The sequence below is a fragment of the Mustela erminea genome, chromosome 4, assembly GCF_009829155.1.
Source record: "Mustela erminea isolate mMusErm1 chromosome 4, mMusErm1.Pri, whole genome shotgun sequence".
Taxonomy (NCBI): Eukaryota; Metazoa; Chordata; class Mammalia; order Carnivora; family Mustelidae; genus Mustela; species Mustela erminea.
Genome location: NC_045617.1, coordinates 116,590,611 through 116,651,558, shown reverse-complemented (window position 1 = coordinate 116,651,558; position 60,948 = coordinate 116,590,611). Strand labels below are relative to the sequence as shown.

Below are 60,948 nucleotides of genomic sequence, written 5' to 3'. Positions count from 1 at the left end.
TTGGTCAACGGAACAAATTACTTGTTGCACATGAATGCACATCTGGTTAAATGAATGTGGGTATTCTGGTGAGAAGTTAGACAAAAATGTGTTTAAAAAAACTATGACTTGGGATGCCTGGGTGGCTCAGTTGGTTAAGCATCTGCCTTTGACTCAGCTCATAATCCTAGGGTCCTGGGATCAAACCCTACATTAGGCATCCTGATCAGTTAGAAGCCTGCTTCTTCCTCTGCCTACAGTTCCCCTTCTTTGTGCCCTCTTTCTCTGACAAATAAATAAATAAAACTTAAAAAAAAACAACAACAACTAGTAAGACTCATTGGAAATTGACATCTAGAAAATGCTGGCCAGCTTTCCACTTGATAGTAGACATAGTTTTAGACCCTACCGATCAGGAAAATATAGTAAAAAATAAGTGTAGGAAAGTTGGTACTCTTATATGAAGGCTTTGACTCCTGGTCCAATGTTCAGGACTAGGGCCTATCGAGGTAGCTCCCCATTTCCTCCCTACCTCCCAATCTAGAGAGAGAACTACGGGTTGCACAATTCCAGTGGAGGACCCAGGCCTCCCAAGGAATGCCTGGCAGAGTCGCCTGGATCTCAGGAGCTCTGACACTCGTTCGTCTCGTCATTCATTCCTTCAGCGAGGACTTAAGGACTGCCTCCAGCTCACTGGCGCGTAGTTAGCCACTGAGTGAAAGCACTGACCCTCCCCCCCCCCCCCCCCCCACCGTTTAGAGACACTTGAGCACAGTGGAGTCAGAGGGATCCCATGGGCTGCATACGTAGTCGTGGCCAGAATCCAAGGTCTGGAGAGAAGACAAACAAGTCTGGGTCTTGCAGCAAGTTTGGAGCAGGTCAGCAGGTGGTGCTCTGGTATCCTAACTCCCAGGACTTGCCCTCCTTTCCCCAGCATGGCTTCCTCGTCCAGCTAAGTGGGAGAGGGCTTCGTATGTCTCAGTCTCAGGAAGCCCAAGATGGCACCCGGGCGCAGACGCCCATCCCTTCTTGTCGTCATTCATATCTGTGAAGGTCCTGAGGAGGCCCCAAGCTGCCAATTATTTGAATAGGTCAAGGGAACTTGAGTTTAAAGCACAGCTTTTAATCTGGACTTTGGGTTTCATGACTTGCGATGTTCTGAAAGGAGAAAAAGAACATAGGTTTTAGCTATCGCCCCAATTACTTGTGGGTCCCACTCTGATAGCAATAGATTTCTAATTACTAGCATAGCAACACAGCACACTAGTTGTCCCCTCTGGGTCTGGACTCACTCAGTACCTCCTATCGGCAGTGCTCTCCTGGTCCTTTCTCCCTATCCACAACCTCTCCATCCTTCAACATCAAAATCCATACCTGCCACCCCCTGGAAGGCTTCCAGGACCAATGGCTTCATTGGCCTCAGTTACCACTAATTTGGCATTTTACATGCACTTAATTTCATCATCAGGAAATATTCTGTCTTTTCCTATAGCAGAACCTTCCTCAGGCCCTCACAGCACCTTGCACAGCAGGGCCCAGTGGAGGTTCTCAGTACCTATTGGTCGAATGAATGAGTGAGTGAATGAATGAGTGAGTGAATGAATGGTCAGTAAAACCAGAAGATGGAGCTGGGGCTACTGCGGATGTCAGAGCTGTTGTCTCTATAATATCTTTCACAAAGAACTCAGATCACTCTATAAGCGATAACCTAACCCATCCTAGAGGGCAGATTATCCATAATATCCCCATATCTGGGCAAAGATAATGAGGCTGAGGAAAGAGAAGTTGAAGGTCATAAGGAGTTTTCACCAGGAAAACAAGCGAACATAGAGCAGACCATTTGAATGACAGGATACTAGTATTATGAAATCAGATCAGCGTCCTTGAGAGATGCATCACGTGACTTTGAAAGGTAATTCCAGGAGAAGCAGAGTGTTTGCGTGATGGTGACATCATTGTAATAAAAGTCTAGGGATCATTTGGATATAGAAGTTCTTTTTTTTTTTTTTTAAAGATTTTTATTTACTTATTTGCAAGAAAGAGAGCACACATGAGAGAGAGCAATTGAGAGTACAAGCAGGGGGAGCGGCAGGCAGAGGAAGAAGCAGGTTCCTCAATGAGCAGGGAGCCTGATGCAGGACTCGATCCCAGGACCCTGGGACTATGACCTGAGCTGAAGGCAGCCACTTAACCGACTGAGCCACCCAGGCGTCCCTGGATATAGAAGTTCTGTTTGTCCAATGCCAATAAACAGAATGCTTCCTCCCTTTATTTTTTTGTTTTAAGATTTTAAAAATTTATTTATTTGAGAGAGAGAGAGAAGGGGAGAGAGAGAGAACATGAGCAGGGGGCGGCAGAAGGATGGGCAGATTCCTCACTGAGCAGGGAGCCTAATGCAGGGCTCCATCCCAGGACCCTTAGATCATGATGTGAGCAGAAGGCAGATGCTTAACTGACTCAGCCACCCAGGTGCCCCAAGACCGCTTCCTTCTTTCAATGTCACACCTTCATTCGTTAGCCTCTGCACTAAAGATCTGGGTCAAATTGTCTGTAGGCAGGTTATCTTAAGATGGGGAACACTGCTTATCAGAATCCACCAGACAACATGAAAACTCAGACTTTAAAAAAAAAATCAGTGAGAAGTATTATTTCTAAAGGGGCCATATCAGAGCCTTAGGAGCACAGGGGCTTATTAGGAAAAGCATGAAATTGATCAGAAGAGTGAGATCCAAGCTATTCTTAATCAATCAACCAAGACAAGGTCAGTGAAGGTCCGCCCCTCCTTGGAAGCCTTCCAGAACCAACAGCCCATGGACCTTCCCCATCTACCTCACCCATCGCTTGATACAGAATCTTCCTTTGCTTTGAGGTTTAAATTTTGTGACGGTCTTGACTTTGGGAAGCCAAACAGCACAACCCATGAAACAACGAGACGGCAAGTGAGAGTAGAACCGGTCCAGGGCTCCATACCAAAATCAAAAAGGATGAAAATGCACAGATGATTAGGGACCAGGGCCAAATAAAGAAGGTACTGAGGATCCATTAAGGCCAGTGAGGGTTTTGGAAAAAAAATGGTCCCTGTGGGTGTTGAAGCATCTCACCGGGCCTCTACAAGGAGGTGGCATTTGAGTGAGCCCCACCCCGAAGGTCAAGAACTCAGCGTGGGGAAGGGAGAGTCCAGCAAGGGATCCTGGTCCTGTTGGGATCTGGAGCCTGCTGCCGCTGGTTCTCACCTGCTGGGCCACCCGGCATGGGAAGTGAGCGTAGCTGTGTTGGCTGCGACCATAGCACAGGCCCATGAGCCTCAGGACCGCATGGCTTTCGTTGCCGGCAAATCTGTTAGACGAGCCGAAGGCAAAGTGGTAAGTTCTCTCGGTGAGGTGACCTTCTGGCTCTGCAGGGTGGGCCTTCTGTCTCTGCAGGGTGGCTGCCAGCTTCCTGAGGGAGGAGTCTGAGAGCTTGTGTAAAAACCTCTTAAAGCTGGGGTGTCGTCGGATCTGGAAGCAGAGACGAGGGAGGCCATCAGGGATGGTGGCAGAGAGCTCCCTCCCGCCAGCTGCCCTCTGCCCAGCTCCATGCACCCAGGCTGGGCTCCTCCCCATCCCACGGGAGCCTCTCAGACTCTGCTCTGCGAGGTTCAACTCCAAGCAGCAGAACAATGTGGGGAAAAAAGAAAAAAAGAAAGAAAAAAAACAGGTCTCTGTATAACGGAGGCTAAATAGCAAAATAGCATTTACTAGCTGTGGGATTTCCCTGAGCCTCAGTTTAGTCAGGGCATGGCAGTAATGATGTCTGGTGCCTGCACGGTATTGTTGGGGAAGGGGATTCAGTGAGGTTGTTTATGTAGATAGAATGTTCCATGGGGAGTAGATGTTGGGTGAATTTCAGTTCCCATTCTTAGTTGTCCCCTCTTAATATCTAAGTGTCCTGGGTTGCGTTCCAAGGGCTCAGGGGCCGGTAGTTTATGTTGTAAGTGATGCAGGGAAACACTGATGGGGTGATGGAGATCTGGGAAAGGCTGGGAAGGCAGTCCACACACTCCAGCTACTGAGACTGGTCCTCACTGGCCACTCCAGGAGTGGGGGTAGAACATACTCCTCGGAGTTATCCCCATAAGGGGGGTGGTGATCATTCTGGCCTGCCATGTGGGTGGCAAAATTGTTCAGAAGCCAGTCCTCAGGCAAAAGGACAGGGTGCTGGCAGTGGGGGGCTGGGCCAGTGTGCACCGTGGAGGTAAAGTGAGACACTCCCAGAGCCCACCCTGCTCATGACCCATCCATGACTCGTGCGCATATCTGATACAGCGTATGTGGTCTGGGTCTGTCTCTCCAAGCAGACTGTGAGGCTTTCAAAGAGGGAACTTTCTATTACAGGCTCTCCAGCAGGAGGGAAAAAGCTAAAAGCTTGAGAGAATTGCAGACCACATTGATGCTGAAATGTGGGCTGAGGCAGAGTGAAAAGGAAGCTCACAGAGGACACGATCAGTGGGACTGGCGGGCTGGACTTAGGGAAGGAGGCTTCCGGGGAGGTCGGACACAAGTGAAACCTCGAGGGGGATTTGGATTTGGGGAAGTCCTGGCCGGCAGGGTGAGCCCCATGGGTGTTATATTATTTTCAGCTAACATTTATCTCATCTGCTATGTGACTGGCATTTTCTACATATATACTAAGCCTTGTCAAGTTGATATATAACCCCCATTTTGCAGAAGAGAAAACAGAGGCTCAGAGAGGTTAAGGGACATGCCCAAGGTCACTTGGATGCAGAGATATGGGGATTGAACTCAGGTCTCAGCTGTGGGATGATGAGGGCCCCCAGGGCCAGCCTTGGGGGTACTGAACAGCCCTTACCTGCTCCCCCAACTGGTCATCCACTTCTTGGAGAAGGTCCACCAGCCTCTGAATGATCAGTTCCTCTAAGGAAAATAAAGAAAGATCCGCGGACTGTTAATGAGCTCTGCAACAACTCGCCCTTCCATTACAGATGATATTGTTGTCTCTAAAGCACTTCTGAAGGGCAAGGAAAAATCTTCCCTGAAATTAGGGCTGGGGCATGAAAGCTTTACTTGAGTTTGCTTTATAGAAATTGAAAGGATGTTGGCCAGTCAAGGCTCACCTCACTTCCATTTGACAGATGGGGAAACTGAGACCTCACAATGTCCCCTGTCCAGGCTACTGAGTAGTGTGGTCAGGCATGGGAGTTGGGACCAGGAGCAGCTAATCAGAAAGCAGGGAGGGAGAAAGGCCACGGCCACAGATGCAACAAGAATGCATCCATGAGGGGCGTGTGGGTGGCTCAGTAGTTAAGCTTCTGCCTTCGGCTCAGGTCATGATCCCAGGGTCCTGGGATTGAGCCCTGCATTGGGCTCCCTGCTCAGTGGGTGAGCCTGCTTCTCCCTCTCCCATGCCCCCTGTTGTGTTCCCTCTCTTGCTATGTCTCTCTTAGTCAAATAAGTAAATAAAATATCTAAAAAAAAAAAAAAAAAAAAGAATGTATCCACCAGGCTGGACTGCAAGACCTAATTGCACGTACTCTGGATATTTGGTCCTTTTGGTATAAACTAGTGGCGGCTTGAAAATCAGCCATGGTGGGAACACTTACACCATAGAAATCTGCAAATCCTGCGTATCTGGGTTCCCCACCAGGCCTACCTCCAGTCCCTTTGCCAGAACATCACTGGTTATGAGATCCAGAGCCAGCTGGGAATTTTATATGAAAGATTCAAGCAAACCAGGGGAGTGGCATGGGGTGAAGTGATACCCCGCGGAACAGACAGGTGTTCTGTAGCTGATGAGAACCTTCCACCTGCAACTTTGCCCCAGGAGCCCCAGCGGAAAGGCCAGCCCTGCCTCTTCCCGGTGCTGCTGGAGTCTCCTGGGGTGTTTGTCAGCACCTTCCCAGAGCCCGCTCGGATTCCCCTATGAGACCCACACAAGCAGAAGCCCTGGGGCAGCTGCCGCAGGAGAGGGCAAGGTGATACTAACTAGATTCGAACACTTCGTCCGGCTGCGGTTCCTCCTCCGGCTTGTGGCCTCTGATCTGGGAGAACACTTCTGAGGATCCAACAGGGGTCCCTTCTGCAGGCGAGGACTCCTGGACCTCGACATCGTCCAGATCTGAGGGCAGAAAGGAGATGGTGTGAGTGTGTTTTGCAAAAATCTCAAATCCACAAGCACATCACAGGGGTCCAGTTCCCGACAAGAAGCTGTCCAAAGGCACTGGCACCAGAGGGGTCCTGGTTTCCCAGGCTCCTCAGCGAGCCCCCAGCCCTGCAGGGCCCAGCTCAAAGTGCCTTCTTCACCCCCTCCAGAAATCTCCTTCTTCCTTTCTGCCGGCAGCCCCGTCTGCCTCCACATAGTCTGGGAGAAAATGGCAGGCCTGCCAACGGATCCCACCCGATCAGCCCGCTTCCCCTTCACTCCATGAGGCCTGACTGAGTCACTTTGCCTATGTGAGCCTCATTTTCTCCACCTGCCAAATGGGAATAACAAGACTGACTTCACGGGTTGCTAGGTGGTTAAATGAGATGACACATGTGAGAGGGGCATGTAGGAGGCCCTCCTTTGAGGTCAAGGGAATCGCGGTGTACCTTGGCCTCTGGAGTTGTGAAAAGGCAGAGGCCCAGGCCACATCCTACTTCACCCAACCTGAGTCTCTGAACTTTTCTATTTTTGGGTGTTTATGTGTTTATGTATGGGGGGAGGGAGGGCTTGCGTTGTGGGTGGGGGGTCCAGTGGGCGCCTGGCACCCACCCCCCTCCACAGCCCTCCCAACCCTCTCAGAGCAGAGAGCCAAGGTCAAGCCTGGGGCTGAGGCCCACGCAGGGGGAGGCCTAGGGCCCGAGGGAGCCTCTGTGACCATGGCAACGCTGGGCCTGCTCACCGAGGCTGCTGGAGGTGGAGGGCTGATGGCCCCCCACACACTGGGGCAGAAAGTTGGGCCTCCTGTGTGGTCGGGACTCTGGGTTGGCGACACCTGCAGTCCCCGCTCTCTTCGGTTCCTTGGAGCTGTGTTTCTTATGAGAAAAAGCTTTCTTGAAGCTGGACTTTTTCTCAGGGGATTTCCTTCTGCAGGGTGGGGACAGGCTTTCCATGGCCACCTCTGGTTCCTGGACTTGAAGCTGTTGTGGGGGAGATGAGAGAATACGAGTCAGGACCCCCAGATTGTGAGGAGATTGCGAGTGAGCTGGGGAAAGAGACCAGCACCCCCGAAACAAATGGAGACCCCGCTGTGGACCAGAGGGCAAGGCCTGTCCAGAACAAGGGTGGCCTGCAGCCACCGGGCTGGCTGGTAGAGGCTTCGGGAAGGAGGGAACAGAGCCCGGTTCTGGAAAGATGGAACACTGGGGGAGGGGCAGGGAAGTTCTTAGGCCAAGCAGGAGTGGGGGTGTCCACAGTCAGGGTCAGGATCTGTGTGGGGGAATGTCTGCCTCACCTTCTCTCCGCACTGCTCCTCTGCATCCTGGAGTAGGGCCGTGATCTTCTGGATGAATTCTTCTAAAAGGGAACAAAACGCTTGCTTACATTTGAGTGTGGAGAATAGCTTTTCTATGGTCAGCCCTCACTTCCTAAGGCCCCAGTGGCTCCCTGGGTGAATCTGACAGGTCTCCAGGTTGCTAACTAGCATGCCCTTGTTGGTTGTCCCAGGCCTGGCCATGGGGACGAGGCAGAATTCCTCAGAAGTGGCCTGAGCTGGTTCCCTAGGAATCTATTCACTTCGTTGGCCAGGCAGCACTTGCAATGCACCCGTTAAGTGTGAGGAAGGAAGATAACGTAGGCCCCTGCCTCCAGGAGAAGGTGTCTCAAGGCCATCTGGAAAGGCTTGGTCCCCACAGGTCCCCTGGCCCAGCACCTTCCTCCTCTTCCCTTCTCAATTCCCCTTCAAAGCACAGTTTCTGTGGGAAGCAGACAAGGCAGGACGGGGGATGTGGAGGAAGTGGATACTTCAGAGGTTCTCCAGACACACAGAACTGAAAGTTCTGCCAATGGTAAGGGAGTAAGAGCGACAGCACCACCGGTGTGTTGAACCTCGCCCCTAGGGCCCCTCCCCTCCCTCCTCTCCTCCGGACTTCTCCGGAGGCCCCGCTCTCAAGCTGGGCTCCAGAACCACCACTATAATAACAATAAAGGGCAGCTAACATTTAATAGCTCTGAATAGCTTATTCACTGCCCCAAGGCTCTGGACCCCGCCTGCTGTACTCTGTGGAAGTCAAGGCCAGGTCACTGCCTCTTTCTGGGCCAGTTTCTCTTCTGGGTGGGAAGGGGTCAGGCCACATGATTTCCAAGGGGTCTTTGAGAAAAGGAGGGGGTACTAACTGAATTCCAAGGCTCTGTTGGTCTGCAAGGCCTCTTCGGGTCCCTGGCTTCCTGCCTGGGTGGCAAGCTCGAAGGGTCTTGGAGCCCCGCTGTCTGCGGACAGGGCCTCTTGGATGTGGGGTTCCTCCGAATCTGAGAAGCGAGAAGAAATGGTGGGTGTGTTTCATCTGTGGGAGGGGGTTAACTAACACAGAGAAGTTAGCAGAGGTTCTAAAGTCCACTCCATGGCTAGAGTGTAAAAAGGCCGTTCTGGGGCGAGATGAGCAGGGGGTCAGGGTCAAGGCTCTGAGGTACTGGTCCAGACCTTGCTCCCTTACCCCTTGCACTTCTTAAACTGGCTTTCCCGGCCTTTGCCCTCCTGTCCTTCCTCCTCCAGTAACCTCACTCCTCCTCCAGCATCTCGGCGGTGTGGAGAGTAAAGGCCTGATTCCTTGGCATGAATTAACACAGCAGGGCCAGGATTCCACCACTGGGGTTCTCTCTTTGGTCCAAAACATTGCCCCGCCTTTTAAAAATGTAAATTTTCCTGCCCAGGACAAATGGCAAGTCTAGGCCATTCCTCCCTGCAACCCAGGTGGCAAGGTCTAGCCCTGGTCCCATCACTGGTGGGCCATGTGAACTTGAACGCGTTGTTTGACCTCCCCAAGCCTCAGTTCCCTCATCTGTAAAATGGGGATAACAATATGGCTATGGAAACTGATTGAGTATAGATACACAGTACGGAAGGGTCTTATTTTACAGATGAGGAGACTGAGGCAGGCACAGAGATGGGAAATGATGTAGAAAGTCCTGTCTCAGAGTCCAGGTGTCCTGCGTCCCAGGCTGCAGTTCCTTCCTACAAGTGCGACCCCCCGCCGGGGTCAAGAGGCTGGAGCTGTGAAGCGATGGGGATGGCTGAGGAATTCCTCAACACAGTCTCCTCTGGGGGCTTAGCTGGATTGCCTGCCTAGACAGTGAGGTTTCATGTGTGGAGGTCACCTGATATCCTCCTCCCCACACTGCTTGGGCCAGAGCAAAAGTCAGAACTGGGACGGCAGCCCTTACAATGTCCAATATGAACCCGGGAGAAGGTTCCAGAGCTGGAGGCAGCTGCTTTTTTGCTAGTAACTCAGAGCCTACTTACCAGGGCTGCTGGAGGTGGAGGGTTGGTGGCCCCCCACACACAGGGGCAGAAAGTTGGGCCTCCTGAGTGGCCGGGACTCTGGGCTGGAAACATCTGCAGGCCCCGCTCTCTTAGGCTCCTCAGAGCCATGTTTCTTGTGAGAAAAGGCTCTCTTGAGACTCGACTTCTTCTCTTGGGATTTCTTCCTGACGGCTGGTGCTGGGTTCTGTGGAACCACCTCTGGCCGAGGAGCTTGGAGCCGCTGTGGGAGAGATGAGAAAAACTGAGTCAGGACTGACCTTGAGGAGATGGAAAAACTCCCCAAGAACCAACTGAAGAACAACCAAGTGCTTCAAGATGGCCCCAGGTGAGGGAGGTGACAGAACCCAGAGCAGGGGAGCACTGAGGCCTAGAAGGGCAGATGGGGCTTAAGCATAGAAGGGCAAGTGGGGGGTGGACAGTGAGGATGAGGAAGTGGCAAGCCCCTGGGGGTCTACACAGACCATTTGCTCCTCACCTCCTTCTCCCACTGGTCTCCCACTCCTTGGAGAAATTCCACTATCATCCTGATGATAGTCTCCTCTGGAAGAAAATGAAATGCGCCCAGTTAGAATTAGCGAAATGCACCACATTTCTCTGTGTGCAGAGAACACTTTCTAACGGCAGTCTTGGACTTCTGAGATCAACTTAGTTCTTCTGTATTGAGGGCACTCTTAAAACAGTTCCTCAGGCCACGGATGTGAGAAAAAGCACCATGTCCCAGGACCTAGTGTTTCCGAGAGAGAATTGGGAGATCCACAGGGAAAGGGGAGCTGGCCAAAGCAGGAGTTCTTATGCAGGCCATCTCAGGTCAGTCCTTCAAGAGTTCAACCTGTATCCCACTGCTACCCTTGACCTTTACAGATTTGTGAATATCTGCTTTGGGTTTGGCAAGCTGTGTGACCTTGAGTAAATCTCTTAACCTCTCTGGACCTTCATCTCTTTCCCTGTGAAGTGTGAATCATCATCTCGGTTCTGCTTCCCTCAGATGGCTATCAGGCCATCAAAGAACGGTGCTTGGAAATACTGTGGGAGCCTCATACGATCTTCCCACCTGCCAAATTCCAGTGGGGGAAATGGTGGTGACCCAGCCTAACTAAGGCGGAGGACAGAGGGACCCCAGCAGGCATGACACAGACGGCCTGCCCCATGGATGCCTCCACTAAGTCTTTACAGAGAAACCACAAATACCATAAATGGTTACCCCTGTCACCGATCCAGAGACAATATGCCCGGGAGTAGCCTCTGCTAGCTGCCAGCTGACTGCTTTATGCGAAAGAAGGTGCAAACAAGACTCCCCAGTCCCGGGCTGTCTACAGATTTTGTCACCCTCCCATTTCCCTTCCTCGCTTCTGTCTCCTTTATAAATCTTGTTGGGCTTTTGTTCCTTGACTCAGTCTACCAGCTGATTTCCTCTAGTGTGAAAAAACAATTAGCATGTAAAACACACAGCCTGCAGACCAGCCAACTAAATGTCTTTTAGTTATTCTTTGACAGATGCATAGATGTTTTATTATCTTTTAAAATATGCCCATTCTTTATAGGGACTTAGATTAATAGAGCATTGCTATCGATTTTAGTAGGGGCAACAACAGTGTTGTGGTTGTGCGTGAGACTGTACTCATTTCTTGGAGATGGGTGCTTAAGTATTTAAGGATGAAGGACCATTTTACTGAAAATGGTTCAGCAACAAAATTGCACACACACACACACACACACACACGAAGCAAACATTGGCCTCCGTCAACAACTGGGAGTATATGAGTGTGCACAGAACTCTTCCACTTTTCCATATATGTAAATGTATATATAAATTCTATATACCAAAAAAAAAAAATCTATATTCCCTCTTCCATCTTCCTTCTATAAATTTAAAAAGACTAAAAAAAAAAAAAAAAAAAAAAAGGCCCATGCTCATTAACACATAAGGCAGGAACATTTGCCAGTGGCTGTTCTAATTCCTGAGACTCCCTTCTGTGAAACTCTAAAATAAGTAAATGTGACCGGAAGCACCAGAAGGAGCAAGATCAGCACAGGCATTTTTGAAAGGGACCATCCAAGGTCTAAGCAGTCATCCAGAACAATCCATTTCAGTTGGTATGGGCCACCCCAGCTGCAGGGAAAGAGGACACTAAGTAGATTCTGACTCACTGTCAAGGTTTTTGAGCTCCTCTTCCCGCCAGTGACCTGTGGCTTGAGAAGAGATCTCCGACACTCCAGGACCTCTGTCCTCAGTGGACAAGGACTGGTGGAGATCAGAACCTTCCCCACCTGGAAGAAAGCGGAAAGTCAGTGTATGTGTGGGGGTGTGAAGGCGTGTCCATGACATTCTTCTGACTTTGTTCATAAACACATTGAAATGGCACAGAGCTCACAGCAGAACAGGAACTGTAGCTCTAGGCTTAACCAAAAAACCAGAAACCTGCCAAGGTTTCCATTTGAAAACAGGCTGCTTCAATCAGGCATTCTTATTCTCATTAAAAACGTGGTCAGTTTGGGGGGCGCCTGGGTGGCTCAGTTGGTTGAATGTTCGGCTCAGGTCATGATCTCAGGGTTCAGGGATCAAAAGCCCCTGTAGGGCTCCATGCTCAGCGGGAAGTCTGCTTGAGATTCTCTCTCTCCCTCTTCCTCTGCCCCTTCCCCAGCTCGTGTGTACCCTCTTTAAATAAATAAATAAATAAAATCTTTAAAAACCCCAAAACAACCACCACCACCCATGGTGAATTTTGAGAGCTACAGGGCAAAGCTCTGTTTCCCTCCAGGTGCCTGCAGGCCCTTCCACTCCAGGACCTAAGTAAGAGTCAGGAAAGAAAGGCACCTTGGGGACCAGCTTCCTTATTTTCCAAATGAAGAACCAAAGGTCAGGGAGAGGACTTGCTCAAGGTCACAGAGCAAGTTTATTCCTGATACAGCCGAGCCTAGAACCTGCACACTCTTTCCCCCTCCCTGGCCCCACCCACAGTCCTCTCACCTCTGGATTAAAGTCGTGGGCGGGGCTTCCCTTCTCACCTCTTGTCCCGCCTTCCCATCCCCTGCCTTGCTCCACCAGCCCCCCTACCCCAACCCCACCCTGAGCCAGCTCCGGGCCACGGTTATCCCAGGAGGTAGCAACTGTTTGTTATCTCCATTTTATGGATGGAAAAAAAAATGAGGCTCAGAGAGGAAAGTCGCCAGCCCCGGGGCGCACTGGTGGCAGCCAGGTTTGATGGCAGGTTCTCAGCCACGGTGCTATTCTGCCTCAAAGGAATTTCCCAGTGGAGCTGTCCCTGATGGTTGCCCTGCCTTCCAAGCCCCTCTGTTGAGAGGTTTGGGGACCCCGGCTTAGAGTACCCTAGCCCTTGGGGGTGGGGCGGGGGGGGTGACCAGGCATGGTCTGCTCACCCTTAGGTACTGGGCCCAGGTCGGCCTCCTCAGAGTGCTGGGCAGCAGCCACCTTGGGCAGCCCTGTCTCTTGGCCTTCGGCCTCTTGATCTTGGGTCCCCTTGGTTTCCTCAGCAACATGTTTCTTGTGACTGTGTTTCTTTCGGCTGGCCTTCTTGTCGTGGGCTTTCTTCCTAGAAGCTGTGTCCCCCGGTGTCTCAGGGGTTTCTGCAGGCTTGGAGAGGCTGTCCTTCCCCTTTGCCTTGTGGCTGCCCTTTTCTTTAGGCTCCTCTGGGCCTGTCCTCAGAATGAAGTTTTTAAGGGTCTTCAGCCACCCCTGCTGGCTGCGCTTCTGGACCTTGTCATTCTTGGTGTCCTGAGGAGGCCTCTGGTCACTGGGGAGAAACTCCTTGTTCTCCTCTGGGCTGAGGGCTGTGGCCATGGTGTCCTGAGCCTCCACAGACTGAGCTGGGTTCCGGGGACATCTGGTGCCATCGCTGGCCGTCCGGCGGAGCAGCCGCCTGGAGGGGGTGGTGAGCATGGGCAGGGACAGGCACTGGCAGTCCCATGACTCTGAGTCCCTCTTGGGGCCGTGTGACCTGTCCAGAGACCTGGCTCTCCTCCCTGAATGAGGCTTCTTGGGTCCCCGCAGATTCTCCATGGGCACTACGAACAAAGCAAACAGTTCCCTTACAAGAGCCCTACCACAGATGCGACCGTGGCCGGCCAGGCTGACCTGTGCTCTGAGCCACTGTGCCCATTCATGTGAGCGACAACCAACCCTCAGAGCTGTCGTCTCCATTCAATGCCTCAGCAGTCCTGGGAGGTTGGGCTAGCCTCGTGCCCGTTTTCCAGAGGAGGAAACTAAACCATGGAGGTCATGCCCCAAGTGTCACAGCCGGCAACTACCCCAGGGCACGGCCAGAAGGGACAAGGCCTTGCTGACACCCGGATTTTCGTCCGTTGAGACTGACTGACTTCTCACCCCCGCAGAACTGGAGGGTGATTAACTCATGTTGTTCCCAAACTTCTGAGTATGTGGTATTTTGTTACAGCAGCAATAGGAAACTAATACAGCTGGAGCCAGGGGCCCAGTCCTGCCCCTGGGGACTTCAGGCAGCTCGAGCATGCTTCCCCACCTGAAATATGCCGGTGACCTGAGGGTCTGTCGCACTGGCTGCCAGACTGTTTACAAGACAGCTCAGTAAATGGCAACCGTGCTCCTCCCATCACCCAGGCCAAAAATGTGAAGTCATCCAGACCCCAACCCATCTCCCCACCTCCTCCACTGACCCCCCGGGTCAGTCTAGGTCCCAGCTCTGCTCACTGGGGCTACACAATACCTCCCAGTGGGTCCCTTCCCCGCCTGCCCCCCTTCTGCTCTTGTCCTCCTCCCAGTTTCTCCCCTCAGCAGCCATGGGGATACACCCTAAGTCAGAACATGTCACTGTGTTGCCTCCAACAGCTCCTCTTTCACTCAGAGTCAAAGTCAGAGTCGTTACCCTAACCACCAAGGCCCTGTACAACCTGGACCCATTGCCCTTCTCGACACCTCTCAGCACTCACTCCATGCTCACAGCCCTGCTCCCTGCCTCAGGGCCTTCACACAGGCTGTTCCCTCTTTCTAGAACATTCTTATGGTCTATTCCCTCACTTCATTCAGGGCTTTGCTCAAATGTCACCTTCCCAGAGAGGCCCTCCCTGTGCATCCCCCAATAAGCACATCTTCTCCCCCATTACTACGTCATGTTATGCAATATCACATCTCTCTCTGTGTCATTGTTATCTTCTGAGTCTCTCTTCCTTCCCTCTGTTTTGCAAGGTCTTGTATCCTGAGCACCTAGCCCTCCATAAGCCCTCCTTCAATAATGAATAAATGTACAAAACAAAGTTTTAGTGAACAATGTTTAGTAAACTCTAGTCAAAGTCTAGCAAACTTTACTAAACAAAGTTTAGTAAACAAAGTTTAGGGGGTGCCTGGGTGGCTCAGTTGGTTAAGTGACTGCCTTCAGCTCAGGTCATGATCCTGGAGTCCCAGGATCGAGTCCCACATTGGGCTCTCTGCTCAGCAGGGAGTCTGCTTCTCCCGCTGACCTCTCTCCTCTCATGCTTTTTCTCTCTCTAATAAATAAATAAATAAAATCTTAAAAAACAACAACAACAACAAAGTTTAGTAAACTCTATAATACATAAGGTGTCTTTGGGTGTGTAGTTGACGTAAAGCCAACATATCTGGACTAGTCTCATCTTACAACAGTAGGAGCCCTTCTGTGGTCCATCCAGAAGGAAGCAGCTGCCATGGAAAGGGTGACAGAAAGAATCATCTCCTCCTGGGCAGTGTTTTAAGCAGGGCAGGCTGTGAGCAGTGCACCTACTTTGCATGTCTTTAATCCAAAACTCCTGTGGTTCCCGATTCTTTCAAGGTTGTTCAGAAACCCTTTACCCTTTGGTGCAAGTTAAAAGAAAAATAAAATATGGTCTTGAATCCCAAATCTGAGCCCCCAGAGATTGCTATGGAATTTAAATCCATGGACAGGCTATTCTACTTTGTAATTATAGTCTTATTATGCATTTACTAAGTATTAGTGTATTATATATCCATGAATTATGTATTTACATCATATCTCCTGCATTAACCAACTAATTCATTACTTTATGTTTTTTAAAAGATCTTATTTATTTATTTGACAGAGAGAGAAAGAGAAGTAGGGAGAGGGAGAAGGAGAAGCAGTGTCCCCACTGAGCAGAGGGCCCAATGGAGGGGCTTGATCCCAGGACTCTGGGATCACAACCTGAGCCAAAGGCAGACGTTTAATAACTGAGCCACCTAGGCGCCCCTAGTTCTTTATTTTAAAATGTGCTTTCTCACATTCCAGCTAAGAGATGCAAATAATAATCTATAATTGTAGTTTCAGATGTGTGCGGATCCATGTGAATATGAGGAAAATACATAGAGAGAGAGAGAAAGGACAGGCATGGGGGAAATACAGGGAGATTAGAAGGTGAGCGTAACTTTTAGGATGTTGTCCCTCTTCCGAGCACGGGTATGGGGAGAAGGGACTGGGAAGGGTGGCCAGAGGCCCCAGGTACCAGCAGCACAGCTGGGTGTCCACACATGGACAATCTTGGAGAAAATGAGAAAACGGGCTGGGGAGGAAGCAGGAAATTTGGAAGGCTTTATTTGTTGTTTAATGTTCCTTCAAAGGAACATCTGAGTTACACCAAACCTTTAGCACTCTGTGCCTGCATCTTATATGGAATTAACGAATGCTCTCGAAAGCCTGGGACGTCTATGGTCATGCTTTTGAAAAGTGGTGTGGGGTAGGCTACGCGGAAGAAATCATAGAAGAAAATATTTTCTTTCTTCTCATTTATGTCTTTCAACAATGTTCAATAAGCACCCGCCAAGTACCAGGGATCAGGCTCAGTGCTGGGGATATAAGGAACGAGAGGCAGGTTGTGCCCTTGGAGAGAATGTTCTGGTCTTCTTCAGATGGGCACCACAGTAAGTGGTAGTGACGGTAATGGTCTATTCCCCTGAGAGCTGCTCTCTCTTTAGTAGCACACGGTCTTAAGAGAAGATAAATTTAGGTTGAAGGTTTATTTAATTCAAGATCCAAGTAAACTGGGCCAGAAATATTTACTGAGTGGTGTTAGGATTCTCTCTGCCTTTTCTGTATATTCCTGCGGTCAGGACATGTTGGATGAAGTCCGCCGAGAGGCTGTTCGATAACAAAACCACCGAACCAGCCAAACACAGCAGAACACCCTCGTTCAGCTCAGCCCCTCTTCTTCCTGTGCTAACTTGGCTCCAGCGGCGGGGCTGGGAGTGGTGGGGGGGGGGGTGCATGGCAGGGAGGGTCGGAGCATCCTTCCCAGCTAATGGGAACAGAGCCGCAGTAATCGTTTAAAAGCTGTCATTGCTATGGAAACGGTTCCCACCATTGCTGATGGTCGCAGTGTCCTCCTACTGTCTTTGAAGGACACGCTGCTACTTCTCATCAGAGCATCGGTATAATTCCACCAGACAGTGGTGTCCTTCTCGATGTTTTCTCAAGGAAACTGCCTCGATTTGGCCGCCCCCTCCCAGAACATTGACGCCCTGGGCCTGGGGGAGGCCAGGGAGAGCAGCAGCTGCCGAAGCCCCAGAGGCTGACTGGCAGAAGCCTTTCCGAGGGTTTCCCCAGAGAGGAGAGACCCAGGATCTCTCAAGTTCTCCTCATTCCAAACCAGGGACCTCGTCCTCCCTTAAGGGTCTACAGCATTCGATACTGCGTTCACATGGCCTTTCTACTTCCTTGAAACTCTGCCCTCCCTGGGCGGCCATGACCTGGCTCAGCCCAGCCTCCCTCTACCTCTCTGACCAGCGCTCCTTCTCTAGGATGCTCCAAAGATCCTCTCTCCATATGCCAGCAGGGAGTGGAGAGAGTGCGGCTGGCCCAGGAGGTCACGCCCACCCTCCCCCAGGAGACACCGGGAAGAGCCTCCCGTTGGCCAATGTGTCTTCAGACTCTTAAAGTCTCTAAGCCCTGATTGTGTTTACACACACACCCCACACACCCCAAATTCTATGTGTGCTGAAATTAAATTTTCTAGAATTTCTAATTATAATTTTCTGCCTATCTAGAATTCAGCAAAGCAAAACTTTCTCTTTCCTTCCTCTTTCTTTTCCATGTTCCATGCCCCTGCCCTGTTGGTGGTCCACCCACTCTCGGCTGTTTGGGGAATTCCACCCTGTCCTGGAAGTAGGTGCAGACCAGGAACCCTGAGACAACAGCCAACCCTGATTAGCGAGGGGGCCCCAGCTGCTCTCGTAAACTCGTTTATGACCTTCGCAGAAAGTGGACTTTGGAACAAAGTCCCGGCCTGCTCCAAAACCCCCCAGGTGAGACGCAAAGCTCAAGTCTTCTGATAAGCTTCGATCCAGGTGGGTGACGTGTTCACAACCACCACCGCCCACCAGAGAAAGCCCGAAGAGCTGACCTTGAGGGACCAGGGAGCGGGACGTTTGCCAACTTCTTCGAAGCGTGCTGCCATCTTTGTTTTATTGTCTGAATGATAACACTGACCTCATCTCTACTCCATTCGCCCCTTCATTCCTCTGGCCCCATTACTCTGTAACTGCTCTGGCTCCGGTTCACAGACAGGTTCTGTGGCTCCCCTTCTCCGCCCTGGGCTTCACACAACTGATGTGAACAGACGGCTGGACAATCTGATGGAGTGCCCGTGGCGCCCATGTGGGGGCCCAAGGTCAACACCTGCAGACATTCATTGCCGTAGGCTGAATGTTTGTGTGTGTCCCCCCCCAACACCTCGATATTAGGAGGCAGGGTCTTTGGGAGGTGATTAGGTCATGAGAGCAGAACACTCTTAAAAGAGACAGGCTCCCTTGCCCCTTCCACCAGGTAAGGGCACCCTGAGAAGGGGAGCACCTGTAGAGGTCCCCAAGAGACACCAAATCTGCTGGTGCCTTGTTCTTGAACTTGCAGCCTCCAGAATGGTGAGAAATAAAGGTCTGTTGTTTAAGCCACCCAGGTTGGGGGCCACAGCAGCCCAAATGGGCTCACATACTCGTGGGTCACAGAAACAAACTCTAACACACATAAGCCTACGTGGCTTCCTAACCGTGTTATTTTTCTTAAACCAAATGCAAGGGAGTAACTGAGTCTATTTGCCGCCACACCACCGGCTCCCTCCCCAGGCTGAGAGAGAGGATCCCAGCCTGCCCTGTTCCCAGTGGGAACTCCCCACTAGGGAGTTCTCAGCATTTGCAGAACAAAGAAGCAAGACACAGATACATGGAGATTCAACCTGTCACCTGTGCGCTGCCCCCAGAATGTCCAGAATGCTCTGGATGGTCCTCTGAATTGGTCCAGATGCAAAGCCATGGCCCAGCGACCCTGACAGGGGTGGAAAACTGAGGCTCTGAACAGTCGAGAGACTTGCCTGGGAGCCCGCAGCCAGGAAGTGTAGTGAATTGGGGCTTGAATCCACCTCCTTGATTTCTAAATCCTTCCTTTTCTCTCCTACACCAAGGGGCCTTCCATAAATACAAACACACACCCAGGGACCTACTGGTCCACATGCATGGAGATAACCAGATCTATAGACACGCATGCTGTGAGCTGCCCACATGGAGTCCCATGTCACACATCCTTGGAATGGACGCCTGTGCCTGAGGCAAAGATTGTAAACACCAGGAGGGGCTCATAGACCCCTGGACTAGAGCCAATCAGGAGGCTGGAGGGTCAAGGGTTATACCCTAAGGTCACACTTGCTTCTCACTGGCATAGGCGGCCCATAGACACTCCTAACTCCTGGCGTGGGAGCTGTGTGCGTCCAAGTTCAAAGCCTTCAACCTGGGCTCCCATATCGATGTAGGTCCCATGGGAAGCTCCCACACCCCCCACATGCCATGCAGGGAGGGAGGGTGGAAAGACCTTCCACCTCCACCCGCCAGAATCAAGTGGAGGGTGAGGCTGTCATCTTTTCTTTCAACACTGTCCTAGTCTCTGCCCACCTCTCAGGTGTTAGACTGCAGTGATTCAAGGTGTTTCTTCTCCTTTCATTCCTCATAGGGTCCAGGAGCCAGAAGGGACCAGAGAAGGATCTAGCCCCACCTCTCGTATAGGATTCCTTTAGGTCACATTCCTGGCAGGGAGACTTGTCACCCATACTGGAACACTTCCTGAAGTGGGAAATTTCCACCCTTCGAGGCAGGGGATTCCACACAGAATCAGGCCAGCCTATAATTTTTTTTTTAAGGGAAGTCCTCCTTAGACTAAGCTGAAGTCACCAGCAGCAGTCCCTCTCACTTGAGTGGAGGGCGTGTTGCCCTTTGAGTTCTCTCTGTCCCCATCCATCATCCCGATCACTGACGTCACCTCAAATCACATATTTTCTAGACCTGTCCTCCTCCTGGGCACCCTGCCCCTGGTAGTCACCTGCTGGTCCTCGTCCACTTCAAAACATGAGGCCTAGGCCTGGATAGGGCCTCCAGCCAGGGCCCAGCCCCGGCAGAGGATGGGATCTTTGCATAAAGCCTCCGACCACAGGACATCTGAGCAGCCACATGGCACCGTTGGGGGGTGCCAGTTCAGAGTAAAAGGTGGACTTTGACTGTCTGCCTGTTCCTTATCATCACTGCCAAAACACACTGACGCCTGGTGCCTGTTTTCCAAAAGGCTAGGATTTGCATCTCTTGAGGATGTTTCCAAAACCACAAGAAAGTACTACCTAATGGTGGAGTTTCAGGCACTAGGACCTAGCAGTGGGGCAGACTTGGGGCAGGGGTAGTGTGGTGATCATTTCCAAAGCTGGAAAACCCCTAAGATAACCACCACTCCCCACCATCCAACACTAGACTGTGCTCTGCTCGTGTCCCATATGGTCCCCAAGCCATCATGTCCTGTATCCAGGACCACAAGCACTGCAATGCTATCATCCCCTCCTCAAATTGTTGTCAGAGCCACAGGCCACCAGAACTCTTCCTACGATCTTCCTGCCCTTGGACTAACTTCTAAGAACGTTAAAGTGTTAGAAATCGAATTGAGCCATGGGTAATAACAATACCTCCTGTTTATGTAAGATTTCCCTTTACTATGGACCTTCACATAAAGTCTCTAACTTGACCTCTACAACGTTCAATAAGGAAACAAGCAAGAGAGATGGGTAAGACTGCTCCCATTTTATAGGTGAGGAAACTGAGGCCCCCAAAAAGGACTGTTCTCACTCAGGGTTGCTGGGCTAGTAAGCGGCAGGCTTGGGACTTGAACTCAGCACTCGTAGTAAGTTCAAGTTAGTTCAGAGCTCTTTGCAGCGTTGAGATTACATCACTGAAGTCGGCACTGTCTTTCTAGAGTTGCGGAAACTAAGGCCTAGGGAAAGCCCAACAAGCTAGAAGCAGAACTGGAGTTTGACTCAGAGTCCTGGGTCTGCCCCTACTTTCAGGACCCCGAGATACCCACTACTCTAGCCCCCTAAAGAGAGAGTATTGTTCAACTAACCTTAGACCACAGAAGTCACTGCCGTCACAGAACACCTTTGGCCAGGATCTCCAGACCAGGGGCTCTGCGTCGGGAACCCCCGCAGTGTCTGGGTACCACTTCCTGTTGGCTGGAAGTTGGACCCAGAGTGTAATCCCCCTGGCTCACCCAGGGAGAAGATGCTGCTATTGCTGCTGCCAGTTTCCAGTGTCTCCGAAGATATTTTGGTCACCGTAAATTTATATCCTAACTCCCAGGAGCTGAGCTCATGGGCAGCCAATCCAGAGAGCCAGGGTCAAGTTTGCAAGCTACGGCCTCACCCTGTCCTATCACAGGGCTGCTTCCTGTTCCTCCAGTGATAGGAGGCTTACCTCAGCTACCTGGGGGAGGGGAAAAAAAAAAAACCAGTTTCATTTGACGACTTACCTATTACATCCAAACATCAACAAGAAACCAATACCAGAAAATAACCTTGGACCTGGCAGGATGAAAGCCAGTCCGTCGAAGAGAAAACAGGCCTTTATGGGAAAAGCAGGTGGGGAGGCTGAAGAAGGAGGTGCTTTATCTCCTTCAGCTTCAGCTCTCCCGAAAGAGGGAAAGCTCTAAAAAGAAAGGTCATTGAATGTAATATGTATACTCCTTGAGTTGGAGGAAAAACTCAGGAGAAGTTGATAAGGGACATGTTTTCCAAATCCCGCTACCCCTGGAAAGGGTCGCCCTGAATCTTGACAGATCATTCTAAGACATCTTGAAAATTCACACTTTCATTTACTGTAATGCCTGAATTTTTTTAAGGGCATCTATACATGTTTATAATAAAAAAAGAAGAACTAGTTCTATTGAAACAAAAGCAAAAGTTGGCAGAAATCCAATTTTGGTTAATTGACATGGGGAGGCATTGCAAAGTAAATATTGAAAGCACCACGCTTTGGAGGCACCCGGACCTGGAACCATATGCCAGCTGTGTGACCTCTGGCCAGGGATACAGTATCTCTGAGTTTGTTTCTCATTCAAAAACTAAGTAGTCACCTTAAAGGGTGATTGTAGGGCCAAATGTGATAGTGTTCCTAAGGAAAAAACAAGGAAGTGTACTGAGTGCAGGACCCTTTCTTCCTTCCTTCCTTCCTTCCTTCCTTCCTTCCTTCCTTCCTTCCTTTTCTTTCTTTCTTTCTTTCTTTCTTTCTTTCTTTCTTTCTTTCTTTCTTTCTTTCTTCTTCTTTCTTGATTTTATTTATTTATTGGAGAGAGAGAGCATGAGCAGTGGAGGAGGAGGCAGAGGCAGAAGGAGAAGCAGACACCCCGCCCCTCCCCGAGCAGGGAGCCTCACAACACCTGGTTCCATCCCTGGACCCCAGGATCATGACCTGAGCTGAAGGCAGAGGCTTAACCAACTGAGCCACCCAGGCGCCCCTCCATCCTTTCTGTGTATTAAGAATGTCTAGCCCCTAGTAAGTACTCAATAAAGGGCAAATAATTTATTATTGGTAGCATGGTTACTAATATTTTATTCATTCTGCCAGCAAAGAGGTTTGGGATCCAGCTATGGGCTGGGCACTGTCTCAACATTGGACTTAGAGGGTTGATTAGAACAAGAGATGACAGGCTTCAACAAGGGTTAAATGATATCTCCATCCCTCCAACGTTTTCTTTCCTTTTATTTAAGGAAACTGCATTTTCTCAGCCTGGTTCTCCAGTTTGGCTGTGCATCCTGCCTGCTCTTTCTCACTCAGACGTGAATAAGCCCCTCCCCGCCCTCAGGGTGATCGGTATAGTCTGGAGGAGAGACCCATAGAAGCACCACGCAAACAGGTGGGAGGGAATGGGCTGTATTGTGTCAGGGGCACAGAGTGTCGGTTTGGGTAGGTGAAAGAGATCTAGAGATGGCTGGTAGTCCGGTGGTACAACAAAGTCAATGTACTTAATGTCCCTGGGCTGTAGACCTTAAAAATGGTTAAAATGATAAATTTCAGAGGACACCCTCTCCCCTGCTGCTCCCCCTGCTTATGCGTGCTTTCTCTCTCTGTCAAATAATAAATAAAATCTTTAAAGAAAGACGGTAAATTTCATGCTATGTATATTTTACCACAATTTAAAAAAAAGGCAGATGGAAGAGCAGGGGCAGAGCCAAGGGGGGCATTGGTTCTGCACAAAGTTACTCTATGGACCCCGTAAGTCCATCTGCAGGTACATATAATCCTGGGTTCTCACAGGAAGGAGAGCCATCCTGGGGCCATTATGGGCATCAGGGGTCAGAGGGGCAACCTAGCCCTGGCCCTGTGCCTGTCAAACACCACGCCTTGGGCAGGGATCTGTGGGGAGACACTGGCAGCGGCCTGGGACCAGGGCTGGCTACGTATGTGATGTGCGAGGCTTAGTGCCAAATGAGAACAAAGGGCCCCTTGTTCAAAAAGTATTAAGTAGGGGCGCCTGGGTGGCTCAGTCAGTTAAAGGCTGACTCTTGGTCTGCTTCTCGCTCTCCCTCTGTTCCCTCCCCAGCTCGTGCTTACTCTCTCTCTCTCAAATAAATAAATAAAATCTTTAAGAAAAAAAAAGGCTAATTATTTCAAGACAGAGACAACAGAGCATGAAACCAATCGCAGGGCTTTCTGAGTGCAAGCTCTGAGCCACTGTAACGGTCCCATGGCCATGGAGGGGACTCTGGTGGGAACAGTTCTCAGTCGGTGCTTGTGGAAGATAACAGAGGAAGGGAGAGGAGAAAAGTGAGAGAGAATAGTTTTTGGAAGTTTCATTTAAGTATCGTAACTAGAAAAGTTCACCAATCATAACCATACAGAATTTTCACAAAGAGAATAAACTTGTGGACCCAGCGGTTACATCAAGAAGCCCAATCCCAGCAGCCCAGAAGCTTTCCTCATGCTAAGCCTTCCTCGTGCTTTTCACAGGGACCCCAACCAGGACTTCCAATAGCGTAAATTACTTTTGTCCCCCTGGGGGTTTCATGTAAATGGGAACCGGAGGGCATGTTCTCTTCCAAGGCTGGCTTTTCTCTCTTTCATGTCTCAGCCATGCTGTGGCCTATAGTGCGGTTGTAAGGGTTGTAAGTTCTCCGACTGACGATGCCAAGGGTCAGAGAACATGTGGGAGGCCCAGAACTCTCCTAAGCCTCAGGAGGGAGCAGCCCCTTTGAAAAACTGAGTGGCGTTGTCCCCTAAAGCTGAGCGGACACCCACCCTCAGACCAGCACTTCCATTCCTAGATACAAACACAACCCAACTGCACGGGCCAGCTCTAAGAAGGCTTCTATGAGCGCTATTTGTATTAGTCCCAAAGGCAAACACTTACAAAAACAGGGGCATAGTCACAAAATGGAGAATTCCCCGCCGCCCCTGCCCACCGGAGCCAGTACATTTGTTTAGAAGGACCATTTATTCTCTTGGGTGGCCTGTGGAGTCAACACTGGGACCAGAAGATAAACTCAGTCTTGAGGGAAATTGAAGACATCGAATGAAGAGGGGCGGGGGTGGGGGCAAAGGGGGTGGAAGGGAGGTCTCCAGTGTCAGAAGCCAGGGGAGGAGGAGTGACATATTGAACAGAAGAATTTTCCCAAGAGACACTCAAGAATCTGTGAGTTTGGAACCCCCATTCCCAGAAATCTAACTGCATCCCAGTGAAAGAATTTGCATTGTGAAAATGGTGAGTCTGAGGGCGAAGAGAGAGTGGCTGGGCATGCCCTCCTTCCTGGGGCCACACCCTCTGCCCGGAATCCGCCAATACAAAGTCCAGCCTCAACACGGTTTGCTTGCACCTTCCACTTACCCAGCTCTGCTTCCTCTCTCCTCGGTATCAGGTACCTGAACTCTGGACAGCACCGTTTCCCAAGCCAGGTCAGGACCAAGGACGGAAATCCCCTGGCCAGAAGGCAGTCTCAGAGTTTCTTTTGGGTTGGGGACAAAAATGACTGAATTGGGGTCTCCTGCCTTAAGTGCTCAGGGAATCTCTATCCATCTCCATGTTCCCCTGCCTCGGTGTCTTTTTCTGTCCCTCCAGTGGTTTCCAGAATCTCCCCTCTCTCAGTTGTTTCTGGGGCCCCCCTGCAAGTGGGCCACTCGGTGACCATCATGAGGACAAGACTGGCTTTGGACAGAGCTGCAGGGCAATCCAGTTCCTCGCCTGTAGTGGGCATACTAGAACAGTGATGCCAGCAGTGGCCATTTGTGAAATGTTTCCTATATGTCAGACCTTGTGCCAAGAGCTTTTGTACGTGTTATTTATTTTTATCCCCCTCTTAATGTTTGTAAAGCCGATTCTGTTCTTTTACAGATCTGGAAAATGACACCCAAAAAGATAAAATACTTAAGTGACATGGCTAAATGGGAGAAGAAAACCTGTTCGCAAACATGCCATTAACCAGGGCACAGCACTGTTCTTCTGAACCTCAGTTTTCATAGTTGTACAATGGGAGTAGGTGACTCCAGTCTGGCAGAATTGGTGGGAAAGTTCAAGGAGGCGATTTCTGTGAGCACTAGCTTGGGCCACAGAGTAAGGGACTCAGGCCATGACAGAACTGGGTGTAGCGGAGCCCACTATGAAGTCTCAGCTGAGGGGCTGGGGACCACTCTTCTCTTCATGGAATTTGCATCAAGTCTAACAGGGCTGTGGGAGTGAAGCCAGCTAGGGTAATTCCCTGCACTCCTCTTTCCCATGTCCTAAGGTGGGTATTGGTCCGCTCACCCTCCTGTGGCTCTGGCCCACCTTTCACATTCTCTGTATCAGTAATGAACATACTTGGTCAACAACGATTTATGCCAAGGTCTCTCATCTTGACTCTACTGACACTTTGGACCAGATAATTATTTGTTTTGTGGGCTGTCCTGCATATTGTAGGATGATTAGCAACAATCCTGGCCCCTACCCACTAGAAGCCAGGAGTACCCCCTTCCAGTAGTCAAAAACAAAAATGTCCCTGGACATTGCCAAATAGCCCCTAGAGGGAAAATCATGCCCAGGTAAGAACTGGTGGCTTAAACAATGATGCCGTGTAATGATCTCATCCGATTGGAAGTCCCTGGAGGTAGGCATTTCCAGGTTTGGTGCAGCAGCTTAAGGATGCTAACTAACAAGGACCATTGCCTCATGATCACAATATGGCTGCTATAAATCCCACTACTACACCATCACATTCAAATTCAAAGGTAAGCAAGAGGCGCAAAGTGATGGTGTCATGTGTGGCTTCGCCTTTAATCTTAAGAGTTTTCCCAGCCACTTCTCAGTAGTTGGTCTTGTTGACCAAAACTGGTTGTATGTCCATCCCTAGCTGCAAATGAGGCTGGGGAAGTGACTAGGTGGCCAGGGAGAGGAGGGTAGGAAATGGCATGGGTCCTCCCCTGACATGGTGGTATGGGCAGTCTCCATACTTGTGGAAATCATTTTTCTATCTGCTTTCCTCTCTAGGCCAGAGCACCTTGACAACAGGGACCTCCTCGGGTTTTCCTCTGTGTCCTCAGAACTTAGCCAGGTGCTTTGGACTGAGAAAGTGCTCAATCAGTGCTCATTGAATGAATGAATGAGTGAACCAATCAATGAATGCTTTCACTTCCCCTTCTTTGCTTACATCACTAAAAGCCTTACTTAGGTGATTATTTATTCATATGCAAACTAAACATGGTTTAACAAGAACAATCCCATAATGCAAATGAGTTCCTTCCACAAGCCACGATCCCTCTGGTTATCGGGCATGCTGTTCTCTTTGCCCAGAATATTCTTCCTGCCACCTCCAGCCTCCCCTTGCCCATTTTGGATGGCCAGCTCCTTCTCACTCTCTATGTCTCTGCCTACACGTGACCCCCTCCAAGAAGCTTTCCTTCATCTCTCCAGTGTGGCTCAAAGATTTCTGCTATATCCCCGTCAAGTCCCCCATGTTGTCTTATCCTAGCAGTTGTCGCCCTGACCTCTGTTACTTGCGACTTCTCCTTGTTAGGACAGTGATCGCCCATGGGGACCAGAACAACAGGTTCTACCCTAGCAGGGTATCCATAAGCTTTTGTTGATTAAATAATGCTTACCAGTGTTTGGCAAAGCTTTGATGTAAAGAGACAGATGGGGAATATTTTCAGCTTTGTGGGCCGCATAACCTCTGTTGCAACTCTTCAACTCTGAACAGAGTGAGAGAGAAAGCAGCCGTACATAACACGTAAACAAATGAGAGTGGCTCTGTTCCAAGAAAACTTTATTTATGGGCGCTGAATTTGAATTTCATATAAGTTTTACATGCCATGAAATCGTACTCTTCTAAAAAATCTTTTTTTTTTTCAATCACCTAAAAATGTAAAAATCATTCCCTGAGGCTTTTGGGCGATACAAAAACAGGTGACAAGCCATAGCTTACTGACCCAGATTGATACAAAAAGTCACATGTTTCGGGTTTTCCAGATCAAACTCAGGAATACATCCGGGTCACTTAGAGCAGTAATATCACAGTATTTCTTAATATCAAGCAACAAATTAAACTTGAAAGTGCATTAAATGACTTCGCCATAACATCCACTAGACTGTATTTTAAGAAATCAAAGGCAATTTGAGATTAAGAAAATATTCCTGTCAGGGAGCCATGTCAACGGGTTTAAACAAAACTTTGACAATTCTATATGCAATCCTGATGGGAATTTTTAAAAACTGGGCGTAAAAGGGGATTTGTTTTTCATGACAAAAATTATTTATCTTAAGTCATATCCAACATATGACTTAGATCAACTGAAGTATCCACTGGGGGGCGGGGGACACAGGGCTTTTTAAAAAAATCGGGTTTCATGTAGTAGAGGACTAGGAAGTGCTGAATGGTAATGAGGCCGCAGGGGCATTTTCTGCAGGGGGGCGGGTAGCGTATGGGCTGGTGTCTGTGTTCCTGGGAGGTAGCAATTCCACTCCTAGAAGTTTTCACACGGCCCCATAAGGGCACCAGAAAGAGGAGTCCCCGCAGCACCGTTTATGGGACCGGAGAGTTAAAGGATCCTGGAGAAGGACAAATAAACTGTGGAAGAGGGACACCCTGAAGAATTATTTGACATGAGAGGCATCTAGTTGGATGAACACGTAGCAATGTGGAAGGATCCTAAAAATGCAGTGTTTGTTGGGAAAGTGAGAAACAGAAGAAGAGGTACCAAATAACATTATGTAAATTAAGAAGATAAACAGGCAGGGTCGCCTGGGTGGCTCAGTGGTAAGCACGGGACCTTTGATTGCAGCTGGGGTCCTGATCTCAGGGTCGTGAGATGGAGCCCTTCACTGGCTCCACACTGGGCGTGGAGCCTGCCTGTTTCTCTCTCTCTCCCTCTTTCTTTGCCCGCCCAGTCTCACTCTCATGCACTCATGTGTGCATACTTGCACACATACTCTCTCTCTCTCTCTCAAAAAAAAAAAAAAAGGATTATGAACAGGCAAAACAACAATGCTGGGTTTGAAGGAACACGGATGAAAAGATACACATTCTGTATACTGGCAGGCTCAGTTGGGGAGAGAGAGACACACCTAGGATTAATACACACATAGAGGCTAGAGGGGCTGGAGGGGGCCTTGAACAGGCAAATGATATACCACAAACTATACCTGAGGTCCAGGAAAAAAAAATAGACAAACAAGCAAAAATAAACAGGAAGACCATGAATCTCTTAAATCTGCAAAACTTATTACACAACAGTAAAATATCAGAGGACTTCCAGTTGAAAACTGGAAAAAAAGATAAAGCCAATTATCTCATAATTGGTGAACATTGTTCTGGGTACTTCTGACCCATGCATTAAGAACCGAGATAGAAATAAAAGTTATGCATAAAAGGTAAATCGGTAGGGAGATGGATACACAGAAATAGATACAGAGAGAGATGCACATACATATAGCTACAGATTTTATTGGCTCCCAACTGAGCCAACTTCTGACCATAGAGCTACTTAAAAAATCCTTCTAAGTGTCTTATCAGGTTTCAGCCAGGACAAACAGTAAATATTCCTGACAGTATTAAATAGCACCGCGGACCCAAGAGGCATCCCCCCAAACACTGCCAAAGTTGATACCTGCCAAAGATTCGGAGCCACTCTCAGGGATAGCTAAATGAAAGAAAGGCTTTTTAGGCAAGTCCCCCGGGGGGCCGGCAATGGACTCTGCCTGCAAATGGGCTGCAGCCCTCACTGGTGTCCGGCCATGTTTGGGGGGCCCCAAGCCAAGTTCTTAGGACACAAAACAAGGCAAATGAGAGTAACAGCTACGCCGGGTGGGGGTGAGGGGTGAAAAAAAGATCCATAACCAGTGGATTTGGATTTGGAAAGGAAGAGACAATGTGAAATTTTACCTTCCTTTCTCACCTGAGCACTACAGACGGAGAATCAGGAGAGCTGACCCTGGTGAGAATTCTCACCCTTTGCTGGCCACTGTCTGCTTTCCTAGGATGCCATCTGCAATCCAAAGCAAGCAGGGATTAAAGCACAGAGTGTGGCCCTGGTATCTACCAGAAATTGATGAGATTTTCCATTAGCTTTAGATTTCCCTTGACTGTTCAAGGAAATCACTGGTAGCAGTTTACCAGAAAATTCCTCAGATCCTGTCAACCCTAGGAAAGACCCATTGAGGGGGGCAGCTGCCCTTCGAGGACAGACATGGGGGCATCTGTAAGACCACCAACAGTGGTCTTTATTTTCTGTTTACAGCCATGTAGTGGTAGCATGAGTCCCTACATAGAGGAGGGTAGAGGGGACAGGAGGAGTGACATCAACCCCATGGACTTTTGTTTTAGACATCTTTATGCCTTTAATTCTTCATTAGCCTTTTGCAGTGAATATTTCAATGAAACTATTTGGGAAATTTGAAGCCTTTTGGAGGCTCCTACATGCCAATTAAAATAGATGTCCCATTTTGTTTGATTTAGGAATCCTAGCTTCCAAGTGCATTTTTAAAATAAATGATCTTGTCCAGTTGGAACGTTCCTCATCATGGTCATTGCTCTAGGTTGTCTTCAGTAAGATTGGTCCATGCACATGAGGAAAGACCATATCTTTAACATAAAACCAACCATAGTTGCTAAGGAGGGGACTGTCCTTAAAGCATTTAGATGATTAGGATCCCATTTTTGGAGTTTTCTTGAGAGCAAAGAAAAATATTCTTAGATAGCCTAAGGATCATGCTTGGGGTTGAGATGTCATTTTTTTTTAAAGCATGCCTTTTGCAGCATATTCCTTTCCCCTAACAGACAGCTTCTGCCCTATTTATCTGACCTGTGACCTGGTGTCCCTTGTTGCACAGAATTTTCTTGCTGGTAGTGAGTGACCTAACATGGAACCTCCTGGTCCGTGGTCACGTTATATTCTCACAGTAGTCTTGGGCTTCACAGATGGTTCTCTCTCCTGGAAAGGTGGCAAGTGCTCTAGCAGGATCCAGGTGCCCAACCCATGCCCATTGGCTTTGGTTTTAATCTTGGCCTCAGGAAAATTCACAAGTTTACATCTAAACCAAGCACATTCTAATTCATAAACCAAGCACATTCTAAATTCAGAAACCAAGTGCATTCTAAATTCAGAAACCAAAAGAGTACTCACCAGAAGGACAATCTGTCCTTATCCAAATCCCAAAAAAAGTCAGAGAGCTCAACCAAAAGAGGGAGCTTGAAATTCAAGAGGAGACTCACAAAACCGGAAGCAGAATGTCACTCATGAAAGCATTGAGCTCAAGGGGCTCAGTGCAGGTGACTTGCTTGATTCTGAGGCTCCTCTTCCAGTACCCCCTCCCTAGGTCGGGGTGTGTGTGTGGATCTCTTTCCAATCTCACTTCTGACACCACTGAATGTCAACCTAAATAAGGGGGTAAACTGAGGCAAGCTCATATTACAAAGAAATTTGAATTTATTTAGGAATAGCAGAGGAACTGCAATGCAAGAAACATAAGATTTAGCAAGCTACAGGGGAATCAGCTGAGGGTTTGGGGTGGGCTGTATTTACAATTAAAAAGCACACAGAGGGGAAGTTCAGCTAGAGTCCAAGCAATGGGTTCATTGATTTGAGGATAGGGAGAGATTCTTGGCAGATGTTTATTCATCAGTAGATAAGTCTTGTTTTCTGTAAGTTAGGCATTTAATGGAAATCAGTCTCTTGGTTCTTAAGTTCTGTTTTTCTGAGGGTACATGTATGAGATTCTCTACTTTGTATCCTTTGATTCCATTTTAGATTGAAATCCTTTCATGATATAAATCTAGATAGGCAATATTATTATCACTGGTGAAAATATAATTACACGACCAGAAAATCAGGATCAGTTGAAAACTTTTAGGATTAATAACACAAAAAAGCCTGTGTGCAAACTAATAAATACTGCAAAAAAGGTCAAGTTTTTCTATTTACTGTTGTTTACAATATTTTCTATTTATTATTTACTTTATTTCTATATAACCAGGTGGAAGGTGTGATGGCAGGAAATTTGGCACCCATAAAGCAATTTGAGAATACTCTGTCCAAGGGTGCTTGGGTGGCTCAGCCAGTTAAGCGTCTGCTTCAGCTCAGGTCATGATCTCAGGGTCCTGGGATCAAGCCCCGTATCAGACTCCCTGCTTAGTGGGAGTCTGCTTCTCCCTCTTCTTTGCTCCTCCCCCTTCTCCTGCTCTCTCTTTTTCTCAAATAAATAAATAAAATCTTTCCAAAAAGAGAGAAAGAGAAAGAGAGAATACTCTGTCCCAAAGAAGAAATATATGAGATCTATAAGCAGTACAGAAAATTTGAGAAAAATACAGAAACATCCACATTCTTGAAAGGAAAGCTTATTAAAAAAGAAAAAAAAACTTCAATTCTCTGCTAGTAATTCACAGTTCATCATAGTTTTGATTAAAACTAAAAAGAATTTGACAGAATTTGAATATAGAAACTGGCAAATTTTCTCTGGCTATATTTCCATAGAAAACTGACAGGTAAAGTTACATAATATTTTTGGAAGATAAAAATAATTGAGATAAAGAAGGGACATTTTCTCTGCCATATATGAAATGTATTAGAAAGCTAAAGAAGTAAAACAAGGCTGCATCAACCAGAATCAATGGACAAGTCAATCAGAAAAAAATAGCTCTGAAACAATTCCAAGTGATCTATGAATTTTGTGTATGAGAAAGAAAGCTCACAAACCCACAAGAAGAGGTGGGTTATACAGCAAATGGTATTGGAGACCTTGGCTAGAAGGTGGGGAGGACTCATTTAGACCAACACTTTATACTGGAGTATAAAATAATTTGCAGATGTATTAAAGCATTACATGTAATAACACTACTTTAAAAAGCTAAAAAAAAAATAAAGACATAACTAAATTTGGGTGAAGGACTTAGAATAAAACCCATAATGAGGGGCACCTGGCTGGCTCAGTCAGTAGAGTATGTGACTCTAAATTTCAGGGTAGTGAGTTCAAGTTCCACATCAGACCTAGTACTTACTTACTTTAAGAAAAAAAAAACATAATGAGAAGATTCATACAAGAAAAAAATGATAGATTTGACTTGGTCAAAATCATAAACTTCTGCAAATCAAAAACACTATCAAAGGTTAAAAGATGAACAACCAAACTAGGAATAGTTATTTGCAATAAATAATACAGGCCAAGGGTTACTCTCCTTATTCTATAAAGGATGCAAAAATAAATGCAAAATTAGAAGTAATCAGTAAACACATAATACATGTTTAACATCATTGTTAATATACAACTATACTTTGCATACCCAGTTTATTTTCATATATATATTTTATGACACCTTGAGCAGAAAACTCGGGATATAAAATTGCTCATGCAGAAGAATCTAAATGGTATTAAAGCATGCAAGTGTGTTTTTAAAAATGGAAATTTAATCACCTAAATACTTCAAATGACTTTCATTTCGGAAGGAATTACAAGTGATATTTATTTATTTATTTATTTATTTTTGCCAAATGTTCCCAATTTTAGAATATTGCCTTTTACCCACACCTCTCAGCATCTGTCCATACAAAGACAGAGATTTGAGACTCATGGAGGCACGCAGAGGGAAGAGGGCTGTGTAAGACAGAGGCAAAGATCAGAGTGAGGCATCTACAGACCCAGGAATGCCAAGGGTTGCTGGCAACCCCCGGAAACTAAGAGAAAGGTATGGAACCCACTGGAATATTCCCTTCCTTCTAGAACAAGAAGCACCCTGAGCCATCCAGCAGAAGTGTGCATCTCAGGCAGAAGACATGACCATATTCCATCACTTCCAAAGTAATCCTTTCATAGCCCTGAGAAATAAGCAAATAAAATAAAATACAAGAGAAAATGATTGAGGTTGAAATAAAAAATGTAAAACCAATAACAAAGTTACTGAAGCCAAGGCAAAGTATAATTCACAGGTCTTTCTGCCTTTGGTGACAGAAGGTTCTTTGGCATCTCTGACCCTCCCAGTAAGTCCAAGGGAGGTCCAGATTTTCACCTGCAATTGTCACCTACAAGGTGACACTTGTGACAGCAGGTCCTTCTGACTGTTCTAGGAATTCCGCAGGGAATGTGATCAGATATCAGGATCTTGGATAGGAGGCCCAAGTTGGAAGGAGACATGTTTCGGGGAAGAGGCAGTCCTTTCCCCTAGCAGGTGACTGTTCCTCCGTTGATAAGTAAGATCTCTTTGCTTCTACCAGGGAACCGGAAAACAAGCCATCCAGGAGAGACTTTGAAGGTCTTATCTTATCAGAATAAGAGCCTACCAACAGTCTGGCAAGCCTGTGGGCAGCTTGGCTGGGGACAGAACAGCTTCCTTCTAGAATAATTCATGTCTGTGTGTGACTTAAAATACCAGAGGCCACATAACGCCCCCATATTTGGACATAGCCATTGTTTTGAATAAGCCTTTCTGGGATTTTTCTTTTTAATATGGAAAACAGCATAGCATTACGTATTGTTATTATTGTGTTCATGGATGGGAACATTCAATATATACTGTTCCGTGACTCGCCGTTTCTTATTTATGTTCCACAATAAACAGTGTCTTAAGGCAGTTTGTGGCCAAAGAGCAGGGCAGACACCCTTCTTCCTTCCAAGCCCCCAAAGTTCTCTTTTTTTTAACTGAGTGAGTGCGAAGCTTCAGAACTCCAAGTGACAGTCAACATGAATATTGAAGGAGGGGAGTGCAGCAACATCTCTGTATTTCCCATGCATTTTAGAATATTGCCTTTTACCCACACCTCTCAGCATTTGGTTGAGGACTTTTCTCCTTGAAATTTTCTTTCTTTCTTTCTTTCTTTCTTTCTTTCTTTCTTTCTTTCTTTCTTTCTTTCTTTCTTTCTTTTTTTTTAAAGATTTTATTTATTTATTTGTCATCAAGAGAGAGCTCAAGCTGGGAGAGTGACAGGTAGAGCAGGCAGAGGGAGAAGCAGGCTCCCCGTTGCGTAAAGAGCCCCCCTTCCTACCCCAGCCTACACAGGCAGGGATGTGGAGATGGACCTAAATCAGCCATCTGTCTGTCGGCAGCTAGGTCACTGTTTCTCTCTCCAAGATAGCACCCCTTCGGCTTTTAAACCCGAGGCGTTAAACAATTCAGAAACCCAAGTTCAACTTTTCCTTCCTCACTGGGGAACACTGAGAGGTAAATAAAACCCTTATGACTTCTCGGAGGAAGTCATGCTTTCAGTCTGACTCCTTGATAGAATTTATCTCAAGTGTCCTGCAGAACCAAAGATTATTCCGTTGTATTTATTGATCTGAGCCATACGGCTAGCCTTTTGGGCTTTTCCCCAATTTTTGCAATTGTAACCCCATGTTTCAAAGACAATTGCTATAAATATATTTTTGTTTGTATGTGAGGACATTCCTGAAAGGTGTTTTCTCAGAAATAGAATGACTCGGTCCCAAGGGATGCATTCAGCACGCTGAATATCTATTCAGTTTTTTTGTTTTTTGTTTTTTAAGATTTTATTTATGTCTTTGTCAGAGAGAGAGAGAGCACAAACAGAGGGAGCAGCAGGCAGAAGGAGAGGGAGAAGCAGGCTCCCCACTGAGCAAGGAGTGGGACTTGATCCCTGGACCCCATGATCATGACCTGAGCCGAAGGCAGGCACTTAACCAAAACCAACGGAGCCACCCAGGAGTTCCAATAAAGTCAGTTTTTTGGTATTTGCTGAATTTTGGTATTTTGCTGAATTTTGTTCCAAAACTTTGTGCCTTTTTACCCTGCCAGCTGCGGTTGCTGAGAGTTACTGCTTCTCTGCATCCATACTCACAGTAAACACAAGTCTAGGTAGCTTCAGCCATAAACATCTTTGCCATAGACACCTCTACTTTACCACAAGTGTCTTTCACTGTGTAACTGTCGACCAAAGTCCATTTTGCCATAAAAGATAAAATAATGCAAAATATAAGAGGGACATTTATTTATTTTTTAAAAGATTTTATTTATTTATTTGACAGACAGAGATCACAAGTAGGCAGAGAGGCAGGCAGAGAGAGAGGGGGGAAGCAGGCTCCCTGCTGAGCAGAGAGCCCGATGCGGGGCTCGATCCCAGGACTCTGGGACCATGACCTGAGCCGAAAACAGAGGTTTTAACCCACTGAGCCACCCAGGCACCCATAAGAGGGACATTTAAAAAAAAATTGTGAAATGAAGGCAATTTGTCATAAAAACTAAAATCATGAAAAATAAAAGGAACATTCATTGAAAAGCACATACTAGAACATGAAAAACGAATAATGGAATTAAAAATATTGGGAAACACAAACTACTTCAATATGTTCAAGATCTAGAATGTGGATTCATAGTAACACTGCACAAAAGTTAGATTTTATTTTGTGGATTGTTCTTTTTTTTAGATTTTATTTATTTGTTTGACAGACAGAGATCACAAGTAGGCAGAGAGGCAGGCAGAGAGTGAGAGGGAAGCAGGCTCCCCATGAGCAGAGAGCCCGATGCGGGGCTCGATCCCAGTACGCTGAGATCATGACCTGAGCTGAAGGCAGAGGCTTAACCCACTGAGCCTACTCAGGCGCCCCTTGTGGATTGTTCTTAAGGACATGTCTTCAAAGTCTTTCATTCATAGTAATACAGTAATCTGCCCTTATCTGTAAGGGGTATGTTCCAAGACCCCCCAGCAGATGTCTGAAACCAGACCCACCCCTACATATGCAGTTTTTTCCTGTATGTACATGCCGATGATGAAGTTTAATTTATGAATATGGCACAGTAAGAGATTAACAACAAAGGCTAATAATAAAACATAACAATGTATTGTAATAAAAGTTACGTAATTCCCTCTCTTTCAAAATATTTGTGCTGTGCTCACCTTTCCTCTTGGGATGACGTGATGACATAAGAGGAGAATCGTCTGCTTTTGCGAGTGTTGATTGACTAAGGTAAATGAAACCAACCAGGGGGAAATGAAACTCTGGAACATGAAACTACAGATAAGGAGGAGACTACAGTATGCATTTTTAAAATTTGCCTGTTGATTCATCTCCTCATTCTGCATCACACTATTTTTTTTTTTTTTTTTGCATTAAAATTTCTTTTCAGGAGCACCTGGGTGGCTCAGTCAGTTAGGCATCTGACTCTTGGCTTTGGCTCAGGTGGTGATCTCAGGGTCAGGCTCCCAAGCTCAGTGCAGCGTCTGCTTGTCCCTCTCCCCCGCCTCCGCTCCTCTCCCGGCTCACTCTCTGTCTCGCAAATAAGTAAATAAAATTACGGTAAATTCAAACATAAAAGAACACAATCTCTTTTCGTTAAGAGAGGTATCCATTTCCAGCTAGTAGGATGTATTTGTCACTGAGCTTCGTGTTGCGTTGTGAAAGCCTTCCGCAGCGTTGTTCGCTGTTGGCACATGGTCACCTGTCTACTGACAGACATTTCCAAGTTCTATGGGAAATGTGGAAGAAATGCCAATGCTGTAAAGTATTTATAACTGAGCTTTGTGATCACTGTAACTGATAAGATATCATTTTCTGGCATAGTACAGTATGCGGTCTGCTCGACATGGTATGTCACACTGCTGGTAAGTTTTGTCACCAAACTTCCTATCAAGGAGATACACATAGTTGTTATCACCCACTATTTTAAGATCACTACCTCTATTCAATACCGTCTAGACCATTATGAGGGCTAGCAAAGATTTATGTAACACAAAAATGGGAACTTTGTCAATGGAGAAATGAAACCAAACGTCAACCAGTTATGTTATCTTGTACAGCAAAATCACCTTATGGCCAATTAGTTTTGTGACAAAAACGTTTGCAGCAAAAATGTCTACAGCAAAGACACTCACAGCAAAAAACACCGCACGTGAGTAGACACTCCCAAGCTGTTCCTTGTTACTGACCTGATGAGCTACTCTTGTTTTTGATTTGCTTTTAATTATTCATGAAGTGTAGCTGTCTCAAAGTCTTCCTTACCTCTGAGTGTGTTCTTAAGCAGCCGGTTCTTTATTGAAAAAACTGAATTTATTAAGTTATATTGTTTCCTCCAGGAAGTGCTCATTATTCTCAAGAGAATACGTGGAAACTCTTACTTCCTATAACGCACAGGAGTTTCCCACTTCCTGCAGAAAAGCGGATTTCATTCCAGCAGCGGCCAAACCCGGAGCCCTTGAAATCAGATTAGGACTTGCCACAGGAAACCACTTCTCCTGGTTTCCAGGGCTTCAGAGGTAAATTTATAGACTGCACACACAGGAAAAAGTCATTTCAGGCTGCAAAGATAAATTTTACACAGCGAAGAGAAAGAGAAAGAAAGAGAGAGAGAGAGAGAGAGATCATCAGTTGTTTAACTCAAGGAAGTTTCAAGCCAAAAGAATGTCAAAATCTTGATATAAGGAGGTTGGTCTTGATGGACTGACCCCACCAATCTCCATCCCAGCCTTCTGCCAGAGTCCCTTCCTTTATCTCACAGGCTGAAAAACTGGAAAGTACACTCCCTACTCTCCTTTTCCCCTAGATTTTTGGATGTGAATTAGGATACAACCATTAGATCCTGGGGCCCAAGATTTGGGAAGAGCAGGTGAGATGGGGTATCTTCCTGTGGGGACATGCAAGGTCAAGAGAAACTGTCTTTTTTTCAGCAGCATTCCAGCATTGTGGGCACCCCTTCATGGAACAATAGTGGCCCTTGATGTCCGGATCACAGGTCTCATGGTAGTGTTCTAGATCATTCCTGGGGACCACAGCTCAGAACCCACTTCTCCAACCCTTCCACCGACTTTGTAAGCCCCTGAGTTGGTTCCTGCTACAATCAGCTGGCATAGTTCCTCTATCCCCAGCTGAACCCTGACTGAATGAGCTCTCAAATACTAACCTTGACGGAGCCAGGCAAGATACAAGAAGGAAAAGCATGGACAACAGGCAGTGTTGTCATGAGTCATGCTTATTATGGGTTCCCTAATAACATTTTAGTAAAAACAACAGCAACAAAAAACCTCATCCCTGTAGAACATTTGAAAAGTACAAAAAAGGTCAAAGAACAAAATAAAAATCATCTGTTATTGCACAAGAATCAAATATTGATGAGAAGAAAACATTCAGGCCATTCACGATGTAGTCCTAATGGGCCAGCTGTTGCTATTCATTTGTATCTGGAATCACTGGTTTAGCCAAGGGGAGCCCGGGCTGATTTTGGTGCCATGCTTAGTATCTACAATGGGACAGCAGAGCAGCTCCTGGCCCCTTCCCAAGAGGAAGGGAGGAAAGTTGCAGCTCTAGAATGTGACAAAATACTCCATCTGCCTCTAACTCTAACCCACTTGGCGATAGTACAGGGAGGCTGAGTATCTGTACCCTTTCCTTCTCTGGTCACCCTCCTGCCCCCTATTCCCGGAGAGGGTCATCCGTCCCCTGCTAGCCCTACCTACAACCTAAACTCTTTTTGTCTACTTCTTTCAGGGGGCCTTTTCCTTCCACCTCTCATCCAAGGTCAAAGTTTTTTCCCAGGGACCTCTTCCTTCTTTGTCCAAGAGAAAATAACAATAACAATGATGATGATGATGATGATGATTATGCCAGCTATCATTTGTTGAACAATCATTTGTTGAAGGTAATCCCCCTAAAAAGCCTACAAAGTAAGAATTATTCTTATGTTACAGATGAGAGGGCTCAGAGAAACCATTTTCTAACACTCTACGTCTCATAAGAGGTGGAAGGAGTGTTCGAGCCCACAACCATCACAATTCAAAGACTGGGCTGTAATCCTTATGCTGTGCCCCACTCTCAGGGACTAGGAAAGTGCCTCTGACCTGTTGTCTTTGGGGGAAGCTGTCAATCCACATAGGGGTCTGTTTGCACATAAGCACTTCTTTCCTCTACTGATTTACTTAGCTGGATGGACATTGCATGGAAGTGGGATCATACAATCTGAACATTATTCCTCCTATGGCCAAATAATAATCTATTGGATAGATATACCCCATATTGTTTATCCGTTCATCAGCTGATGCACTCTTGGGTTGTTTTTACTTTCTGGCTATTGTGAAGCATGTCACAATGAACATTTGTGTATGAATTCTTATGTGGCCCTCTGTTTTCAGGTCTCTTGGACATGTCTTTAGGAATGTAATTGCTGGATCGTAGGGTAAATCTATATTGTCTTTTTGAGAAATGGCTAAACTGTTCTCCATAGCAGCCTCACCATTTCACAGTGCCACCAGCAATGTATGAGGGTTCCAAATTCTCCACACACTTATCTGTTAGGACCATCCTAGTAGGCATGAGATAGTGTCTCATTGTGGTTTGGTCTGTGTTTCCCTAATGATTGATGGTGGGGAACATCTTCTCATGTGCCTGTTGGCCATTCATATATCTTTTTTTGTGAATTTTCATCGTCTCTTCAAGTTTTTGCCCCTTTTTGTTGGGTTATTTCTCTTTTTATTATTGGTTTGTAAGAGTTCTTCATATTTCCTGGGCACTAGTCTCTTGTCAGATATACGATTTGGAAATATTTTCTCCCATTTTCTGTGCTGTCTTCTTATTTTGATGAAGCCCAATGTATCTATTTTTGCTTTTGGGGTCTCATTTAAGAGACTCTTATCTGGGGGTGCCTGGGTGGCTCAGTTGATTAAATATCTGCCTTTGGCTCAGGTCATGATCTCCAAGATCCTGGGATCAAGTCCCACATCATGCTCCTTGCTCATGGGGAGCCTCCTTCTCCCTCTGCCTGCATCTCCCCCTTCTTGTTCTCTATCTCTCTGACAAATAAATAAAATCTTCAAACAAACAAACAAACAAACAAACAAAAAGAAACTGTTACGTAATCCAAGTCATGAAGATTTACTCCTATGTTTTCTTCCAAAGGTTTTATGGTTTTAGCTGTTATATGTATGTCTCTGATTCCTTTTGAGTTAATTTTTGTATTGAGATGAATTTTGCATTGAGTTGAATTCTGCATATTGGTGTGAGGCAAGCATACAGCCTCACATTTTTGCATGTGGATCCCCAATTGTCTGAACACTGTTTGTTGTGGACACTATTCTTTCCCCACTGAATAGTCTTGGCATGCTTATCAACAATTAATTGTCATTAACGTGTGGAATGATTTCAGGATTCTCAATCCTACTTCACCGATCTACATGTATATCCTATGCCAGTACCATACTGTTCTGGTTACTGTAGCTCTGCAGTAAAATTTGAAATTGGGAAACATGGGTCCCCCATCTTTGTTTTCCTCTTCAAGATTACTTTGGTTATTCTTTTGGCTATGCAGGGTCGCTTGTTGTTCCATATAAATATTAGTATCAGCATATCCATTTCTGTCAAAAAAACCCCCAAACAGTTGGAATTACAAGAAGGATTGCACTGAATCTGTTGGTCAGTTAGAGGAGTACTGCCCTCTTAACAAGAGTAAGTTTTCTGATCCATGAACATGGAATATCTCCCCATGTATTCAGATCCTCTTTAATTTCTTTCAACAGTGATTTGTAGTTTTGAAAATATACTTCTTGGGGCGCCTGGGTGGCTCAGTGGGTTAAGCTGCTGCCTTCGGCTCAGGTCATGATCTCAGGGTCCTGGGATCGAGCTCCGCATCGGGCTCTCTGCTCAGCAGGGAGCCTGCTTCCCTCTCTCTCTCTGCCTGCCTCTCTGCCTACTTGTGATCTCTGTCTGTCAAATAAATAAATAAAATCTTAAAAAAAGAAAAATATACTTCTTGTTCTTTATTTGAATTTACTCCTAAGTATTTTATTCTTTCTGATACTAGTGTATATAAGATTGTTTTTAAATTTCATTTTCAGACTCTTTGTTGTTGGTGTATAGAAATACAGTTGACTTTTATAGATTGGTCTTATATCTTACAATCAACTTGCTTATTCATTCTAATATATATTTTTCTTTGGGTCTTTTCAATATACAATACTATAACATGTATGAACAGACAGAGTTTTACTTCTCCCTTTCCTATCTGAATGCCTTTCATTTCTTTTTCTTGCCTAATTTCCCTGGCTAGAATCTCCTGGCATTAGGGGGAAAGCATCTAATCTTCTACTATTTAGTGTGATGTAGCAGCCAGGTTTTCATAAGCGACATTTATAAGGTTGGAGAGGTTCAATTCTATTCCAAGATATGAGTATGTTTATCATGAAAGAATGTTGGATTTTGCCAAATGATTTTTCTGTGTCTGTTGAGATGATGGTATGTGTTTTGTGTTACGTTTTAATAATATAGTCTATTATACTGATGTCCATGAACTCTTGTATGAGTTTGGGACAGAAGTGGAGCTGTGTTCAAGCAGTAGGCCTCTCTAATCCCTGGCAGGAGGACAAGGTACATAATGGAATCAGTGACTGGTACTGAGAATATTTGATGCCACCCAGTGAAATCTCCTCAGCTCCAAAGCAGCAATTCTCTCTGATTCATCCCAGACAAAGGACACCCCCCCCACTCCTTGAAATCCTCTGGTGATAGGGAACTCAGCTTCTAGAAGACAGAGAAGTGGCAGGCCTGGGAGTAGACTTGAAGAGTGCCAAATAATTTTTGGTAAGGACCGTACCTCCTCAAAATAGACCAATAGGTCCTTTGGTAAGGACTGTACCTCCTCAAAATAGAGTCAGAGCATTCTTAATTGTATAAGACAGAAACCCCAACTCAAACCAACTTAAGTGAGAGGAGATTTGTTAGGAAGCTATTGGGATTGTCAAAGAATTAAAGGAAGATCTTCAGGGCTCAGGACAGCTCAGAGTTCCCAAGGATCAGAAATGGGCGACAGGCCCTGTCAGGACTTCCCCTCACCTTCTGCTTCTCTGTCATATTGTCATGGCAGAAGGTGTGATCATTACCAGCTGGGGGTGGGGTGGTGTGGGTAACCTCTCTGCCAGCTCCAGTCATAAAATGCCAGGAAAGGACTCTGACTGGCCTGTCCTGGGTCACATGCCTTCTCTGGAACAATAACTGTGGTCAGGGGAATGAGCTTCTCTCAGTGGCCCCGCTTGGGTTGCAGGCCTTTCCCCTTTCTCCAGGGGCAGAAGACTGTGATGGAGCAGGAGAGAAGCTACTCCCAGAGGTCAAATCAGGAGGATGACAAGAGGGGTGCTGGGTTGAATCCCACATTATCTCATTGCCCATCTCTCTGGGGCTCTGTCTTATGAAGAGTCATGCTTCAAGTAGAGATGTGTTACTGAGGGAAATTTGAGGGACTCCCTGACCTCCACTGAATTACCATCACAGGTTACGTTACCAAAGCACTGAGCCATAACACACAGCAGCCTTCAATGGCTGGAACCCAAGGTGGGACATGTGTTGGTTTTCTAAGATCTGAGTACCACAGACTTACAGATGGCTGCCTTCTCGCTGTGTCCTCACAGGATCTCTCCCCTGTGTGCACATATTCCTGGTGTCTCTCTGTATGTCTTAATCTCCTCTTCTTGGAAAGGCACCAGTCAGATTGGATTGGAGCCCACCTTAATAGCCTCATTTTACTTTAATTACCTCTTTAAAGGCTCTAACTCCAAATATAGTTGCATTCTGAGGTACTGGGGTTTAGAGCTTCAAGAAATGAATTTGGCTGGTCTTGCGGAGAGGCACAACTACATTTACAAGAGGAAGTTAGAAGCTATGTGACATTATGAGCATAGGTAATTATGAGATTACTTTTATTTTGGAGCCACAAAGAGAAACCAGCATTTGAGTTCACAGGCAAGGAGCCAAGTAGCTCGGGGCAACAGAGACACCATTTACAGCTGGACGGGCTACCGAATGTAAGGTGAATAGATTTCCTCCCCAGGCCACTCACTCATTTTACAGATGAGGAAGCTGAGGTGCGGGAAAGAGGCATTACCCTCTAATAGCCTACACAGAAAAGCCAAAAGGTGTAGAGGTCAGAGCGGGTGGATCAGAGACAGCTGTCCACCAGAGAGTCCTTTCCATACCATGAGGAGCAACACCCAGGCTGGGACTCCCTTCCCCAACCCCCCTTGCCTCAATGTGCATCCACATGGAGCAGTCAGGACGACGGCAGGAAGCAGATGGACCACTCGCACCACACAATCGTGAAAAGTTTAATAACAATACCATTTACAAGGATGCACACAGGGTGTAGGGAAAACACAAGTGTTGGCACAGTTTCCTGGGGCTGCCAACGGTGGGCAGTGGTTACCATCCCTCGGTCTAAAAGGGCAAGGGGAGGGATTAGGAACAAAACTTGGAGGGAGTGACCGTATGGAGTGACCATCTGGAGACAGAAACGTGACCTTTAGTAGAAGAACATAGCCAACCTATGGACCTGCTTGGGACTGGGGGAATGTCCCCAGTCAAGGAGAGACTGGTGGAAACACATACCTTGGCCACACTCTCCAGTTTTCCTGCCAGAGGCTTCCTTGACCCAAGCCAACTACAAGCAGAGGACAAAAGGAGCCTATTGGTGCCATCCCCATGGGTCAGCTTCCTTGCCACAGAGCAGGATAAAGAAGGCTGGAGAATGGAATGAGTAAGGGTGGGACGGCATTCAGAAGGAGCTGAGGACCATATGTGTATGCCACCTGCCCGAGTCCTGGCAATGGAATGTGGGCAGAAATGATGGATGCCTCTTCTCCTGTCCCATCTAACCCAGGAACTGGATTTTGATCTGGGCACATCCAACTCACTGCAAAGTCAAATATATGAATTTGCATCATCAGAAAGGCACTTCATCTGTCTGAAAATAAAGATGAGGTCGGGCCGCCCAGCTTTCATTTCTGCTATTTCTTTGGGGACCTTCTGCTGTTAGCTCTAGTTCAGATCTTCTGCTTTGTCAAACATCCTTTTCCCTTTTTGTGGCTGATCGAGACCCACGTTGGTGAATTATTTACTCTTCAGCCATGAAAACATAACGTTCTTTGTCACGAATCACATTAGGGTTTGTGCGAAGCTGGAGTTGGGATGGTCTGTTCCAAAGCTTGGAAAGGGCCCTGAATGAAAGGCAGGATCCCAGACCCTCGAGCTCCCCCTGATAGCTTTGATCTTCAGTTGTCCTATCCCTAAAACAGAGTCTGATCATGGTGCTCATAAGGGATGGTAGGGAGAAAAGTGCTTTGTCAGCTGCTCCAGAAGCTCTCTGGGGATTTGCTCACCAGGTACCAGCCACGCCCAGACATCAGCTCTCCCATAAGCTGATAGGCACCCTCCACCCCAGGCCACAGGTTGAGAACCTGAGCATGTCACTAGCTGGAGTGTGTGACTGAAGGGAAATCTCCTTCTGGTAAGAATTGCTGGGATTTCAAGAGCCACATTTAGAACCTGGGGTTTTCCAGCCAGAGAGCTTTCAACAACACCCAGTACTTTCTTGAGTTGAGATGTGTAGATGGGTCTGACCTGGAGAGTTGAGGCCTGTTCAGGAGAATTGATGATCTCATCAGCCTTAGCTTGTGGTTCCCCCACGGGGAAAAGAGGGGACTAGAGAGGAGCAGTTCTGGGTCAGTTTGGTCTTCTCCCCTCCCAGCCTTTCTGTCTGCACTATTCATATCTACTAGCATTGCTTCTGGTTGCACATAACAGAAACTAACAACAGTATCCATTTCAACACTCAGAAACACTGTCTCACTTTCACGGTAGGAACCACAGGCCACAGAGAAGGGGGACAGACAGAGGACAGGGGGAAATGGCTGTCGGGGAAGATGACTCGCTCCTGTTTTCACATGCTTGTCACATCTCTGACAGTTCAATTTAGAGTGCCCCCCCTTCCCTTGACTCCACTGTATCTTCTTTCATGGCATTTACCGCAACGCCTGATATCAGATGCAGCATTTATTGTTTACTTACATCTTCCCTACTTTCTAGAACAGTGCCTACCTTAAAGGTGTGCTCAATAAATATCTGGTAAATAAACGAATGCATCATTTCATTGGCAATTTTTCAACAACTTAATATGGCAGTCAGGGTAAGGGATGCTGTTAGTCACTTTACAGATAGGGAAACCGAGGCCCAGGAGGCTGCCTTCACGAAAGCCACCAGGAAACTCAGGTAGTCTCAGTCCTTCGGGTTCCTTATCTAGGTCTGGGGGGCGGGCGGGCGGGAGAGTGGGCAGGTAGAGTGACTTTTGACATGTCCCTGGCCGCGTCCCAGACTGTGAAAAATCTTGTCTGAGCTAGTGTTCAGACTCTTGATAAACTACGCAAGGATAAGGTGATAAGAGATTTAGAGATGGAGATACTAAATTATTCACAACAAAGAGCCTGGCGCTAGGGATTTTAGAAACCCGTAGGCGGAGTGTTGGGAAAGGATGGGTGACATTATCACTGAATAGGTTGCTCCTCGCCCTCTCTCCCAACCCCCACTACTTACCCTGCCCCCAGGGCTGGTGAGTTCCCCGTCCCCGGAGGTGTTTAAGCCGGGGCTGGATGTCTGCTTACGGGATATGCCTGGGTTGGAGATCTGTATTCTTGTCCTGGTAGGAGAAGGCAGACTCGCCCCCACCCAGAGCAGGTGCAGTGAGCCGACCATGGGCTCCTACACTCTTACAAAAGAGGCTTTGTGCCATCTGGTGGACATGTCTTCAAACTGCAGCCCTTTCCCAGGGAGAAGCCCACAGCCGGAGGGTCCCCAAGACAGAGTAGACGCTCTCAGTTTCACCGGGGTCTGCTTTAGTTTGTGAGAGCTCGGCGGGTCCTCTGCGCCCGGCCAGGCGTCGGCAGGCTTCAGAGGCAACGGTTACGGGGAGGATTTATTATTAGCGGGACTCAGGGCTTGCTAAGGTATGTCCCTGGGATTGGAGTGACCTTGAATTGTCTTTGCCCAGGTGCAAAAACTTCCCGGTTCAGTTCCACGTGAGTTTCTGTGAAACCAGCCCCAGAAAAAAAGCAACAACAACAATAAAAAAAAAAACAAAAACAAACTCTCTCAAAGTGTTTTTCCCCCATGGACATCATATCCTGGAAGAGTCTGTGTACCAAAACGCATGTTCTCATTATGTTTATTACCTGATTGCATCATTTATTATCATCAGAGGCCCTTACAACGGCCCCATCGAAGCAGCGATGGGCGTTACCTGTCAACAGGACCACATGAGGTTTGTGTCATCAACAAAAGCATAGACATTTGAAAGCTCAGTGGGCCAGGGCAGCCCCATCTAAGGTGAGTGTTCGATTATGCTCAGGCCCCCTAAAGCACTGAAATGGGCTCTGGCTCCTGGCCCAGCCTTCCTTCTGCTTTAGGTGGCGAACCCCGGGGGCTCAGTTGTCCCGGAGGGAGATGGGCTCCCTGCCCCGTGTGAAGCACTGTCCCAGGCCAGCTGCTCCTCTCACCTCTTCTTTTGGTTTCACTTCAGTTCTGAGGAAAGGGCACGGTTTTAACGAACAGTTGATTCCAGGCCTAGCAGCTGGCCAGGCCCCTGGGAGGCAGGGCAGAAAACCCTGGCATGGAGTGCAGTTTGGTAGTCTGCTGAGTGACCCCTTGAAGGCTCCCTGTGCACTGGCTCTCTATAACGTGTTCTCCTCCCAGCATCAGCTGCCCCAGGAAGTGGGGTATGTGCGATGGGTGCTGTCAGTTTTCTCCAGTAGGTCCTCAAGGGTCTGACACAGGACGAGCCCTCCCTGTTTCCAAAGGTGCTCTTCACCCTTACAGGAGTGTCAGCCCCAGTCCTGGTCTACTCCCCTGCCTTGATAGCAAGGCTGACTGAAGCATGTAACTCGGGGACCCCTTTGCCCCCTCCCCCCAGGGATGGGCCTCTACCGTCAGCCCCTGACCTACCCTCAACTCATCGTGATCATGAAGCCCACAGCCCCACCACACCTCCAGGCCCTCCAAAAAAAGGGGAAAACAGAGCAGAAGCCTCTATGATCCTTCCTAGGCGTGCTCTCTCTGGCACATCCCAGCGCCACCTTGTCCCCCACCATCTCCAGGGGGCATGCCTCTCATTACACCTCTCCCTGAGGACTGCGACAAGGACTGATGAGTGAACTTCCCAACGGCAGGGCTGCACCCTCCTTCAGATGCCAGCCCCATACCTCCCCACATCCGCAATTCACTTAAGAAGATTTAGGAATTTAAGTTCATGATTAAAATCTTTTTTTACATGGGCGCATCCTGATTTCAGAACTGCATGGTTTGAACTCCTCACACAAATATTGGAGCTGGCCCCCGTGGCAGCTTAGTTTGGAAGTCCCATCGCGGGGCTAATTGGGCACACAGGAGGGGGCAGGTCGTTCCCCAGACTCCTTCTGAGCCAGGAGCGCCTTGGCAGGTATCTCCAGAGGCTGCATAGTTTGGAGGTAGCAAGCCGTTGCTCTGTAAATGTATGTGCTTTCTCTGCATCTCTATAAAACTTTCCCAGCCAAGACCTGAGTAGAAAATGCGGATTGACATCATGGAGAGGGACCAGAGGAAGAAGTCAAGAATGATGGTCACTGCTAGGCTCCTCCACGACAGGGACAACAGGTCACCAGCATCAGCCCAGGTTTCCCCTAAGAGCCCAAGAAATGGCAGTGTCACCAGGATTGAAGGAAGTGTTAGATGTTGTCACCACAAACTTACGCGGTGCCATACGTCAATCACATCTCAGTAAAGCCGGGGAGAAGTGGAACTTCCTTGTGAGGGAAAAAGACTGCTTGCAAGAACCCACGTAGCAGAAACGGAGAATCATGGAGCCCATGCTCCCGTGACTTGTGTCATTTTTTTCATTAATGAACTTCTTAACACACTCCGTTTTTAAATAAATTATTTATTTACTTTTGACTTCAATATTATTTGGCAAAAAAAAAAAAAAATAAGAGACAAACATGGCTGGCTACTTTTTCAAATCATGAAAATTTATCTCCTGCTTTTTAAAAATGATCTGTGAGGAAGTTCATCTTGACCTGTTTTCAGTGACCCATCACTTTTCAGGAATCTGTGCCCAAAATGGTTGTAAACCCAGAGCCTCACTTGGTGCCAGGTAGACAGCAAGTGCTCCATTAATGCTGGTGGAAGGAAGGGCTGGATGAATCCTTTTACTCCTGACACCCAGGTGGATATCCTTGACCTGGGCCTGGGGAGATGGGGAAAGGGTGGGCTTCCCCCGGGGTTGAGCAGGATGACCGGGCATTGGGGCTCTGGGGTAGTAGATTCTGCCCAAGCCCAGGCCCCACGGGTCCGGCGCTGGGTGGGTTTCATCACCCTGGGTGAAGATGTAGCCCCGGGGATACACTGCTGTTGACAACCACGAATGAATGTCTCAAAAATGCCAACATCGTACCTGGAAAAAGTGACTTCTGAGGCAATGTGAGGAGTCGGCCAGGCTGAGCTGGGCTGTTTGTCTTTGAGCCCGTCCCTCCCCATCTCTGGCCTCAGTTGCCTTATCAATAAAAGGAGAGACTGGACAAGTGGATTTTGAAAGGCTTTCTCAGTCTAGTTGTGGAGTTCTGGATTAGAGATGCTGAGAAAAGCTATGGTGCAAGGATTCACCCAGGACCAAAGTCAAGGAGATGGAGCAGTTTCAAGGGAGAGGAAAGAGACCAAGGATTTTCATAGTGAGCCTTTACGCCCAGGCCACCTGCCTGGCCACTCTGGCGTGGAACTGTCCAGGGCCTGGGTTGGGGCTCAGCCAGGACAGGAGCCCTGCACAGGCGTGGTGGCAGCTCTGAGGGCCAAAGTCCAGGAATCCTTATCAGCTTCTGCACAGTGACTCAGAACCTGCTCAGGCTCACCAGGCTGGGGATTTCCTGACCTGCCAGAGGGTGGGGGGTGGGGGCAGGAGGCAGAGGTTTCCTCCTGCCGAGAAAGAAGATGTGAATCCAAGAAGTTCTGTTTTCAATGAAGTAAAAATATCCCCCTCCCTTTCACCTGCAAACCTTACTGGAAGGGTTACAGGGCAGAGGCTCTGATCCCCTGGCAAGGCCCCAGCCACTCCTGGGGCGCTGGGGAGAAAAGAAGAGAAGCTGAACGCAGATTCAGTTGAGTTTGTGGCATGTTTTTGGTGAACACAGACTAAGTGGTGCCTACAGAGCAGGCACATGCTAAGCACGTCACCAATGTTGTCTTACGGAGATTTCTAGCAATCCTGTGAGGTCAGGTTGGGAACAGCATCTACATTTTACAGAGAAGCCTGAAGTTCTGGAGAGAGACAACAACCTGCCCAAGGTCATGTGGCAGGTGTGGGTAGGAGACGACAGGTTCAGGAGGCAGAGGCACTCTCGGCTGGGTCAGAGTCACAGCGTCACCAAAGGACTGAAAACAGGAAAGAAGGTTGGGCTAAGGGAGGCGAACCATTCACCAGAGATGCTGAGGGCAAAGAGGCAGGGCCATGGCCTTGGCTTGAGAAGGGCCCCAGAGTCACTAAAGGCCCCAGAGACACACAGAATCACTAACACCAACCGACCAGCCAAGGAACAGAGCTGTGTTCTGAAGAGACATCCCAGCTCTGCAAGCCTTGCCTCTGTTTCCCCATCTTTAATCCTTGGGGGTTTGGTGTGTGAATGGAATGAGATAAAATATGGGCAGGACCCTTAGTAAGAGGCCTGGTACACAGGGGTCACTTCAATGTCAGTTAGCGTTGTTAGATGTTATTACTAAGACTGATAGGTCCCTCTTACAAAAGAGGAAGGAGCTAAGGCTTGGTGAGGGGCCTCTGCTACCTTCTTCTGTAAGCTGAAGGAGCTGAGTTGGAGACTCTTTCAGTGCCCAGCGACCACTCCCAAGCTGGGCAGGTAGCAAGGGGTAGGGCAGGGAGAGAGTTCACTCCCACGCCCCACTGAGCCCCAGGGCTGCCTTACTCAAGAACGATGTCCCCCACAGTGTCCAGAATGTAAAACCTCCCAGTTCTCAGCCTTCCGGTTGCCCAGGCAGCTTTGAGGTCTGAGACAACGGTGATGATCCTGTGAGTGCAAAACCCATTGGGGATCCCTGCTGCTCTGTGAGGAAGGCAGAGACGACCATGCAGCTAGCTGCCATCAAGGGATACTCAGTTTCTGTCCATCAGTGCTTGGTGCCCAGAATCCACCTGACCTCACGGAGAGACTTCCAGCATCTTCTCCTTGAAATCCATCCTGTCCTGCTCCTGGCTCTCTGGCTGCTCCAGGCGGCTGTCCTCGTCCTGGCTGACCTTGCTGGGTGTCTTCAGAAATCTGGAAGTCAAGCCCCAGTTGCAAATCAGCTCCTTCCCCAGCTGCTTCCAGCCCATCCAACACCACCACTTCCCCTTTTCACATTGGCCCCTAGGCTACTCACCTGAATAGGAGTTTCTGCCCAGGTTCTTTCTTAATGATGTTCAGCTTATAGTAGTGGCGCAAGGCACGAGACATCTTCTCATAGGTCATGTTCACCCGGTTCTAGAAGGCAAAGCAGTCCCACATCACCCTCCTCTCCCCACCCCACTCCTTCCAAGCCTCAGTTTCCACACCTGGAAAGGAGCAGGTTGGGGGGCGCCTGGGTGGCTCAGGTGGTTAAGCATTGGCTTTTGCTTTCAGGTCAGGTCATGATCTCAGGACTGGGAGATCGAGTTCCACGTCGGGCTCCACACTCAGCCGGGTATCTTCTTGGGATTCTCTCTCTCCCTCTCCTTCTGCCCCTCCCCATGGTCACTCTCACTCTCTCTCAAAAAAAGTATCTGTCTCTGTCTCCCTGCTTCCCATCCTCTACTCCCCCCATTTCTTTAAAAAAAAAAAAAAAGAAAGAAAGAAAAAGGAAAAGAAAGGAGTGGATTGAACTGGGTGGTTTCTTAACCCCTTCAGTCCAGATTGCTGTCAGCATTTCTAAGAGTCTTTTGAGTTTGGAAGGAGAAAGGCAGGGGAAGGATGGAGGAGAAATAATGAGCACTACCTACTGGGTTGAGAACCATGGGGCAGGAGCAGGAGTAAATCAGCTATTGCTTTTACTTTAAAAAAAAATTTGTTTTAAAAAGATCTTATTTATTTATTTGAGAGAGAGTGAGCACAAGCAGGAGGGGCGGTGCAGAGGGAGAAATAAACTCCATGCTGAGCAGGGAGCCTGATGTGGGGCTCGATTCCAGTATCTCGAGATCTTGACCTGAGCTGAAGGCAGACGCTTAACCAACTGAATGACCCTAGCACCCTTCACGCATTGGTTTTAAATAGCAAATGTCACCCGGAGCAACAAATACATATATATTTAGTTGAAAACACAGTCAGAGAGACAGCAGGGGAAGGGGAGCACAGCAGTAGGAGGAAATCACCATGAGCTGTATGACTTTCGCTAAGTCATTTTATCTTTTCTCTCTCTGAGGGGTGAACAGTGCAGAGTAAGGGCAAAGAGGCTGGGCTTTAGTGTCACCGTAAGCCCCAGCTCTGCCATTTGGCAGTTGCGGGACCTTGGATAAGTTTCCTTGCCTCTCTGCATCCGTTTCCCTGGCGTCCAAATGAGGATAAGACCATTCATCTTGCAGGTGCGTTGTGAGGGTTAAATTAGCTAAACCCTGCGAGCACTTAGCACAGTGCTCGGCATGTAGCATATGCTCATTAAATGGAATTGCTGCTCTCTGGGCCTCAGTTTCCCTCCCTGTACTACATGGGGACTGAACCAGGTGAACACATGCAGCTTTGAGTCACTTACATCCTTCCAGCCACCAATACCCTGAGAGGCAACAAGAGGGGGCACCATGGGGCTGCGTGGGTGGCACAGTTGGTTGAGAGTCCAACTCTTGATTTCCTCCCCAGTCGTGATCTTGGCGTAGGGAGATCAAACTCCAAGTGGAGTTTGCTTTTCTTCTTCTCCCTCGCCCTCTGCCCCTCCCACCACAAATCAATCCATCCATCCATCAACCAACCAATCTTTAAAATAGGGTAGAGCCCAGAGCCACACAAGACCTGAGACCTGGGTTTCTACCCCAGCTCTCTCCAGGAAACTAGGAAACCGGTCTCCTCATCTGGCCCAACTGCCCCACAGCACATATTGCACAATTCAAGTAAAAACGCTTTGAGAATCTCAAGTGCTAAGCAAAAGTGGATTTGAGTGAGTAGATGGCAAGACCCCTGAGTTTCAGGGACAGTCCCCATCCTTCAGAAGTAACATCCTGTTGTCCCCCAGGATCTCCCAGAATAAATTGATCCCAACACTCCTGGAGCTGCTAGGGAAGCTTGGGATGCCCTCCCCTCCCCAGTCAGTTGAGGACCATCCCCTAGAGCTGACGGGTCCACTCTGAACCCCTGCTCTGTCCTCTTCTGGATGTGTGGAGGCCACCCCGCCTGCTGGCTGCGGTTTACCTTATGGTTTCCCCAGAGTCTGGCAAGCCCGTTTGGATCCACAACTCTGAAGATCTTGGCATTCTTGTCTTCCCACCGGATGTAGGGCTCGTACCTGGGGTCAGAGAGCAGCTGGTACACATAATCCCACAGCAGCCGGCAGTCTGCAATTGAGCACAGGGGTGTAGACAGAGCTTTCCTGGAGCCATGAGGACAGGCATTAGGAAGGTTCTCTGGCGCTCTCTAGGCTAGGGCCCAGGCATGCAATGGGATGGTCAAGACGACAGCTTCAACAGGACCAGTCACGTGTGGGGGCTCATTGCCTCATTTATTCCCCATAACTTCAGGAAGTGGTTACCTTTATCCCCAGGAAGATGATGGAATGGGCTCAGAGAGGTATGGACAGATTCCCCAGTCACCGAAGTCTCCTAGTGACACACAGACCAAGGTGTCTAACCTAGCCAACATCCTTCATGGTAGCAAGGGCAGGCAGTGGGGGTGCCAGAGGGTGGCCAGTGGCCTGCACCTGTCTCCAGATCCATCCCTTCAGCCACTTCTCCATTAAATTGGGATTATTAAATCCACCCTGTAGAACCCCCTGGGGAGAGGCCTTGAGAAAATCAACTGTGCCATCTTGGAGGGCGAGTGGCAGAGAGGGCCTGGGAGCAAGAGATTTCGTCCCCCTCCCTGAGTCTTGCAGCTGGGTCATTTCCAGCAGATTCCCTAACCTCTTCCAAGCCACAGTTTCCTTATAGGTGGTGATATGAGGATTAAGTAACATAAACTCAAAAGCCCTTGGCCCAGGGTCTGGTACAGAGTAAGTGCTCAAAGAATATTTCATTTATTTATTTATTTGAGAGAGAGAGAGAGAGAGAGGTTGCAAGTAAGCAGGGTGGGGGGTGGAGAGAAGCAGGCTCTCTGCAGGGCAGAGAGCCCGATGCAGGGCTCCATCCCAGGACCCTGAGACCATGACCTGAGCTGAAGGCAGAGGCTTAACCCACTGAGCCACCCAGGTGCCCCAAGTGCTCAAAGAATATTAAGCATCATTATTAAAAAGACCTGATATTTGTGTGTTAGTGATTCCCAGCCATTTCCAACCCAGAAGCTAGGCTTCCGCCCCTTCTGTGGTGTCTTAGAACAAACCACCCCTTGGCGGTAGTTGAGCAGGCGATTTATCTGTCAGTCTGTCTGGTGGCCTTTAATCAACCCTTTACTGATGAATGTAGAGTGGAATTGTGTCACCTGCTTAGAGTTCAGGCTTTGGAGCCAGACTTCCTGGGGTCACACCGCAGCTCTGCCACTTACTGCTGTGAGATTGATCCTGGGGGAGTCACTTAACCTCTCCTTGCCTCATTTTCATTCCTATAAAATGGGTCTAACACAAACCTCCAAAAGCTGGTGTGGGATTAAATAAAGTTCTCAGAATCACACCCAGCACCCAGTAAGCACCCAACCATTTAAAAAGAAATAAATAAAAATTCGAAGGAGAAGAGTATGCCATGCTAATCTCACGGACTATGACTGGCTTCACTGTCCCTGCCCTGGAGAAAGGGTGGGCTTGGCGACCTTGGACAGCACTGCCTGCTGCGGCCAGATTGTGGCCGGCATACAGACAGTCACCCTATATCCCCCAACCACCCAGCACAGACTCATTCTCAAGCTGAAAACAGCCCTCCTCCCTGCCACCCACCCCCGGGACTTGGCCTCAGCACACCTCCCTCTGGGCCAGGGGTACATGGTCTCCTACTCACCAGCAATCCTGCCATCGATGGGGGCCTGTGGCACGGTGGGGAAGGAGCAGGCTGCCTTAGCCCTGCAGCCCAGCTCTGCACAGTGTGATACGTTGAGGGACTCCTCCCTGCTAAGGGGCCACTTGGCCAGGGGACTTGAGTTGCTGGCCAGCCCCAGGTGTGATGGCTGCTGCAGGATATTGCTTCGGGAAGCCAACGGAAGTGGCCCAGTTCCCTCTGTAAGCAGGTAAGTACCACTGATTATGTGGGCCCAGAGCCTCCCCCAGCCCAGACCCCTTAACGGCATGACTGGGAGCCCTGTGGGCAGCACTTCGAATGCTCTTCCTCCATCCAGTTCCAAGCTGGAAGGTCAGGGAGACACAGAGAGCAAGGGTGAGGGCCAGATAGCCCAGGTGCTAACCCCAGCTCCCAGACAAGTAACTCAATCTCTCAAATCTATTCCCTCATCAGTAAAATGTTTGCAAAGCCAAGGGATGACAGAACCAGGTCCAGAATCCAGATGCCTTGTACCTCAGTCCTATGTCCTCTCTATGCACCCAAAAAATATTTATTGAGTACCTTCTGTGAGCTGGCAATGTTCTAAAAACCTTGAGGACATACCACTGAACTGAAAAACAGAGCCCCTGCTGTCATGGAGCTTGTATTGTAGCAGTGGGGGAGTTGGCGGGGGACGGTGGTTGGAAAGGGAGAGAGATGATCAAAATAAAAAAGGAAATAGAAACAGTATACAATATGAGGGGGGATGGAATAAAACGTTATAAGGCGGATGGGAAAGCCTGGGAAAGACAGAGGTACATAATGGTACAGGAAGGTCTCACTGAAGTGTTAACATCTAGCAGACATGTGAAGGAAGTAGAGAAGTGAGCTATGTGCGTATCTAAAGGAGGGAATTCCTGATGGAGAGAGCAGAGGCCCTGAGGCAAGAGTGTCTCTGGCTTGTTCAATAAAGAAGCCACTGTGGGTAGACCAGCATGAGCAAGCGGGAGTGGGGTGGGAGAGGACAGAGGAAGACAGGAGGTCATTGTAAGGACTGTGGCTTTGACTCTGAGTGTAATGGGATCCATCGGAAGATTTTGAGCATAGAAGTGACAGAATCTGACTTATGGATCTCTCTAGCTCCTCTGTTGTGAATGTCAAGAGTGAAAACAAGGACACCAATGCTGGTGTCTAGAGGTGATAGGGCCTGAGCCAGGGGCAGCAGTGGAGGTGTGTGAAGTGGGTGGGTTCTGGGTAGATTTTGAGGATACAGTCAATAGGACTTGTTGATGGTCGGGATTTGAGCTGGAGATAAAGCAAGCAATCAAAGGTGATGTCCAACATTTTGGCCAGAGCAACTGGGAGGATGATGTTGCAGTTTGCTGAGATGAGGAAGACTGGAAGAGGAGTGTGGCTGTGGGGAGGGGCCGTGGGGCAGGAATCAGGTGTTTGTTTTAGGAGATTTTAGGTTCAGATGCCCATTAGACATCTGAGGTGTAGGGTAGGCAGTGTGGGGTGTGAGAATCTAGAATTCACAGAGATCTGGGCATATGTAGGGATCATTAGTACTAGATGGTATTTAAAACCCTAGGTCTGAGTCCAGATACAGAAAAGCCCCCCAAGCCGTGGGGTACCCCAACACTGAGAAATAGGGAAGAAAAAGAGAAGCCAGAAAGTGAGAAGGAGTGACTGGAGTGTTCTGGAAACCCAGGCAAGAGTTTGAGGGGAGGGGGAATGACCCACTAGGTTGTAGGCCATGGTAATAGATAAGGAATGATGGTGGATGGGGACATCCCCAAGTTCAGGCTGCTAGAATCCCTAATAAGGACAATTTCGACGGGGAGATCAGGAGAAGAGGAAATGCTTTGCTGGAGAAGAGAGCAGAGAAATGAGGAGACAGGAGGAGGAGGGCTGCTGAGAGAGTCACAGGGGCCAGGGTGAGGGCGAAGGAGGCAGGGCAGAGGGGAGCTGGGAGCTCAGCCCACACAGCTGCTTCTTCCCTTAGGTTTCCTAGAGAAAGCCTTGCCATCCTTCCCAGTGAGGCCAACTTGGGGGAGAGTCCCAGAGCTCGGAGAAGAGCTCCTCACCTTCCAGGAGGCAGGGGCAGCACTGAGTGGACACCTTGTGCCTGAAGGCCCCTCCAGAAAAGGGTCCACACACCAGGGCTTGCCTCTGGGTCTTGATGTACTGGAGCAGCTCATAGAGGACGTCACCTAGGAGTGGAGGAAGGGAGCAAGTCAGTCACCTGACTCTGGGGTGATGGCTGGGGGTCAGTCACAAGCTTCGTGCTGATGAGATGAGAAGTGGCAGAGTTGAAGTAGGTAGAGAAGACAAGAGCCATGGGGAAGTGGAGGGGAAATGACAGCAGGACATACCTCTGGGTCTCTGCAAACAACAGCCAAACAGATTCCTTTACTGCAGGCCTGCTCTTGCAAGGAATGACCAGGCAAACATTTATGGAAATGGGGACATCTGCCATGCTGAGACGTGAGCATGCCCCTCCAACCAATGCATCCATCTCCCTCCATCTCCCTCCTGGGCCTACCTGGGTTTCCATCAGAACATTTTAGAGGGAATCCAGTGAGTTCCTCTGACCTGAACCAGGTGCACGGAGCCGGAAGTCATCCTTGGTGAGAATGCAGAGGGCTCGGCCGTTCATCTCAAACCCATGCTCCCCAGAGCACTGCAGAGAGTACTCCTGCTCAGCCCAGCGCAGCCAGTACAACACATCCTCCCTGCTCCAGAGTGCTGGCTGGATGCCTGCAACCACAGGGACAGGGACTGGGAGAGAGAACAGGGCAGAGGCAGGAGCTCTCCCCACAACAGTCACTCATTCTTCCACTTCAGGCCCTCTCTGGAATGTCACCTCCTCCAAGAAACCCACCCAGAATGCTACATCTGCACCAATGCTGTCCTCTCCTGTCTCCCTCTTGGTTACCATGTTCTGTTCTTTTCCTTCCTGGCAACTGATTTCCTTTTCATTGCACTTCACATAGTTATAAGTTCAAGTTTATGTTCATCATTATATATGCATTATGTATGTGTTCACTTATTTTAGTTTTGGTACCCCAGCCTGTTTTCCAATTCTTAATTCAACACATATTTACTGAACTGTTCCATGCCAGGCACCAGGCTGGATGCACGGGGACACATTGGTATATGTGTTCAGCACCAAGGACAGCACCTGGACCACAAGCTGTGCTCCATGGTTTGAATGATTAACAGTCCTGTGAAGAAGGCATGGTATTTTGTTACTGTTTTCCCAATGAGTTAGCTGAGGCTCCCAGAAGCTGACTACTACCCGGTCACACGGGCAGCATGAGGTACAGCCAGGTCCAGAATCCAGGTCCCTCTGGCTGCCGTATTCTTCTGCTCTGTTGTGCCAGCTCAGGTCTGGGTTTGCTCAGGGAACAGCCCAGAGGACAAAGAAGTCTCCTGCACTCATTTCCAGCTTGTGTGTTCTTGTCTCTGGCAATACCCAGACAAGGAGCTGCTTTCTTTTATTCCTCCTCCTTACATGTCTACTCTGCTTGGACCTCTTATGCTCCTAATGCCAGTTATTTACCTCCCTAATCTGTGTTGTGTTTAACCAGGCCACCTTGTGACTCTTGTGGGCCCGTGTCTTCAGAGGCCCTTCCTCACCTAAAATATACTTAAAATTTTATTTTATGACTGCATTGGAGAAAGATGAGTGTATTGTTATATGTGAAAACATTTTATTTAAAAAATTTTAAATTTATTGTTTTTAAATAACATATAATGTATTATTAGCCCCAGGGATGCAGGTCTGTGAATCACCAGGTTTACACACTTCACAGCACTCACCTTAGTACATACCCTCCCCAATGTCCATAACCCAACCACGTTCTCCCTAGTAAAAACACTTTCTTCTGCCTAAAAGTTCAGTTTTTTTCTCTTGACTTCAAAAGAAATCAGAACTTTTTTGTGGGACCCTAAAAGTGTTAGGGCCCCCAGCCCTGTGCCCACCATGATGGCAGCCTGGTGCTTTGCTTTATGTGGTGTGTCTCCTTCCAAGAACGCTTCAGCCCTGTCAGGATCCTGTGTCACAGTGGGAGGAGGCTGGGGCTCATCAGGGCTGGTGCAATGGGCAGCAAAACTGAGGCAGGGGAGATACCTGTCCAAGGCCACACTTATGCAGTGACAAAGACTAAACCACCCTGTGACTGTCTTGGTCAGCAAAAGAAATAAAACTTGCTTTCATGTTTACAAAAAGAAGAAGAAGAAGAAGAAGGAGGAGGAGGAGGAGGAAAAGAGGGGGAGGGGGAAGAGGAGGGGGAGGGAAAGAGAAAAAGGAAGAAAAAAAGAAAGAAAGGAAAAAGAAAAGAAAAAGTACAAGTGTATTACCCATTTGTCATCAATTCAGCCAATATCTAAGAAGCATGGGCCATGTGCCAGGCACTGTGCCCCTGCTGTGGACCTGGCACAGAGTGAGGCTGGCAGGAGGGTATATCCAATGACTATCTAATGACAATTCTGCTCAGCCACATGGAGGGAAAGGACCCTGGGCTCCAAACATAGAAGGCAGAGCAACACAGCCCAGTTTGGGAGGAAGGAGAGGTTCCCCTTAACTTTCTTTGGGGACCTAAGAATGAAAAATGAAGAAGAAGAAATTTCTGAAACTAACCAATAAAGTATTTAAGGGGGAAGAAAAGAACAGAGGTGACAACTGGCCTTCATGTACTACATACCACAAAGCCACATCATCAAGATCTGATGATATTACTGAGACTGATAAATATCAGGGAAAAAGATGGAGCCCAGAAATATGTGCACATGCGCGTGGGTGTAAATTTAATACACAATAGGGGTTTTAATTCAGTGGAAAAGGATAGTGAATTTGAGCTATGTTAAAACCACAACTGTTTTTTTTTTTTTTTTCCCAAGCTGGAAAAAAAATATATCTGGACCTTCACCGGTATCCACTTAGAAAAATCAGTTCCAGATGGGATTAAGGCTTAATGAATAGAACAATAGAAACCTCAACAGAAATCGTGAGCACCTGGGTGGCTCATTCCATTAAGCATCTGACTTGGGCTCAGGGCATGATCCCAGGGTCCTGGGATTGAGTCCAATGTCAGGTTCCCTGCTCAGTAGGGAGCCTCCCTCTCCCTCTCCCTCTGCTGCTCCCCTGCTTGTAGTATCTCACTTTCTCTCTGTCTGTCTGTCTCTTTCTCTTATTATGTCAAACAATAAAATCTTAAAACAAAAAAAGAAGAAAAATAAAAGCTTTTTTAAAAAAAGTGGAAACAGGAAACCCACATGCATTAAACAAGGGTCGAGTGGGGGACCTCAAACCTCAACCAAGACGGGAAACTCAGAGGCTGTTACATAAGTGGAAGATGACTTGACTATATTAAGTTTTGTACGTGTGGTAAAAGAGACCATAAACGAAACTAAAAGAGAGCAGAATAAAAGGAAATATTTGCATCATAGATGACAGATGAAGGGCTAATGTCTATCATGGTAAAGAGCATCTCCAAATGGCTTCTTTTTTTTTTTCCAAGACAAAACGTTTTACCAGCAATTTACAGTGAAGCAGGATTTCTCAGCCACAGAACTACTGGCGTTTTGCTTTGATCATTCCTTGCTGTGGGGGCTGTCCTGAACTTTGTGGAATGTTCCCCAGCATCCCTGGCCTCTGGGCACTAGATGTGAGCAGCAAACACACACACACACACACACACACACACACACACACCCCAATAAGATGTGACGACCCAAAATGTCTGCAGACGTCGCCACATGTCCCCAGGGGAGAGGAGCAAAACTGCCTCCGGTTGAGCATCTCTGCAGCAGAACAAATCCACTAATAAACATGTGGCAAAACGTGACACCTCACCAGTCAGGGAGAGACACAATCAGAGAATGAGAAAGCATTTTTTTAATGATAACACCTACCTCTGGCAGGAAGACAGAGAAAAGGACACCTTGCTGGTGGAGAGAGGAATTTAGAGCCTCCGTGGGAGATCAGCCCAGTGATTGCAGAAGGGCCTGAGACACAAAAGCTGAGCAGTGTGAAAGCTAGAAACCACCCAATAGATAGCGAGATTCAGAAGTGTCAGGGGCGGGCCCCTTGGCCAGCCAGGGCCGTTGGGGCTTACGAGCCCATGGGCCATTGCATTTTTGTGGCATTGCCTTTTTCACAGTATTTGGGACTGTCGGCCTGAAAATTTAAGACTATGATTCCTGAGTCAGAGGAGTACACGGGCCTGTTTGGCCAGAGGGTGGGGATGGATTCCACACCCTCCCCAGCCATCCTACCTCCCTGGAAACACTAGAACTACATAAAGAGAAACCATAAACTTGGCAGACAGTATCAACCACAGATGTGGTCCTGCTACCCAGTCCAGAGACATGGGCTGAGGATGTCCCAAGCTGCCTGTGACAGACTCTGAGATCACACAGTAGAATTTGAAAATGAAGCCTGCTATTGCCCCGGAGTGAGATTTAGTTTTTCTCTCATTACCTCTGGTTCACGCCTATCCTCGCCTTTCATCCCTTTGCTGCTGGCACCTCCAGTCCAGTAAGTACGGAAAAGGGACCTTCCTGTTCCTCGTGTTTTAAAGAATACTAGGGGCATAAAGGGCCTTCCAATTAGGATTTGAGCCCCCAGGGAAGGATCAAATTCCAAGCAGTGGATCAGCCACCTAGCTCAGGGCCAAATCTCCAACCCCAGGCTCTGGGTCCCCAGCTCAGCCCCTTGCTGGCCAAGTCACCTACAAACCATTCAACCTCTCTGAGCCTCCATTTCCTCCTCTGTGAAATGGGATAACATTTCACTGCCTGGCGGGGCTGCCGTGCTGTTTGAAGGGCAGGATGGAGCAGGGGTTAGGAGCCCAGGCTACATACTGTGCAATCCAGCATCACCTAAGAGCCATGGTGGGAATGCAACCACC

At 47.9% G+C, this 60,948-nt stretch overlaps 2 protein-coding genes across 3 annotated transcripts in view; both read right to left on the bottom strand.

Moving 5' to 3' along the window:
• Positions 1-654: 654 nt before the first annotated feature.
• On the bottom strand, positions 655-20,958 carry BNIP5 (BCL2 interacting protein 5). The gene is made up of 12 exons (XM_032338369.1): positions 20,800-20,958; positions 12,815-13,459; positions 11,585-11,704; positions 9,912-9,976; positions 9,416-9,656; positions 8,293-8,424; positions 7,412-7,473; positions 6,860-7,097; positions 5,962-6,093; positions 4,828-4,892; positions 3,213-3,476; positions 655-1,137 (listed from the first exon to the last, which is right to left on the bottom strand). Exons 2-12 carry the CDS (start codon positions 13,452-13,454, stop codon positions 1,102-1,104), a joined length of 1,995 nt encoding a protein of 664 aa, XP_032194260.1. The 5' UTR covers positions 13,455-13,459; positions 20,800-20,958; the 3' UTR covers positions 655-1,101.
• Positions 20,959-49,059: 28,101 nt separating this feature from the next.
• Positions 49,060-60,948, bottom strand: part of ETV7 (ETS variant transcription factor 7) — a 22,659-nt gene continuing 10,770 nt past the window's right edge. The window contains exons 3-8 of one of the 2 annotated variants that reach the window (XM_032340482.1): positions 56,627-56,812; positions 56,119-56,244; positions 54,056-54,271; positions 52,326-52,468; positions 50,335-50,435; positions 49,060-50,231 (exon numbers count right to left, since the gene is read on the bottom strand). In XM_032340482.1, the coding sequence (XP_032196373.1) occupies positions 50,114-50,231; positions 50,335-50,435; positions 52,326-52,468; positions 54,056-54,271; positions 56,119-56,244; positions 56,627-56,812 (890 nt within the window). In that variant the 3' untranslated portion in view covers positions 49,060-50,113. The remainder of the gene's footprint in view (positions 50,232-50,334; positions 50,436-52,325; positions 52,469-54,055; positions 54,272-56,118; positions 56,245-56,626; positions 56,813-60,948) is intronic. The other variant, XM_032340483.1, reaches the window with a different exon arrangement.

Coding starts and splice junctions, on each gene's coding strand:
- BNIP5 (XM_032338369.1), bottom strand. CDS start 13,454: ATGGAGAATCTGCGGGGACCCAAGAAGCCTCATTCAGGGAGGAGAGCC. Junction 9,657..9,911: donor GAGACCAGTGGGAGAAGGAG/GTGAGGAGCAAA, acceptor TCTCTCCCACAG/CGGCTCCAAGCTCCTCGGCC. Junction 1,138..3,212: donor CATGCCGGGTGGCCCAGCAG/GTGAGAACCAGC, acceptor TTCTCCTTTCAG/AACATCGCAAGTCATGAAAC.